Source organism: Glycine max, chromosome 12 (genome assembly GCF_000004515.6).
Source record: "Glycine max cultivar Williams 82 chromosome 12, Glycine_max_v4.0, whole genome shotgun sequence".
Lineage (NCBI taxonomy): Eukaryota > Viridiplantae > Streptophyta > Magnoliopsida > Fabales > Fabaceae > Glycine > Glycine max.
In genome coordinates this window covers 13,418,788-13,490,876 of record NC_038248.2, presented here as the reverse complement: position 1 = coordinate 13,490,876, position 72,089 = coordinate 13,418,788, and the positions used below count along the sequence as shown (strand labels likewise).

Genomic DNA, 72,089 nt, shown 5'->3' with positions numbered 1-72,089 from the left:
TGTTTTTTTGTCTTTCAACTTCTCCTTAAAGTCATACTACTGGTTGAGTACATATAGTACTTAACACTTTTTTTTTCTTTTTTGATAAAATTATTTGTCTGCCTATAAAAAAGAATTATGGTTAAAGTCATTATAAAGCGTGGAAAATTTTATTCAGGTGAACAAAATATTGTTAATAACATGTTAATCTAAACGAAAACCTCACTCCCTTAGAGTATATGAAATCCTAGTTAATTAGAGGAATACTCTTCTCAAAGTAGTACGTACTAATTAATTGTCCTACATGGTTAATAAAATACTCTGACAGAGAAATATTTTAAGTTTGTTGTTTACCAACCATACACACAAGCATCTCTTGAAGTGTAGGAATTGAGGGTATTAAAGATATCATAAACGAAAACCTCACTCCCTAATTCCAAATTTTAAAATTTAAACATAAGAAGTGTAAATTGAGATGGTGGGATATATTTTCTATGCAGTTTTTTTAGTATACACATAAAGGCTCCAACAGTGTGTTTTAAATCTTAAAATCAAACTCCAACCGTGTGTTTTTAAGGCTCCAAATTCCTTTTTTAGTCTAGCTAAATGCACCTGACCTTTTACTTTTTGCTAAGTGTCAATGCATAATTAATATTTCTTTCAAGTAGCTCTAAACAAAGGAAAAGCCACATACAAGTATGCCTCTCTCGTGGATTATTTTGCCTCGCTCTCCTTCAAGAAGCTTCTTTGTGATGCTGATATCCAACTCAAATGTTTCTGCAATCCCCAAAAAAGAAAAGCTACAATTGATGAGTCATGAGTCAAATGCCACTAAGAGAAATAACATACCTCACATTCCTTAGGCCCCACCAAAATGTGCAACATTAGAGACGAGCAAATGCCACTCTGAAGACAACTCCAATAAAATAGGAATTAGAAGATATTCAACACAACTGCTATCTCATCTCACAAACTCTTCTCTGGTGTCAAAATATATCATGAAGAGAAAGCATCAATCCTTTTCTCGCAACAAATTATCAAAACTTTCTAATACTAATTACTAATTGACCAAATGCCTACCTCTAATTATACCCAACACTTGTCAATGTCATTCTAAAGATATTATTAAAAACGAAAAATTTAAATAGATAATTATTTTTGGAAAATAATAATTATAAATTCATATAAGTTATCAGTGAATTGTGTTTCTTTGAAGTGTCTAAGGGTAATAAATTCATAATAATAATTATAAATTCATATAAATTCATAAAGCAATGGACTACAATGGATATGCTGAACATGACGTGACTTTGCATAATAGGTCATCGTGAAACTAAAGTGTATAGATATGCTGAACTACAATGGAAATATTCTTGGTAATAAAGCAAGGTTCTTTATATACTTTGATTTTTATTTACTGCCTCTTTGGAAGATGCAAAAATTACATTAATTTTGAAAGAAACACAAATTTTAATTCTTAAATTTCATTTTTAAGAATTTATTTTAAATGTCAAACTAAAAAATTTATATATCTATATATGTTAAAAGTGGTTCTATCATATATACCATCTAAATTAACAATCAATTCTTCTTAACTTATTCTTAAACAAACAGAATTTACGTATAGTACGTAAGTGTTTTTACTATTTAGTAGTATATATTCTCCAATATACTATCAATCATAATTAGAATTTTGATTTGATAACCTACATCTATAATAAAGCAGCTTTATGCGAGTTAGCAAATTAAAGCTCCAATTTTATAATTAAACAATATTAATAAGATTTATAATTCTGCATTAAAAACTCAATTCTTCTTTTGAAGTCATCTTTCAACCTGGATTCTAATATTATTTTGAAATCATGTTGGCCTATGCATTATCACATTCCACTTATATATGTCAAGAATTCTAAGCATCAATTAACATAATTTTATAATATTGTTAACATGGAAAGTAGAAACTAGAAAGCAGTAATTTGGTGGACTGTGCCAACAAATTTTAGTATGTACATATTTTGTGGTCCTAGATCTCACGTTTCATACCTTTGTTCCATGAAAAGTTATTGAATTTAAGGCCCCTGCCATCGGTGTCCACTAAAAATGGGCCAATGTCTTGTGTTGCTCCATATCCCACAGAAGAACACCCAAGACCTGTAAATTTTTTAACAAAAATATAAAGGCACGTTGTCACCTTGTTAGAGAACATACATATAAAAAAGAAACATCAAATGAATTGGGTTTAGGGTACCTATCAAACATAATGCTGGCACATTAGTTTAAACCAATCAAGCATGTTGGCACAATAATCAATGCACAATATATATAAGCTTACTTACCTCCATTAAGCCACAACACTAATGGATTGTCTTGAGGCTTGGTCATGGCCTCATAGAACCAATAAAAGAGTGCTCGGCCATTAGTTTCGTTGACTGCGACATATCTAGCATAGTGCTGAAAATCTACGGGAGGCTGGCCAGGTAAGTTAGTCACAAGATCACCATTACAATTATTATTATTATCCCAGAGGATTTGCGGATGAATAGGATTGAGATGACATTGTCCTATGCCGAGTTAAGTACTTAACAGAGTTTTGAGTAGGTTCTAAAAAGGTGTAGTGAAAAAAAATCACATATAGGATCCCAGAAACAGCTTTCAACAAAACCAAGCACTATAGATAGAGACAATTTTAAAAGCTTATAATCTCACAGCACTTTGGAGAGTCATTATAGACAATAACCACAAAAAAGGTTAGGAATATTAAAAAATATTAACAATTTAAGCGGACCAGACCTACTGCTATTACGAAAATAAAACCACAAAACACGTAAAAAAAACCTTTTCAGAAACACGCAACAAAACGCAATCACATTATTCAGACCCATTTCAAAAATCAAGCAAAAAACTCAAACTTGAAGCAATCCCATTTCAAGAATCAGCTTTAATATCCATATAAGGGAAAAGTGGAAATAGATAATCATTGATGAGAAATTGACAGATACTTTTTAAGTTCATAAATTGCTATTATGCCACTACACAAAAAGAAGAAAAATTGTTACTAAATTGTCTTGTATAACAATAACAAGTGATCCTCTAAGCTCACTCTTACAAATTCCCAAACTCCAAGATTTGGCCTTACTGCAAAGGCAACATAAGGCAAATCAACAGTAGCTTCCTGAGCCTAAAGTAAAAACCTCTGTACAACTCAATAGGAAGCCAAGGTCTTATCATCAATTCATTCTCAAATAAATTTGTCATTCCAATCCATTTATTTTTTCCCCTATGTAAACTACCTTGGAAATGCACAAAGCCAATGCAGAATACCTTGGAAGTGAACTCCTTCGTGCCAGCCTGAACAACATTAGCCGCAGAGGCAGCGACCAAAGACAATTTCCCAATCCCCTGCAATCAAACCCCACATCATAAAAAAATATTAAAAAAAACTTGCGAAACGGCAGAGAAGTAATCGTTTTGCGCATCATTCCGCCGTTGTGGCGACGACGTCGGGCTGGATCCAAACCCTACATACTTCCCTCCCTGTGAGGGCGGCAGCCCCTCCGGCCGCGACTCGTTCTCCGCCATCTTCCGCGTGAAGAATCCCTCCTTGTTCGCGGCTGACGCCTCCAGCTGCGATTGTGTGTAGATATCCTTCGTCGACCTGTACCTCGCCGACGCTCTGCTGACGCCATTCAGAGTCCTAAAATCCCCAATCGACTTGCTCTTGCTCCGAGGCCGCGGTGCTTGCTGAAGCACTCAAGGCACATGAAGACGCCGTAGGAGACGGAGGCCCACTGAGGGTTCTTTTGGGACCAGTCCACGCAGATCTTATTCCCTGCCGAGGACTGCAGGTCTCGAAGCCGCCGCAACACCGCCGCCATGGGGGATCGGATCTGGAAGGAAGGAAGGATGAATAAAAATAAAGTGAGTCACGCACCGGGGGAAATGGGTTTGGAGGGGAGGAGTGGGGTGCGGCGCAAGAGCCTCATGCCTAAGATTGAGACCACAGTCGAAAATGAAATGAATGAAAAGCTAGGGTTAGCAAAGGAACAAATACGAAGGCGGTTTTTTAAGAGACCTGTCATTGTTTAACTTTTCAATAATTACATAAATGCCACCGTGTCACATTCTAAGACGGTTTTTGATAACCGCCTTAGAATGTACGTCGTAAAAATAAAAAATAATACTTTTAATTACAAAAATGCCACCGCCTCACATTCTAAGACGGTTTTTATGTAACCGCCTTAGAATGTGCGTCGTAAAAAATAAGATTTTTAGTAGTGAACGCTGCCCTTCTGGATCGCTATGGCATGCTCTCTTCTTAGCTGCAGCAACCTCACCTCCCATAATCTAATGCTCGACCTTCACAATGGAGCTATAAGTATTATATTTTTCTCCTTTTCATCAATCAAAACATAACCCAAAGAAAATGTTGAAGTTACATAGACTCGTTATGATCATTATAAAGTGTTAAGAGCGGGGAGATGTCTGAACAAGTATAATTGTGAAAAGCTAATGTATATTCTGACTACTCATCTAATGTTAAGATAGATGTATCCCTGACCTAATCATAGATGATGGTTTGTCATTCAGAAACTAGGAACCTGAACTAATCCGTCAAATTATATAGGATGGGGAAATTTGGATAGATCAAACAGAAATTCTGAATATTATTAACTATGGATCTGTACGAACTAGGTCATTTCATGCAACTTTATTCCTGACAGAATAACATAATCAATCAAAAATTTGAATCAATGTTTAATGAAACTTAAAAATATGCATATGAAACTATAGTTTGCGGAGGATGCTTTTCGTTAATTCGAATTTAATCAACCTTTACAATACGTTTTGTTAACAATATATATGAGAAAGGGATTAAATTACAGTATATATAATTCTAAGAGAGTTACATAAATCCTTATGCATTGATCTAATTTTAATCTAATAATTCTAATTAAAATATTTTACTCAATCACGTGCCTCTGATTTCAGCCTCCCACATCCCCACCGTCCTAAAATTCTTTGTTGAAAACCTTGATTTGTTACCACGCATCTCCCTTTGTCGTTCTCAAGGTTCCAATTCTGCATATTTTCGATTATTGGTTTTTTACAATTCATATATATTTTTCTCTCATTTTTTTTTTTTATGATTCACGGTCGTCTACCTCCGTCTACCACTTACTTTGTCTTTTGGAGATTCGTCCCCTATCTTTCTTTTTTACAATTTCTGTCTGGTTTTCATTGGCACACCTACTTCTTGTTCAAGAGTTTGGCCATTTTTGAATGAATTAAAGCTTATTAACGTAAGGGATCAAAAGAATGAATTACATAAAACTAATAAAAGGCCTTCTCCACAGCTGAATTTTAATTGGTATGTGCTATTTATATCAACCTAACCCCATTCTCTTAATTTGATTCCTCTCAATTCAAGGTTATTTTTATGCTCTCACAATTCAAGGTAGCATCTTCACAAGCAAGTATGCTTCTTCAATTAACAATTTTAAGGAATAATTAAGTTTTAGTCCTTCAATTTTTTTAATTATAGATTTTAGTTCTTAAATAAATATTTAACTTGTCAAATTCCTCAAAATTTTGTTTAGTTACGACTTTTAGTTCCTGTCATGAAGTGGTGTCCTGTGAAACTGGCACCTGTCATTTTTCCCATTATTATTTTATGAAGTTGATATGCTTTTAACAGCTAGAAATGGCTTCCTCACCCAACCATGGCTCTGGACTGATAAAAACAAAACCACTTATTCGGTGACAAAAATCCAGATCTGGACCTCCCTCGTGGCTTTACCTTGTTAATATTCACGTTGATTTTAACATTCAGGAACATCCATCATCGCTCTCAATTTTATTTTATTTTTTGTCTCAACGGACACACCTCTCCAATTCTCACTACCCTCTCCCATAATTTTGGTAGCAGACACATGTTCATCAGACGCACATGCTACTCTCACATTCTAGCTATATGTATCATTTTTATTAATTTGACCAATATTATTGAACACCCTTTGATGTATATATCATATCTTGAGAGTGATAAGAATAGAGACAAAGAGATAATTGATTGATTATATGATAAGAAAACATTAATGTAAATAAGTTTTTTGTGTTTTTTCATTTTGGATTTTTTTTAAAAGTCTTATTTTAGTGTTTTATGTTTAGGAGTGAACCATTTTAGTTCTTTCATTAATTTATTATTAACACTCTTTATGTTTTAAATTTTAAAATAATTAATTTATGATAATTTTTAGTCTACAATATTTTTTCAAATTATAAATATAGAACCTACCACTACTTCCTCCTCCACTTCAAATATATAAAGCAAAAACACAAAAAAAATATAAAAACAAAAATAAAAATTACCAAGTTCTTATTACTAATCTTCCATAATCAATTACACAAATTAAATGATTTTGAACCCCTAGCAAGGGTACGGGGAGAAATGGTATCGGTGGAACAACATATTTCTTCTGCCTTCAAGTTGTTTCAAATACAGAAACAACATATAAGATAATCAACCCCGACTCCTCCAAGTGGCTTCTCAGTTGTCAAAGCTTGGCTCAACCCTTCCATAACGACCACTTCATCCTCATAAATTTATAATTTTTTTTTATATTTGTAATGTCCACTATTCACCAAATAACGCACATGATAAAAAGTTATCAATGTAACATTTGTAACTTTATGTTTGTGATGCTTTATTCTCCTTGTATTTTACTTAAGTATGTATATCAAACGCATTTTTTAAAGTACAAGAAAATCAGCATTAGTCATGACTCAATTTATATGTAATTTATTAAAAAAATCTCACTAAAATTTTCATGACTCAAGTATTAGTGACAAAAAGAAAATTTCGTCCCTTAATGCTTTGACTTTTTGTGGCATTTCTAATGTAAAAACTCAATTATTGAGTTCTTAATTTTTTATTAGTGAGTCATTTGTTCAAGATCGAATACTCACTAATTTTACTCTAATTAATGGTAAAACTTAATATTTTTTAGTAGATACTATTTTATCATTCCACTCACACAAGAATAATCTTTTTTAGTTGCAAAATTATTTTTTTTTTATAGTTAAACAATCTTGGTTGTAGTTGCTTATATAAGAAACTTCTATACAAACTCTATTATAAGAACTCATTTGTTCTAATAGTATTCTCAAGTCACTTAAGCTTAAAAACCAACTCAATTGCAATTACATTGGAGTTGTTCTTAGAAAAGGAAAATTAATTAATGAGTTTAATTTTCATTCATATTATTGATGTAAATAAATATATATTGTCAACCGATTACAAACTATTTTGATTATAATTTGTAAATAATTATAATAAAAATTAAGAGGTTTATCAATGCCCTATTTAATAATCCATCGTTAGATTGATAATATAAAAAGTCTTTACATTGTTATTACATTTTGCTTAAATTAAAATATTATCGGTGCAAAAAATTAACTTATATTATGTATGAAATATCAAGTTTAATTTATTTTTTTATGTATTGCGATGACGGATTTTTCGTAGGCTAGCTTTTTGGTGTTTTCTCTACAAAGTCGTACAAGGAGCCACCGAATCTATAAAAATTTCCACATTTATTGTTTTAAATAATATTGCGATGACAATGTCTTTTCTAAATTAAAGGAGCCACGCCGGCCACTTCATAAAAATTTCCACAATTATTATCTTAAATAATGCAATGACTGGAGTCTTTTTCAAGTTTTCCTTTGTTATTTTCCAGCAAAGTCATATAAGGTGGCCAAGTTACTTTTATAGAAATTTCCAATTATCTGTTTTCCAGGGCCAACAAATTCATATATTCAAGATGTAGATATTCACAAAACATTAGAAAATCAACACAAAATCCATGATATATATGAAGATTAAATTATTATCAACAATATTTTAATGAATAAAAGTATTTAAGATTTTCAGACTTATACGGACCATGCATATGGATTGAATACTACTTATACATGCGTAAAAGTTACATGTTTAGCTTGATATCATCAACAAATTGTGTGGATATATAATTTTTTTTAAAAGATGTTTAGCTTCATAGAAAAGGAGGAGCTCTGACAACAAAAATGAAAGAAAAGACGAGTCTGTATGGGTAACAAGTGTGAGTAAAAGAAGCTCTACCAAAAAAATGAATGAAAAAGGTTTATTATCTTTTTTAGTTTTTAATGAAAGAAAAGATGAGTCTGTATGAATAAACCTTTTTATATTTTTGCTTTTAATTTTTAATAAATGTTTTAGTGTTTTTGGTCATTCTAATTTTTCTCTGTTACCAGTTTTGGTCTTTATTAACAAGTAACAATTACTTACCTAGTTTATAAATTAAAATAAGCTAACTAATAAGTTATTAATTTATTTTTCTTAATTTTACCCTTTGTAAGAGACTAAATCCTTTCCCTGTACCTAACTTCTCTTGGTATTTTTTAATTTATATTTAATTCACATATTACAAATTAAAATTAACAAATTATGTTTAATTTATATTCAATCCCTTCTCAACTTGCAGCATCTTGATCTCAGCCTCAATACTTTTAAGGGAAATATACCATCCCAACTCGGAAATCTTTCCAAGTTGCAGTATCTTGATCTCAGGTACTATTCTTTTGAAGGAAATATACCATCTCAGCTAGGGAAACATTCAAGATTTGAAATTTTTAAGTATGCGAAGGAATCATTTCAATGAAGTTTACCACTACACATTTAATTTGTTATCTCAGAAGCATTCAACTCTTAAATCTTTCACTAAACTGTTGAAATATAAACTTGATTTGGGCCTAAATTAATTATTTGGTTCCTTGGACTTAGTTATTTTGGACTTAAGTAATTATGGGTCATGTTTCTAGAAAATTCTTGTAGTGTTTGGAGTGTCTAGATATTTCTTATGATTGTAATATTCTCTAGAATACTCTTTGGATCTCTAGAGTTGAGAACTCTCTAGAATTAGTGTGTCTAGAGTTCTCCTTAGAGTAGTATAAATAGAAATGTAATCCTACACATTTGTATCAAGCAAAAATACAAAGTTCTCTCCTCCATAAAGAATTCTCCTTCCTATCAAATTTCTATTCAAAGTCTCCAATATTCCTAAACACTTTTCCTAAACATAAAAAGCCTTATTTCCAACAAAGTGGTATCAGAGCTTCAAGATCCTCAAAAGATGGCGAATGGAGGTTTTCCTTTCCAAATGCCGATGCTCACAAAGAACAACTATGATAATTGGAGTATCAAGATGAAGGCGCTACTAGGAGCTCAAGATGTGTGGGATATCGTAGAGAATGGCTTCGAGGAGCAAGATGAAGTCTCGCTAAGCCAAGGTGTAAAGGAGACGTTGAAGGAGTCAAGAAAGAGAGACAAGAAAGCTCTCTTTCTCATTTATCAATCGGTAGATGAAGATACATTTGAGAAGATATCCAACGCAACGACGGCCAAAGAAGCATGGGATAAGCTTCAAACTTGCAACAAAGGAGTTGAGCAGGTAAAAAAGATTCGTCTTCAAACTCTTAGAGGTGACTTTGAGCGTTTGTTTATGGAGGAGTCCGAGTCAATTTCTGATTATTTTTCTCGAGTATTGGCCGTAGTCAATCAACTTAAAAGAAATGGTGAAGATGTTGATGAGGTGAAGGTCATGGAAAAAATACTTCGAACTTTAAATCAAAGTTTTGACTTCATTGTTACCAACATTGAAGAAAACAAGGATTTAAAGACCATGACTATTGAGCAACTCATGGGTTCCTTACAAGTATACGAAGAAAAACAAAAGAGAAAAATTAAACAAAAGGAGGCTATGGAGCAACTACTACAACTCAACGTAAATGAAGCAAACTATGCAAATTACAAGAGCCAAAGAGGACGAGGTCGCAGCCAAGATCGTGGACGTGGACGAGGACATGGAGGAGAAGGAAGAGGTGGTTGCAACAACCACTCCAACAAATTCAACATTGGAGAAAGAAATTGGAATCCACAAGTAACAAGAGGTCGTGAAAGAGGAAATTCATGGTCGAGGTATGACAAATCACAAATCAAGTGCTTCAATTGCAACAAGATTGGTCACTACGCATCCGAGTGTAGATTCTCGAAGAAGGTTGAAGAGAAAGCTAACTTTGTAGAAGAAGAAGGCGGAGAAGAAGAAACTTTGCTACTCGCGTGCCAAAACAAATTTGAAGAGAAAAGAAACAAGTGGTACCTCGACACCGGCGCAAGCAACCACATGTGCGGCGATAAAAGCATGTTCGTGGAGATCAATGAAGCGACAACTGGCGATGTCTCATTTGGAGACGACTCAAAGATACCAGTCAAAGGCAAAGGTAAAATTCTCATACGTTTGAAGAATGGGAGTCATCAATTCATATCCAATGTCTACTATGTGCCTAACATGAAGAATAATATTTTGAGCTTGGGACAATTATTAGAGAAAGGCTATGACATCCATTTGAAAGAACATAGTCTTTTCTTAAGAGATTGTAGACATAACTTGATTGCTAAGGTGCCTATGTCAAAGAATAGAATGTTCCTCTTGAACATTCAAAATGATGTGGCAAAGTGTCTCAAGGCTTGCTATACCGACTCTTCGTGGCTATGGCATCTACGGTTCGGGCACCTCAACTTCGACGGTCTAGAACGTTTAGCGAAGAAGGAGATGGTGAGAGGCTTGCTTAGCATCAACCACCCAGACCAACTTTGTGAAGGATGTCTAATTGGGAAGCAATTTCGTAAAAGTTTTCCAAAGGAATCAACAAAAAGAGCAACAAAGCCGCTAGAGCTCATACACACCGATGTCTGTGGACCAATCAAACCCAATTCATTTGGTAAGAATAAGTACTTTCTCCTCTTTATTGATGATTATTCCAGAAAAACCTGGGTTTATTTCTTGAAGGAGAAATCAGAAGTGTTTGAAAACTTTAAGAAGTTCAAAGCCCTCGTGGAGAAAGAAAGTGGTCTTTCCATCAAGGCCATGAGATCTGATCGAGGAGGAGAGTTCACTTCAAATAAGTTCAACAAATATTGTGAAGACCATGGAATCCGTCGCCCACTGACAGTGCCAAGATCGCCACAACAAAATGGAGTAGCAGAGAGAAAGAACCGGACCATACTTAACATGGTGCGAAGCATGCTCAAGAGCAAGAAGATGCCGAAGGAGTTTTGGGCTGAAGCAGTGGCATGTGCAGTTTACCTAACAAATCGTTCTCCAACAAGAAGCGTGCATGAGAAGACACCACAAGAAGCATGGAGTGGAAGGAAGCCCGGGATCTCTCACCTCAAAGTGTTTGGAAGCATTGCCTATACCCATGTTCCAGACGAAAAGAGGACAAAGCTTGATGATAAAAGTGAGAAGTACGTGTTTGTGGGTTACGACTCAAGATCCAAGGGGTACAAGCTCTATAATCCAAATAGTAGAAAGATCGTCATAAGTCGCGACGTGGAGTTCGACGAAGAAGATTGTTGGGATTAGAGTGTTCAAGAAGATAAGTATGATTTTCTTCCTTATTTTGAAGAAGATGATGAAATTGAACAACCAATCATAGAGGAACATATTACACCACCTGCCTCACCGACACCAAGGCTGGATGAAACAAGTTCAAGTGAGAGGACACCGCGACTAAGGAGCATTGAAGAGATTTATGAGGTAACCAAAAACCTAAACGACATTAACCTCTTTTGTCTTTTTGGTGATTGTGAGCCTCTAAGCTATCAAGAAGCGGCGGAAAACATAAAGTGGAAAGACGCCATGGACGAAGAAATCAAGTCAATCACGAAGAATGATACGTGGGAACTTACTACACTTCCACAAGGACACAAAGCAATTGGAGTAAGATGGGTGTACAAGGCAAAGAAGAATGCTAAAGGAGAAGTGGAGAGATACAAAGCAAGATTGGTGGCTAAAGGCTATAGTCAAAGACAAGGAATTGACTATGATGATGTATTTGCTCTTGTTGCTCGTCTTGAAACTATTAGACTGATCATTTCTTTGGCAGCCCAAAATAAATGGAAGATCTATCAAATGGATGTGAAGTCAGCCTTCTTGAATGGTTTTCTCGAAGAAGAAGTCTATATTGAGCAACCACTGGGCTATGAAGTAAAAGGGCAAGAAGAAAAAGTCTTGAAGTTGAAGAAGGCGTTGTACGGTCTCAAGCAAGCACCGAGAGCTTGGAATGTTCGAATCAACAAGTACTTTTAAGACAAGAACTTCATCAAGTGTCCATATGAGCATGCACTCTATATCAAAGCGCAAAGTGGAGATATTTTGATTGTGCGTTTGTATGTAGATGACTTGATCTTTACAGGGAACAATCCAAGCATGTTCAAAGAGTTCAAGAAAGATATGTCAAATGAATTTGAGATGACGGATATGGGGCTCATGGCATATTATCTCGGCATCGAAGTAAAACAAGAAGACAAAGGAATTTTCATCACCCAAGAAGGCTATGCCAAAGAAGTCCTTAAGAAGTTCAAGATGGATGACGCCAATCCAGTTGGCACCCCGATGGAATGTGGCAGCAAGTTGAGCAAGCATGAAAAAGGAGAGAATGTGGATCCAACTCTTTACAAAAGTTTGATTGGAAGTTTACGTTACTTGACATGTACAAGGCCGGATATTCTCTATGTTGTAGGAGTAGTAAGTCGCTACATGGAAGCTCCAACCACAACTCACTTCAAGGCGGCAAAGAGAATCCTTCGATAGATCAAAGGTACAACAAACTTTGGCTTGCATTGTTACTCTTCTGACAATTATAACATTGTTGGCTATAGTGATAGCGATTGGAGTGGAGACTTGGATGATAGAAAGAGCACTACTGGTTTTGTGTTCTTTATGGGAGATACTGCTTTCACTTGGATGTCAAAGAAGCAACCAATAGTTACACTATCAACTTGTGAAGCCGAGTATGTCGCTGCCACATCATGCGTTTGTCATGCAATTTGGCTAAGGAACTTGTTGAAAGAGTTAAAAATGCCACAAGAAGAACCTATGGAAATATGTGTTGACAATAAATCAGCACTCGCTTTGACAAAGAATCCAGTCTTTCATGAAAAGAAGTAAGCACATTGACACCCGTTACCACTTCATAAGTTCAATATTCACTTTTCAGTTGTGAAATTTACGTGAGTATGGCATTCGGATTTATTATAAGCTTTTGGGTGACGCTTGACGGGATCTTATTCAAGCGTTCTTGGCAACATGCCTATTTCAGGTTCTTGAACAATTTACGAGACAATATTTGTGCCAAGGTAGCAATATTTCCTAATAAAATATCAAAGGTAGCTAAAGGTTAGCATGTAATAATATTATAGCCCTTCCATTTCTTTTGCTTTTCATATAGTTTATGTAAGCAACTTGTCAGATTTTTTTTAATAAAAAAATATCTATAAATAAAAGCAGCTTTCTACGTTGTTTTTTATCGTTATTATGCAATGATCTCTAGTAAATTGTTTATAAAATATTAATTGGTAACGTATATTTAATAACTGATAAAGTAATATTATATAGTGAATTGTAACGGTAAGATTTTATGACTTTTAACTATTTTTAGTATAATTAATTTTGAAGAAGAATAGGATAATTTCAAGTCAGAACATATTGAGAGAGATAATAATTTTGCAATACAGTGGTTAACTTGTTTTCGAAACAATAAAATAAATGAGATTTATTGTGAAGAACAATTAAACGTGTAAATGTAGCATGCTAAATAATCAGGATAATGATTTCTTGCTCGTTGGAATGTTGGGTGCATCTAGTGTTTATAATAATAATAATAATAATAATAATAATAATAATAATTTTAAAGTGCAGTTTTTTGTTTTCATAAATTAGAAATTTTGTGCTTATTATTTTTCTAATTATTTTAAATATGAATGTCATTGCCTTACGATATACTATCAAGCTTTTTGTAATTTCTTCACCGGAGATTTTTCTAAGTCTTTCCCACTGATGAGGTAGCGAAGAAGACTTGGATACTTGCAAGAAATTATGAGTGGTCCAACTGTTGAGAAAGTGCCTTTCATTAACCATCCCGGTGTTATATATATGCATGCTTATTAGCACTGCTAAACTCACCAATATCATTCTAATTCTCATACTCAGTGGATTCATTTCATCAATCACTTTGCCTTTGTGATCATAACCACCAAAATGCCAACAATTAATCCAGTTCGTTTCAAATTCATGCAAGCCATAATAATTGTTGATAGTTGATTAGATGATAGTTGATAGTTGATAGTTTTAGATAATTGTTTTAGAAAGAAGGCTATGTCATTAATTTCTTAGATGATCAATTACAACATACCAATTGTCTATTTATAGGCTCAAGTCACCAACCTCTCAATGGTGGTGAATGTTTCTACATTACTTTAGGTCTTTCTAGAGTTTTCATGATAGATTAGTATCATGATAGTTTTAGATTCTTCTATCTTATATACATACACTTATAGTTCTAGATTGTTCTACCATATTCATACACATTATAGTTCTAGATTGTTCTACCATATTTATACACACTATAGTTCTCGGATATTCTACCATTTTTATATTTAAGAATATTCTAAAAATTTGTAGCAATTTCAACACTCCTCTTTGATGCAAATTTCTGTGACTCCGAGCATAGCTCGTAATTCTTCAAATCTTGGTCTCGGCAACGCCTTCGTGAATATGTCTACAATTTGATCTTCTATTCTGCAGTAGTCGAGTTTGATCTCTTTAGATGCTTCAGCTTCTCTGATAAAGTGATACTTGATTGCTATGTGTTTTGTTCTGCTGTGATGAACTGGATTCTTTGTCATTGCAATTGCTGACTTGTCATCGCAGTTGATTTTAGTAGGCTCATCTTGTTTTTCTCTCATGTCTTCAAGTATTCTACGAAGCCATATAGCTTGACTCGTTGCTTCAGCAGCTGCCATGTATTCTGCTTCTGCTATTGATTGTGCTACTGTAGCTTGCTTCTTCGATGCCCAAGAGAACATTCCAAATCCTAGTGAGAAAGCATAGCCAGAGGTACTCTTCATGTCATCTGTTGAAACTGCCCAATCACTATCGGTGTATCCAAGTAATTATGAGTTGGTTTCGGTAGTATACCATATACCGAACTCTTTTGTTCCTTGTAGATACCTCAAAATTCTTTTTCCTGCTCCAAAGTGTATTTGACTTGGGCTTTGCATGAATCTTGATAGAAGACTTGTAGCATACATTATGTCAGGTCGTGTAGCTTGAGACTTGATGTAAAGTGTAGGCTCACTCTTGCTCCTCCTGAATCCTCGATCCATGAAATACTGATCGATTCTGCTATACCATGCTCGAGGTGCTTGCTTCAAACCGTAGAGTGCTTTTCTTAGTCTTAACACTTTCTTTTCTTTTCCTTCAGACACGAATCCTTGTGGCTGCTCCACATAGATCTCTTCTTCAAGTACGCCGTTAAGGAAGGCGGATTTGACATCTAGTTAATGGATACTCCATCCTTTTTGTGACGCAAGAGCTATTAGAGCTCTTATGGTATCAAGACGAGCTACTGGTGCAAATGTCTCATTGTAGTCAATTCTGGGTTTCTGTGAGTAACCCTTAGCTACTAGCCTCGCCTTGTGTTTCCGTATGGTGCCATTAGGGTTGAGCTTTGTCTTATAGACCCACTTAACCCCAATGATATCTTTTCCATGGGGACGATTTACTAACTCCCATGTGTTGTTTTTCTCGATTATCTGTATCTCTTCTTCCATTGCCTTTACCCATACTTCCAGCTTTGACGCTTCTTCAAAGCTTTCAGGTTCAAGTATGGCCAAGTTACAGGTTTCATATATGTCCACCAAAGATCTTACTCATCTTGGAGTAGACTCTGGTAATGATAGTTCTTGATCTTGTTGTTGTGGTGGAGGTGAAGGTGGTTCACCTGGGTCTTCTTCCTCAGCTTCTTCTTGAGGTAGTTGAGCGGGTATAAGAATGTTCTTCTCCACTTTTTCTTCATCCCAATTCCAAGAAGCGTACTCATCAACTTCAACATCTCGACTAATAACGAGTTTCTTAGTGTGCAAGTTGTAGACACGGTAGCCCTTAGAGATATTGCTATACCCAAGGAAGATACCTCGTATAGTCTTATCTTCAAGCTTGTGCCTTTTCACGTCTGGAATATGAATGTAGCATATAGATCCAAAGACCCTTAGGTGCTTTGTTGATGGCTTCTTCTCGTTCCAAGCTTCACTTGGAGTCTTGTCTTTTACAGATTTAGTTGGACACCTGTTGAGTATGTAAACAACAGTGTAGACTGCTTTAGCCCAGAATGTGTTAGGTAGTCCCTTCTCCTTGAGCATCCATCTAGCCATTTCCATAATTATGCGATTCTTTCTCTCGGACACTCCATTTTGTTGAGGAGAATATGCGACTGTAAGTTGTCGCTCAATGCCTTCATCCTCACAAAATCTTTCAAACTCGCGAGAGGTGTACTCTTTGTCATGACACTTCTTAGTACTTTTATCCGTTTTCCACTTTGATTTTCAGCAAGGGCCTTGAACTTTTTGAATACTCCAAAGACTTCTGATTTTTCTTTTAGAAAATATACCCATGTCATTCTAGAGAAGTCATCAATGAAGAGTATGAAGTACCTGTTATTCTCATGTGATGGCGTCCTCATTGGTCCACAGACGTCTGTATGTATCAGCTCCAATAGATCTTTCGCTCTCCATGCTCCGCTTGTTGAGAAAGGAAATCGGCGTTGCTTACCAAGGAGACATCATTCACACACTTCATTGTTCTCCTTTATGCTTGAAAGATCTCTCATCATTTTCTTCTCATGTAACAACTTCAAGGCATGTGTGTTGAAGTGGCCAAATCTTCGATGCCATAGCCATGAATCATCAACTTGTACCTTCATGACAATGTTTATTGCATATTTTAAATTTAGAGGAAAGCTTCAATTGCTCTTATTCATCTTTACTTGGGCTATCTTAGACCTTTTATTTTTGTTGTCTAAGATTTTGCATACACCTCCTTCAAAGTGAAGTGTGTAGCCTCTCTCCATCATTTGGCCAATGCTTAGAAGATTTTCTTTTAGGCTGGGAACTAGTAAGACATCATGGATGAGTCGCGTACCTTTATCTATCTCCACCATGACAGTGCCTTTGCCTTTTGATTCAACCACACTTCTATTTTCCAGTCGAACTTTGACTTTGACAAACTCGTCAATGCTTTTGAAAGTAGTCTCATCCTTGGCCATGTGATTGTTACATCCACTATCCAAGTACCAGCTTCCTCCCTTTTCTTTTATTGAGTCTTGAGTGGCATAGAACATACATTGTTCTTGATCATGCTCCTCTGCGATATTAGCTTGATGCCTATTTTTGTTGCGAAAATTTTTCTCTACGTGCCCGAACTTCTTGCAATGGTTGCATTGTGGCATATTACGGAACCAACAATTTTTCTCTGCGTGACCTTGCCTTTTGCATATATTGCATGGAGGATTTTTATCTGTTTTGTTCTTAAGGAAATTTCTAGAACCTTTTCTTCTTCTGGAAGTTTCTCCATAATTTTTCTGTCCTCCATTTTTTTTGTTTTGGGGCTGAAATTTAAACTTTGACTGAAAGGCATTTTCAAGTGTATCTTCTTTATGTCTATACAGTCTTTGCTCATATGCTTCAAAAGAGCCCACAAGTTTTGTCTCTAATAGAGTGGACAGATCTTTGGTTTCCTCAATCGTTGTCACGATTGGGTCCAACTTTTGGGACATAGTAATTAGAATTTTCTCAACAATTTTCTTGTCAAGAATATCTTCCCCAAAAGCTTTCGTTTGATTAACTATTTCTTTAACTTTAGAATAGTAATTTTTAACTGTCTCAGACTCCTTCATCTTCAACAGTTCAAAATCTCTTCTTAGAGATTGAAGTTTAACGGCACGTACCTTAACACTTCCTTGAAAGTCCTCCTGCAATGTGTTCCACACTTCTTTGGCAGTCTTAGCTCCCATAATTCTTGGAAAAATTGGATTAGTCACCGCTTGTTGTAAGATGAACAACGCATTTGAATTTTTTTGTTTATTTTTCTTCAACTCTTTTTCTTGAGATGCATTAAGAGCTGAAGTATGCACGGGAATGGTGAAGCCTTCTTCTACTATGTCCCATAAATCTTGAGATGAAAAATATGTTTCCATTTTAACACCCCAGAAATAATAATTTTCACCATTGAAGATAGGAACAGAAATAGTTGACGATTGAGTAGTGTTATCCATAACTTAGAAAAAATATTATTGGAGTGGGTAAATAGTACAAAGGAAATTTTTGATGTAGTTGGAAAGATTTTGGAATGGTAGGTAGGTAATATAACTACGTCCAATGTATAACCGAACGTAGCTTTGATACCACTGTTGATAGTTGATTAGATGATAGTTGATAGTTGATAGTTTTAGAGAATTGTTTTAAAAAGAAGGCTATATTATTGATTTCTTGGATGATCAATTATAACATACCAATTGCCTATCTATAGGCTCAAGTCACCAACCTCTTAATGGTGATGAATGTTTCTACATTACTTTAGGTCTTTCTAGAGTTTTCATGATAGATTAGTATCATGATAGTTCTAGATTCTTCTATCTTATACATACACTTATAGTTCTAGATTATTTTATCATATTCATACACATTATAGTTCTAGATTGTTCTACCATATTCATACACAGTATAGTTCTAGGATATTCTATCATTTTTATATTTAAGAATATTCTAGAAATTTGCAGCAATTTCAACAATAACATTTATGATGATGATATGTTGCAGGTTATTTGTGCTGAAGAGGAAATAATGTGCATTGAGAGGGAGAGGGAAGCACTCCTCCAATTCAAGGTTGCCCTGGAGGATCCCTATGGCATGCTGTCATCCTGGACCACTGCTGATTGCTGCCAATGGGAAGGGATTCGCTGCAGCAACCTAACTGGCCATATTCTAATGCTCGACCTTCACGGTGAGATTAAATATTCATATGCCTTCAATCGTATCATAGAAATTTCCTCGCAACGTTATATGAGCGGAGAGATCCACAAATCGTGATGGAGTTGCAACAATTAAACAATTTAGACCTCAGTCGTAATTCTTTTCTATCAGACAGAGGAATCCCAGAGTTTCTTGGTTCTCTCAACAACTTGAGATACCTTGATCTGTCATTTTCTGGTTTTGGCGGAAAAATTCCAACTCAGTTTGGCTCTCTTTCTCATTTGAAATACTTAAATCTTGCTTGGATTTTTCTGGAGGGTTCAATCCTACGTCAACTTGGAAATCTCTCCCAGTTGCAGCATCTTGACCTCCGCGGAAATCATTTTGAAGGAAATATACCCTCTCAAATTGGAAATCTCTCCCAGTTGCAGTATCTTGATCTAAGTGGCAATCAATTTGAAGGAAATATACCCTCTCAAATTGGAAATCTCTCCCAGTTGCAGCATCTTGATCTAAGTGACAATTCTTTTGAAGGAAGTATACCGTCCCAACTTGGGAACCTTTCAAATTTGCAGAAGGTTTATCTTGGCGGATATTATTATGGTGATGGTGGTGCTCTCAAAATTGACGATGGAGATCATTGGCTGTCTAATCTCTTTTCTTTAACCCATCTTTCCTTCCACTCCACATCTAATCTCAACACTCCTCGTAGCTTCCTCCAAATGATTGCCAAGCTACCAAAACTAAGAGAACTAAGCTTATTTGATTGTAGCCTTTCCCATCATTTTATCCTTTCATCGAGGCCCTCTAAATTCAATTTTTCTAGTTCCCTTTCCATCCTTGATCTTTCCTGGAACAGCTTCATGTCATCAATGATACTCAAGTGGCTGTCCAACGTCACTTCCAACCTTGTTGAGCTTGACCTTAGTTATAACCTCTTGGAGGGTTCCACATCAAACCATTTTGGTCGTGTAATGAATTCTCTTGAGCACCTCGACCTCTCAAATAATAGATTCAAGGGTGAGGTTTTCACGTCCTTCATGAATGTATGCACCTTACGTTCTTTATCCATGCCAGAAAACCATTTTGAGTGAAGACCTTCCGTCAATCCAACATATTTTGTCTAGTGGTTGTGTTAGACACTCGTTACAAGAATTGGATTTGACATATAATCAAATCACCGGCTTACCATTAAGTGGAAACATACCTGAAGACATCGGCTTACCATTTCATATGGAATCTCTGTCAGTCAGATCAAAATCTTTAGAAGGTGGAATTCCAAAATCACTTGGGAATGCATGTGCTTTGTGCTCACTGGACATGTACAATAATAGCTTGAGTGAAGAGTTTTCAATGATAATCCATTACTTGTTTGGATGTGCTAAATATTCATTGGAACAATTATATCTAGGCATGAATCAAATCAACGGCACACTACCCAACCTCTCAATGTTCTCATCTTTAAAAATATTAAATCTTGATGGAAACAAGCTAAATGGAGAGATTTCTAAAGATATTAAATTTCCACCTCAACTGAAGCAACTAGATCTGCAATCAAATTCCTTAAAGGGTGTGCTCACTGACTATCATTTCGCTAATATGTTAAAGTTAAACTACTTGGAGTTATCTGACAACTTTTTACTAACCTTGGCATTTAGAAAAAATTGGGTCCCACCATTTCAATTGAGCCACATAGGATTGCAATCTTGCAAGCTAGGTCCAGTATTTCCCAAATGGTTGGAGACACAAAATTAAGTTTCGGATATTGACATTTCCAATGCTGGAATAGAAGATATGGTTCCAAAGTGGTTTTGGGCTAATTTAGCATTTCGAGAATTGATTTCAATGAATATTTCATACAACAATCTCCATGGTATGATTCCAAATTTTCCACTAAAGAATCTTTACCGTTCCATAATTCTTGGATCAAATCAATTTGATGGCCCTATTCCATCATTTCTGAGAGGTTCTGAGTTTCTTGATTCATCCAAAAATAAATTCTCAGATTCTCTTTCATTTTTATGTTTGAATGATACAATTGAAAATTTATACCAATTAGACCTTTCAAATAATCATTTCTCTGGAAAAATTTCGGATTGTTGGAGCCATTTCAAGTCATTATCTTATTTGGACTTAAGTCACAATAATTTTTCAGGAAGGATACCAACATCCATGGGATCTCTTCTTCATCTTCAAGCATTGCTATTGAGAAACAACAACTTAATAGATGAGATACCTTTCTCATTGAGGAGTTGCACAAATCTAGTAATGCTAGATATTGCAGAAAACAGATTATCAGGGCTCATCCCTGCTTGGATTGGGAGCGAATTATAAGAGTTGCCATTTTTAAGTTTGGGAAGATATAATTTCCATGGAAGTTTACCATTGCAAATTTGCTACCTAAGTGGCATTCAAATCTCAGATCTCTCACTAAACAACATGTCTGGGCAAATTCCTAAATGCATAAAAAATTTTACTTCAATGACTCAAAAGACATCTTCAAGAGATTATCAAGGTCATTCATATTATGCCAATACCACTTACGCGTCAATTAATCAAACATATGATTTGAATGCACTCTTGATGTGGAAAGGTTCAGAAAAAATGTTCAAAAATAATGGGTTACTACTTCTAAAAAGCATTGATCTCTCAAGCAATCACTTTTCCGGAGAAATTCCACTGGAAATAGAGAATTTATTTGGATTGGTTTCATTGAATTTATCAAGAAACCATTTGACTGGAAAAATTCCTTCAAATAATTGAAAGTTAACATCACTTGACTTTCTTGATTTGTCAAGAAACCATCTAGTTGGTTCAATTCCTCCAAGTCTTAATCAAATTGATCAACTCGGCGTCTTAGATTTGTCTTATAACAATCTATCTGGAGAGATTCCAACTGGAACACAATTACAGAGTTTCAATGCCTCATGTTATGAAGATAATCTTGATCTTTGTGGACCGCCACTAGAGAAATTGTGTGTTGATGGGAAGCCTGCACAGAAACCAATTGTTAAACTACCTGAAGATGAAAAATTGCTGTTCACCTGTGAATTTTACATGAGTATGGCAATTGGATTTGTTATAAGCTTCTGGGGCGTCTTTGGCTCAATCTTAATAAAGCGTTCTTGGAGACATGCTTATTTCAAGTTCATAAGCAATTTATCAGACGCTATTTATGTCATGGCAGCAGTGAAAGTTTTCAAGTGGCGTCACAGAGGATAGCTGGTAATAATATTTTAGTCTTCATATATATACTTCATTTTCCTTTATATGATAAATAGCAGTCACAAACCAATGTTTACAACTAGATGACGTTTTTCTCTTTTGTTTTAACCTTTAGATCCTCGATTAATAAAAAAGCAATTATTCATCAACACGAATCTTAGTTTACTATTACACCGCATGTAAACAAGTTGTAGTCCGATTTTCTTCTTAAAAGAAGACTAGCTACTAGCTAGAACATATATGATATATCTTTTAATGAACTAGTTTTAACTAAAGATGAACAAGCAGCTACAATAAGAAAGAAAAGTTGGACGTGCATGCCTTTGTTTTGTATTTCCGAAATCTAGATTAGATTGTTTATAAAATACTAATTTGTAATTTAATATTCAATAATGATACGATGCTTAAAAATATATATTAAATGAGTTGTACATATATATTCGAGGAATCTAAATCTTGATATTTTAAATATTTTTATCGTAAAATGTCTTTTAACACACTAAAAATCATCTTTTAGAATTTTGTTGATCCCATAATATAATCAATTTTTTATAAACGCTTTTCTGAAAAGCATATATTAAGTTCAAAGAATTCAATGTATTGGATTTTTACATGGACATCTATTAAAATTAATATATTGAATTTTATTTATTTTCATACCATTTCGTATTAGTTAAATAAATTAAAAGAATGATGATTGTTATGTAGGTTATAACACTTCTTTACACAAACATTTCATATATATTAAACATTTAAAATACTTTAACCTATTTTCTAATCGCTAAATAATAAATCAATATAAATAACGTATATTTTTTTCTTGATATATCTTTTTCCTTCTTGTAAGTTATTAAGTGTAAAATAGAGAATAAGTTTGAGGTAGTTTTTCTATCTCATTTTCTACTTCTTTATATAGCTTTTAGTCTTGGTCATTTTCTTGGCATTTCAATTTTTTTTCTTTATTCTTTTATTACTTCTAGTTGAGGACAAATTTTGAAGGATCGATATTTTTATTTTTGGCAGAAAAATTCTGAATTCTAGGTGCCTGCTTGTTGAGGTGGAAAATGCAAAGAGACACTTTTGGAGGTGAGAAGGCATCTCTAACAGTTGGATTTGGGAACCGAGAGAGAATCAAGGAAGGCTTCTAGAGCTTGAGGGAGCCAATTGTGATTGTGATATAGTTTATTTTCCTTTTTAATTTCTAAACATTTTGTTTGTAGTTTAGCCTTTAAATCTGAACTAGTTGTTTTGTATGAAGTTGATGAATGTTCATAATAATGGGAATTGAGATGTTAATTTGGTTATTGTTTCTTGATTTTTGGGTCATGCTCTTTGATTATGTAGAAATAGAATACCGTGTTTGATCTAGGGATTTTGTTGTGCTTTTGTACATTAGTCTCATGATTTCATTTAAGGAATTAAGTTATATGAGATTAAAAGGATTCATTGCCAAGGAATTGAATGTGAATTACTGCAGCAAAAACTGATCTTAAACTTGGGCAAAGATGTTTGGAGTAGGAAGAGCTATCATCTATGAAGCCTAGATACGAGATACGATATGGATACGATATGACACAATTACAAAGATATGGCAGATTTTTAAAATTAAAGATACAGTACGTCTTGGATACGTTAATAAAAAAATATAAAAATTATATATAGTTTCAGATTATTTTTTTCTAGAAGGGTTAAATTTTTCATTAGAATAGCTTCAAATTCATATAAAAAAATAAAACATGAAAAATCAGGACATAATATCAATGTTTCCTTTCACTGACTATTAGAGTTGTAGTTTTTCACCAAAACCCATGAGGCTCCTTAGCATCATCACCACCTCCTTAACACTGTTCTTCCTTCTTCTCTTTCTCTCCATACACCTCCAAGCGTATACCCTAGAAGACAACTTCACCATCAGTTGTGGCACCACCGGGATAGTATTCGACGACGAAAGGACATGGACGGGGGACGCAGACACAAAATACTTATCTGGTGGTCAAGGCAGAACCGTTTTAACTGAAGCAACAACACAAGATCCTTCTGTCAATCAAGTTCCCTACACCACAGCACGGTTATCCCGTTCTCAGTTCAATTACTCCTTCCCCGTTTCTGCGGGCCCCAAATTCGTTCGCCTCTTCTTCTACCCAGCTTATTACCCTTCCTTTCCCCGCACTGATGCCTCTTTCTCCGTTCAATCTAACGGATTCACCTTCTTAAAAGGTTTCAACGCCTCTCTAAACGCTGACGCGGAAGCCACCAAAACCATCTTCAGGGAATATGTGGTAAACATCAACGATGGTGAGATTCTCATCCTCAGCTTCACTCCCTCGCAACCAAACTCCTACGCTTTCATCAATGGAATCGAGGTACAAGGTGGAGAAGAAGAGAAGAAAATGGGTTTGAGCTTCGTAAGCGTGGAGAAGAAGGGAAGCAAATGGGTTTTGCGAAATAATAAAGCTTCTACGTTTAAAAAATCATAAAAAAAAGGGTTAAATGTTGTAGTCGTATCCGAGTCGTATTGAAGCCGTGTCTAGCCTTAGGAAGCCGTATCTAAGCCGTATCCCAGTCGTTTCTTGTATTTTAAAAAATAAAAAAAAAATAAAAATTGGATACTCCTAGGATACGTATCCAGCCGTATCCGTGGAGTATCGGTATCGGATACGAGTGTGACACTGATATTTTTCCTTTTTTCACGTATCCGGGCGTCACAGGCTATGATGCTTGCTAGATGGGTAATGCTAATTGCACCCTCTGGTAGAGTGGTGTGAGCAGCGGTGATTGGCAAAGTTGGCACTGATGGAGGAGTGGTAGAATATCCTAGAACTACAGTGTGTATGAATATGGTAAAATAATCTATAACTATAATGTGTATAAATATGGTAGAACAGTCTAGAACTATAAGTATATGTATAAGATAGAAGAATCTAGAACTATCATGATACTAATCTATCATGAAAATCTAGAAAAACCTAAAGTAATGTAGAAACATTCACCACCATTGAGAGGTTGGTGACTTGAGCCTATAAATAGGCAATTGGTATGTTGTAATTGATAATCCAAGAAATCAATGACATAGCCTTCTTTCTAAAACAATTCTCTAAAACTATCAACTATCAACTATCATCTAATCAACTACCAACAGTGGCATCAGAGCTACGTTCGGTCATACATTGGGCGTAGTTATATTACCTACCTACCATTCCAAAATTTTCCCAACTACTTCAAAAATTTCCTTTGTACTATTAACCCACTCTAATAATATTTTTTCTAAGCTATGGATAACACTACTCAATCGTCAACTATTTTTGTCCCTATCTTCAATGGTGAAAATTATGATTTCTGGCGTGTTAAAATGGAAACATATTTTTCATCTCAAGATTTATGGGACATAATAGAAGAAGGTTTCACCATTTCCGCGGATACTTCAGCTCTTAATGCATCTCAAGTAAAAGAGTTGAAGAAAAATAAACAGAAAAATTCAAAGGCGTTGTTCACCTTGCAACAAGCGGTGACTGATCCAATTTTCCCAAGAATTATGGGAACTAAGACTGCCAAAGAAGCGTGGAACACATTGCAGGAGGACTTTCAAGGAAGTGTTAAGGTACGTGCCGTTAAACTTCAATCTCTAAGAAGAGATTTTGAACTATTGAAGATGAAGGAGTCTGAGACAGTTAAAGATTACTATTCTAAAGTTAAAGAAATAGTTAATCAAATGAGAACTTTTGGGGAAGATATTCTTGACAAGAAAATTGTTGAGAAAATTCTAATTACTATGCCCCAAAAGTTTGACCCAATCGTGACAACGATTGAGGAAACCAAAGATCTGTCCACTCTATCAGAGACAGAACTGGTGGGCTCTCTTGAAGCATATGAGCAAAGACTGTATAGGCATAAAAAATATACAAATGAAAATGCCTTCCAGTCAAAGTTTAAATTTTAGTCCCAAAACAAAGAAAATGGAGGAAAGAAAAATTATGGAGAAACTTCCAGAAGAAGAGAAGGTTCTAGGAATTTCCTTAAGAACAAAATAGATAAAAATCCTCCATGCATTATATGCAAAAGGCAAGGCCACGCAGAGAAAAATTGTTGGTTCCGTAATATGCCACAATGCAACCATTGCAAGAAGTTCGGGCACATAGAGAAAAATTATCGCCACAAAAATAGACATCAAGCCAATATCGCAGAGGAGCATGATCAAGAACAATGTACGTTCTACGCCACTCAAGACTCAATAAAAGAAAAGGGAGGAAGCTGGTACTTGGATAATGGATGTAGCAATCACATGGCCAAGAATGAGACTATTTTCAAAAGCATTGACGAGTCTGTCAAAGTCAAAGTTCGACTGGGAAATGGAAGTGTGGTTGAATCAAAAGGCAAAGGCACTGTCATGGTGGAGACAGATAAAGGTACGTGACTCATCCATGATGTCTTACTAGTTCCCAACCTAAAAGAAAATCTTTTAAGCATTGGCCAAATGATGGAGAGAGGCTACACACTTCACTTTGAAGGAGGTGTATGCAAAATCTTAGACAACAATAATAAAAGGTCTGAGATAGCCCAAGTAAAGATGAATAAGAGCAATAGAAGCTTCCCTCTAAATTTAAAATATGCAACAAACATTACCATGAAGGTACAAGTTGATGATTCATGGCTATGGCATCGAAGATTTGGCCACTTCAACACACATGCCTTGAAGTTGTTACATGAGAAGAACATGATGAGAGATCTTCTAAGCATAAAGGAGAACAATGAAGTGTGTGAAGGATGTCTCCTTGGTAAGCAACACCGATTTCCTTTCTCAACAAGCGGAGCATGGAGAGCGAAAGATCTATTGGAGCTGATACATACGGACGTCTGTGGACCAATGAGGACGCCATCACATGAGAACAACAGGTATTTTATACTCTTCATTGATGACTTCTCTAGAATGACATGGGTATATTTTCTAAAAGAAAAATCAGAAGTCTTTGGAGTATTCAAAAATTTCAAGGCCCTTGCTGAAAATATTTTGTGAATAGAAGATCAAATATTTTGTGAATAGAAGATCAAATTGCAATGAGTCAAGCTATATGACTTCGTAGGATACTTGAAGACATGGGAGAAAAACAAGATGAGCCTACTAAAATCAACTGCAACAACAAATCAGCAATTGCAATGGCGAAGAATCCAGTTCATCACAGCAGAACAAATCACATAGCAATCAAGTATCACTTTATCAGAGAAGCTGAAGCGACTAAAGAGATCAAACTCGACTACTGCAGAATAGAAGATCAAATTGCAGACATATTCACGAAGTCTCTGCCGAGACCAAGATTTGAAGAATTACGAGCTATGCTTGGAGTCACAGAAATTTGCATCAAGGAGGAGTGTTGAAATTGCTACAAATTTCTAGAACATTCTTAAATATAATATGTATGAAAATGGTAGAATATCCTAGAACTATAGTGTGTATGAATATGGTAGAACAATCTAGAACTATAATGTGTATAAATATGGTAGAACAGTCTAGAACTATAAGTGTATGTATAAGATAGAAGAATCTAGAACTATCATAATATTAATCTATCATGAAAATCTAGAAAAACCTAAAGTAATGTAGAAACATTCACCACCATTAAGAGGTTGGTGACTTGAGTCTATAAATAGGCAATTGGTATGTTGTAATTGATAATCCAAGAAATCAATGACATAGCCTTCTTTTTAAAATAATTCTCTAAAACTATCAACTATCAACTATCATTTAATCAACTACCAACAGTTTCTTCCTTGAACCTCCTTCACCATACAAATCATTCCAGTGCTTCAACTCATTCATTACGGATCCTTCTGATGCCAAACCTGCAGCCACTTGCATTTAATCAGATATCTGTAAGTTCATGTACATGGGAAAAGATATTCTATTGGAAATACACACTTTCCTTCTTCCACTTGTGTGACATTGTTAGTATGAAATCCTTGGTTACAACTTACATGTACAAGTTACCATTTTAAGTGGAAATAAAAATGGATCAGATGACCCTAGTGCCATATATCCATCGCCGTATTCAATTGAACCAGCATTTTTTAATTCCTCGATTTTAACAAATATCCACTTTTAAATACTTCGTGCAGTATTGTACAAATTCCCAAATCAAGTACTCCAAAACCATTTGAGAGAAATTTTAAATTCACCGTACCTGACTCTTAGCCCGTCTCATGTCTTCCATGTTTGAAGGTGTCAGGGTAATTTCTTGTTCTTCCTTATCTTTATTGTTTGAAGCATCCTCAGAGCTTTGGCCTTCTGCTTCTCTTTTCTTCTTTTCCTAATATATCATGGAATAGATATTTAGTTAAGCTCATACCAAAGTATGCATGGACATAGATGTTAAACTTAAAATAGTAGAAGCTGTTTAATAACTACCATGTCCTTCATTCTCTCCTGCTGTCTTAGCTCTCTAACAGGTCGATAAGCCGCAGTGATGCACAAATTCTGTTCACAGAAATTAGCATCAATTTATTTTCCCCAAAAAAATAAAACCAGTAAATTGCCACCAAAATTCACCTTAAGATCACTTCCAGTATATCCTTCTGTCATGGTTGCCAGCTCTTTGAAGTCCAAGTTTTTATGTTTTTCTTTAGCCAAAAGAGTCTTCAAGATCATTTCCCTGTACTCAACAGATGGAAGACCAACCAAGATCCTGTTCAACAATAAAAAGGCAAGAGAGTTATGATTCACAAGTTACAAGAGCAATAATAGTATAACTGAAAAACATTAAATATTGATAGGCACTCTCCACCATTGTTTTTCCTTGTGCTTATCCGCTATTCCTGTGGTGATAAATAGATGTAAACACGCGTTCCTTGTTAGATTAATTTGTCTTCTGATTCCCACTACTCTTGCCTTACTGGAACAGACTCAATCCATGGGACAAACTGTTCATATCCAAGATCAGTAACTAGAAAATCTGGTCACGTACGTAATTAATTTACATAGTCATTGGACAAGTATTTACCTATTGGCTGATATAACTAGCTTTCCATTTCGGTACTCCGGATCAAATGGTAAGATATTGCAGATACTTCAATTTCTTCAATATAATTACTGAGTAAGATAGTGTCTGCATGGCAGATTGAGTTCAAGTCATCACAATCAATGTCATTTGCTACAAACTTTAGCAAGGTGGTTTCTATTATCTTGGAACTGAATATCTTTCATATACTCATCTCATGTAAATTTTGCCAACAAAGGTTGACGTTAGATACAATTTACGTATGTTTTCAGTAATTAAATCACCTTGTAAAGTGACTGCACAAAGAGCTTTTCATCAAAACAAAAACTACTTGTGCGCTTTAAAGGAGCTGCAAACATAATTCAAAGAAGTGAGCAAAATGTTGGAGGAGAACATTGATATTTCATGCATTAGTGAAAACAAGACAAGGCATCTAGCATTCAGCTACATGACATTTACCATAGTTTAAACAAGAAACTTGTAGAGAGACTATTTTCCTCCTAGAGTTTGCAGAATAATCATAAATTCATAATATGGATTTTCATGTATCAGATTTCTTCTTGCTAACCCTAGTTCAAAACTTCTACAAACTTCCTTGGAAATAGTATCAATACCTTTCATCTTTACAGATGAACTAAGAAATTGACCGGTTAGTTTACTATTTAAAGCAGTACATTGAAAAGAAGCTTGCAGGGTACACAACAGAATAAAAAGTAGATGTTCAAATTAATCTTTCAGATTAGCAACCCCATATTTTCTTAATAAGGTAACCTATAGTTCTAAAGTTTAACATGGGAATGTTGGACCACATTGGGAAGAAGTGCTATTTATATAATATGAAGGATTGGAACTTACCAGATGTCAAAGCAATACATGCATTATAAAATCTTTCATATCTTGAAGTCTTCAACTACCAAACTCTATAACAGGTAATTATAGAACAAAAAATTTCATACTGTAAAAGTTGACTGTTATTTCCTTTAGTACGTTTTGTTTCTTCTGTTGAAGAAATCATTGAAAAGGAACCAAACAATCCAGACATTCGCTCCAAAAGTGGCCTCGGATATTGACCTTTTGAAAGACTGTGTAAACAGAAGCAAATAAGTCACAAAAATATCACTATGAACAAAAAATTACATGATTTCTAGAACATGTCAAGAATGACAGAATGGTGCAGAGTAAACTTAGTGGTTCTTTTCTAGAACATTCAAATTTATTCTGCAACTGTACAAGGGAAAACGTAAAAGGTAAGAAAATATGTATTCGACCAGATAAATCAAATAAAAATAGAAGCCATGAGAAATTACCTTCACTGAGAAGTCAGTAATATCTAACAACACCAACTTTGATTCAAAGTAATTCGATGGTAAGGTTCTTGAAAATATATAAGTAAATAGTATTAGTCAAACCAACTTAAAATTAAAAAAGGTTCTAAATTTTAAACAATGATGGAGTATCATATTAATTTTCTAAATTTAAAAACAAAAAATATTCATGGCTCATGCACTTTAATTTAAGTATGATTTATTTAATATTGAGTGTTTCTTTTTATAGTCTAGGCTGGTCAACCCATTCCCGTACCTTATACATCTTGTTGGGTGAGAATTAATAAAATAATATTTCATTTATGATAAAAAATATATTATACAAAAATGAGTGTTACGACAACATTTCTTTTTTGGAAGTGGTGACAAATGGATGGACAATAGTTAAAAGGTATTTCGTGTTGTTGTTTAATTATAAAAAATATAATATAGGATAATTTTATTAACATATATATATATATATATATATATATATATATATATATATATATATAATCCAAAATTTATAGAAATAGTAATTAATTGTTTACTTACATCACCACTCTACATTATTTTATTTTTCTTTTTTAATAACTAAAGCACAATAGTATAACAAGATGCGAAAAGGCAAAATTAAAGAAAAGACGAGTGTGACAAGGGATCAACCTCTGGTCCATAACTTAACGCAGAATAAACACTCCACTATTTTAATTTTCTCTATTTATCACATTATATATATATATATATATATATATATATATATATATATATATATATATATAAAAGTTTGCTTCCACAGCTTAACCAACCTTTGGAACGCAACAAGTGAAGAGCCTCGGATCTACTCTCGCTTTCTTGGCACCTATTTTCACCTCAAAAACCCTCTGTCTAATCTCTTTTCCTTAGACCGAGTTCATGATTTCCCTAACTCAGTCCCCCAACTCAGTCCCACTCACAAACCCATCTCTGTCCTCATTCAACGCCAAAACCACCTTCATGTTCTCCACCATAGTAACATTTAAAAAATATCAAAAAATATAAATAAATGTTTCTAATATTTTTTTAACATTTTATTAAATTTTTATAATATTTTTACTATGTGTTAACAAAAATATGTTGTTAATAGTCCTTGTAGTGGTGTCCCAAACAGAAAAGCTAAGCTTTCCACTCTAGCCAAAAAAGCAAGATCAAACATAATTTTTAAGATTTGTTTTAAGGTCTATGAATATTAATTTTATACGCGCGCGCGCACACCTTTGGACCATTTGATACAAAAATGTTAAACTTTTGAAAGAACCAGTTATTAAAGAATGCAAAGTATCTAAATTCTGCAGAGGTTTTTGGTTTAATATAATGTCTTGTTAAGGCTTTGGCTTTGTGTGGTTTTTATTCATGACTTAATATTCAGCTTCCTGTTAACGATGAAATTCAATTTTTGTTATGTTTCCCTCTACTTTGTTCCTCTTTGTGTATGTTTAGTCTGTTTGATACTCTTGGTGCCCTTTTCGAGTCCTTCCCTCTTGTTGTTACCGGACTTTCCAGTGACAAGGAAAGTGTACTAGAGTCTAGAGTATGATTTACACTCCACTCAAACAGATATTTATTGTTTCTAATAGTTAACCTTGAAGATTTTTATTCTCAAGAGATCGTGGAAGAGGTGCAGCTCTTGCTTGTTTAATTAAGCCAAGATATGTAGTAACTATTACTACTACTACACTATATTTTTTAAACTGGAATAGAACCAGAAAAATTATCTTTTTTTTTTTTTGCTGAGGCTGATATATCTAATTATCTATATATATTTCTGTAACTAATTTTCTGGCCGAGTAATTAGGATATGCATTAATGCATTGCTTGCTTTAGTTGTTGGTATTAATTAGTTTGTTTTATGATCAGTAGAAATGCTAAAAAGTTAGCTCTAGAAAAGATAAACTGATTTAGGGTCATGACAAAATTTTGCTAGTTTCTATTTTAGAAATGGTAAAATATTTTATAAAAAAATCTATGAAAATGACTGTTGAGACTGATGATGTACCGAAGAAGACTTGGATACTTGGAAGAAATTATGGGCGAATGACTCAGTATATGAGTGGCCTAACTGTTGACAAATGTGTCTTCCATTAACCATCCCGATGTTATATATATGCATGGCTAATTCTAATATTGAATTTATTTGATCAACTTTTCACCATCACAGAAAAAGAAATCAACAAGGTCGCATAATTCCCGAAGCGGTGCCTTTCATAATTAGTTTTTTTTTTTTTTATTTAGGACTATAAGTATCTTGCAATGTATATAAACATCTATATATAATATGGCGAAACTAACTTTTACATCTATATATAATATGGCGAAACTAACTTTTTCAACAGAGAATAATATATATACAGTGCTAAACTCACCAGTATCATTCTAATTCTAATATTGAATTTATTTGATCAATTACCTCACCTCCCATATTCTAATGCTCGACCTTCACGGTGAAATTAATTATGCATATGGAATTGTCTCGCAACGTTATATGAGGGGAGAGATCCACAAGTCGTTGATGGAGTTGCAACAGTTATACTATTTAGACCTCAGTTCGAATTCTTTTCTAGAGAGAGGAATCCCAGAGTTTCTTGGTTCTCTGAGCAACTTGAGATACCTTGATCTGTCATATTGTTATTTTGGCGGAAAATTCCAACTCAGTTTGGCTCTCTTTCTAATTTGAAATACTTAAATCTTGCTGGGAATAATTATCTGGAGGGTTCAATCCAACCTCAACTTGGAAATCTCTCCCAGTTGCAGCATCTTGATCTCAGCTACAATTCTTTTGAAGGAAGTATACCGTCCCAACTTGGGAACCTTTCAAATTTGCAGAAGCTTTATCTTGCCAATGACGTTGATGGTGCTCTCAAAATTGGCGATGGAGATCATTGGCTGTCTAATCTCATTTCTTTAACCCATCTTTCCTTCCACTCCATATCTAATCTCAACACTTCTCATGGCTGCCTCCAAATGATTGCCAAGCTACCAAAACTTAGAGAACTAAGTTTAATTCATTGTAGCCTTTCCGATCATTTTATCCTTTCATTGAGGCACACTAAATTCAATTTTTCTAGTTCCCTTTCCCTCCTTGATCTTTCTGGGAATACCTTCATGTCATCAATGATACTCCCGTGGCTGTCCAACGTCACTTCCAACCTAGCTTGTTGAGCTTGACCTTAGTAGTAACGTCTTGAGGGTTCCACATCATCAAATCATTTTGGCATGGTCTTCAATTCACTTGAGCACCTTGACCTCTCCTTTAATAGATCCAAGGGTGAGGTTTTCAAGTCCTTCATGAATGTATGCACCTTACATTCTCTATATTTTATATGTAACATCCCATTTTTTTCTTAAATAAATTTTAAAAAAAAATTAGTAAAAATAAATAAATATAGAGTAAATAATAGGCTGGTATAAATAATTATGTTAAGTCAAATGCTTTCTCTTCGCCTCATTTTCATTTTTTTCTTTTCTTCTCTCAAAATCCTCTCTTTTTCCCGCAAACCATCAAACCTGTCTCAGAAAAACTATGATCTCGAACTCATTTACCGTTGAATCGTAATGAAATTTAAGCACCAAGTTTGCACCGCATTCTCACCGTTGGGAATGTTGATATCATATCTGAGTTGAGAGAAATACCCTTCGCATCGTAACCTTTTCCTTTCCCGCATAAATCCAAAGTTGTCTCGGTAAAACTACGATCCCGGTTTCATTAACCGTTGGATTGTCGTAAAATTTTGATATGTTGTTCGCGATCCAATTCCGCACACCTCCACCATTGGGATTTGCAAAAAATGTCTGTGGAGGGAGAAATATGCATCGCACGAAGCAGTACAGAATGGAGGATTCAATCACTTCTCTTTCTCTCTAACGTTTGGGAACTCTATCAGAGCAATCAGAGGAAAAATTGAGAAATCTCATAAAATTGCTAGAGATGCCGCTATCGCTTTCAGAAGACACGTGAGTCCGCCTAGAGGTAAGGGATGAGTTATTCACAATTGGGGATTACTGAGAACATGTGTAGGGATCCTTTGAGTATCAAATGAAATGGGTTTTTGAGTGTTTCTGCAATTTTTATTTTGTCCTTATAATTATAACTATGAATTATATATGAATTATATATGTTTGATGAACCATTTGATGTCCCAATGAGAAATTGTTGTGAAATTAATGTATTCTTGTGTTAAGTGTGAACCCTTAAAAAAAATTGAGCTATTTTTATTAACGTGAATTATATTCTAAATAGTATTATTTTTAATGATTTATTTTATATGAATTATTATCTTTTTCTATATTTTTCCACGATGATGATCAACATGTGTGTATATATTTATTGTAATACTAAAATAATAAATTAAATAAAGTTGTAAGGTTAATACCTAGTGATAATTTCTTTTGATGTAACATTAAATTAATTATTATGAAAACTTTTTATTAAAAATAATATAGTTTGATTTACTATATATATATATGTGTGTGTGTTTTGTGTCATGCAAATATGATTATTGTGTGATGTGCATATGAGTTATGAGATGTTAAATTGTGGGAATAATATTTGGTTGCAAATAAGTGTGTGTGTTTAACACTTATGTGACAATGATTACGTTGTGAGCTATGAATTGTATAATAACCCGACCAGTGTTGATATTGAAAAAAAGTGTTGATGCGCAGTGTTAAGGAGAAATTGTAGGTTTCCTATTTAGGAACCAGTGTTAAATTGTAGCGCAATGTGTTAAATGTGTTTGAAAACACGAGTGTGAGGTTGTGGGTATTGTATAATTCATGAGCAGTGTCTATGAATGAAATATGTGATTAATTGTGGAATAGCATGTTGCTTTGATATTATAGTATTGTAATTGAGATTATACCATTGTGATTGAGATCAAGTGTATGTGATAAACTGAGTATGCACGTGATTGAGATATTGTGTGCATTGAGTTATGAACTATGAATTATACAATCGCACGACTATAAGTCTCTTTAAGGGCGACGAGTTAATGCTAAGTTCCTTTTAGGACGACGAGTTAATGTTAAGTCCCTTTTAGGGCGACGAGTTAAAACTATTTTGAGAACAATTAAGGAGTCGTGTGTTTTGTACAGTTCATAGATAGAGTTTGTGTGCTAAAATGATTTTATGGGGTTGGACCTGAATCAGGAGGAAGAGGCCCTGACGGACTCTTCGGAGTGTAGGCCTTGGGGGTCACCGGGTTTGAATGCTCCTTTAAGTCGCTGATCCCATATGGTTAGAGCATTCTCGCAAAACATCGTGACCCTGATTGGTCTTCCTATGATCTTACTTGGTGAGAGAGACCTGACAAACCCATTGTGTGATGTGTCTTGTTATGTACTCCTAAGCACCCCGGGGTGGTTTTTCACTGACATGGTACCACATTGCATATAGGATTGAGTCTTAGCATAACTATTACATACGCTTGCTAATTGTTTATTATGAAATTGATGTGTTATTATGTCTTGATCAGAGTGTGTGATTCTTGTGTAATGTGATTGATGATTGAAGATTGAAAGGTGAATTTTGAATGACAAAGTGGTGGAATTATGTGAGTTATATTTAAGCAAGTTTTATTTTGTTTATATGATATGTGTATCTAGTTGTTTTGCTTCTCTATTAGTTAGGAATGTGATAACTCACTCCTTGTGTTATTTGTATTTGGATCCTGTGATGATCTTGAACTTTGTGTTCGGGGGAGCAGATGACTAGGTGAATCGCTTTAAGGAACCTTATGCTGAAGGACGTTGGGATACAATGCTCCGATAGGATGTGACAGTGGGACATAAGTTTTTATATTAATTGCATGATGTTAGTCTATTTTATTTAACAAAATATTTTTATAAATTTTGACGGCCTTATTTTGAGTCGAATATGTTTTAATAAGTTTTAATTGATAATAGTGAAATAAACGTGAACCTTTTATCCGTGTAAATTTGGTTACCGATATTTTTATATATTTTATTTATTTATATATATGTTGAGGTAGAGAGCGTCACATTATACATGTCGGAAAACAATTTGACTAAAGACCTTCCATCAATTCTTCATAATTTGTCTAGTGGTTGTGTTAGACACTCATTACAAGAATTGGATTTGACATATAATCAAATCACTGGCTCTTTACCTGACCTTTTAGTATTCTCATCTCTAAAATCATTGGTTCTTGATAGTAATCAATTAAGTGGAAAGATACCTGAAGGCAGTAGATTGTCGTTCAAGTTGGAATTTTTGTCCATTAGATCAAACTCTTATGAAGGTGTTGTTCCAAAATCATTTGGGAGTACATGTACTTTGGAGTCATTGGATCTTTCTCTTAACAAGTTGAGTGAAGAACTGAGGGTGATATTCAATAACTTGTCTGGGTGTTCTAGATACTCATTGCGAGAACTAAATCTAGGTTGGAATAAAATCCCTGGCATTCTGCCTGACTTCTCAATGTTTTTGAAGTTGGAAATATTATATCTATCAGGGAATTAATTAAAGGGTGGAGTTCCAAAATCACTTCAAAATGCAAGTATTTTGCGCTCACTGTACCTATCCAATAACAGTTTGAGTGGAAATCTTCCACCGATAATCCATTACCCATTGGAAAAATTAGATCTGGGCATGAATCAAATCAGTGACACTCTGCCCAACACCCTCTCAATGTTCCCATCTTTAAGAATAATATTCCTTTATCATATCTTAACAAGCTCAATGGAGCAATTTCTGAAGATATTCGGTTTCCAACTCACCTAAAACAACTAGATTTGAGTTCAAACTCATCGAAGAAAGGTGTCATCACTGACTCGCATTTTGCTAATATGTCTACATTATGGTAATTGGATTTATCTGATAACTCATTGGTTCTGGAATTTAGCCAAAAATGGGTCCCATCTTTTCAATTGAGGTACATAGGATTGAGATCTTGCAAGCTAGGTCCGACATTTCCCAAATGGTTGCAAACACAAAATGACTTTGGCTATATTGACATTTCAAACACTGGAATATCAGATTTTGTTCGAAAGTGGTTATGGGCTAAATTAGTTGTGCACAAGGGGATGGAAATAGATCTTTCATACAATTATCTATAGGGTATGATTCCAAATTTTCCACTAAAGTATAGTCAACGTTCCCTAATTCTTGAATCAAACCAATTTGAGGGTCCTATTCCACCATTTTTACGAGGTTTCGTATTTCTTGATTTATCCAATAATAAATTCTCAGATTCTCATTCGTTTTTATGCGCCGGCCAATGGTACCATTGAAACTTTATACCGATTAGACCTTTCAAGTAATCAATTATCCGCACAAATTCTGGATTGTTGGAGCCATTTCAAGTCATTGACTTGTTTAAATTTGAGTTACAACAACTTTTCGGGAAAGATTCCGACATCATTGGGATCACTTCTTGAACTTCAAACATTTCTATTGAGAAGCAATGACTTAACAGACGAAATCTCTTTCTCCTTGAGGAATTGCAAAAAGTTAGTGATGTTAGATATTGCAGAAAACATATTATCAGGACTTAAACCTACTTGGATTGGGAGCGAATTACAAGAGTTACAGTTTTTAAGTTTGGGAAGAAATAATTTCCATGGAAGTTTACCATTACAGATTTGTCATCTAAAAATCATTCATCCGTTGGATTTGTCCCTAAACAATTTATCTGGGCAAATTCTTAAATGCATAAAAAATTTCACTTCAATGGCTCAAAAGACTTGTTCAAGAGATTATCAAGGTCATTGGTATTTTGTTAACACCACTGGTTTTAAAGGCAATTGGTCATACGATTTGAATGCATTGTTGATGTGGAAAGGTTCAGAACAAATGTTCGGGGATAATGGATTATCACTTTTAAAAAGCATTGATCTCTCAAGCAATCACTTTTCAGAAGAAATTCCCATGGAAATAGAGAATTTATTTGGATTGGTTTCCTTGAATTTGTCAAGAAACCATTTGACTAGGAAAATTCCTTCAAATATTGGAAAGTTAACATCACTTGACTTTCTCGATTTGTCAAGAAACCAACTAGTTGATTCAATTCCTTCGAGTCTTACTAAAATTGATCGACTCTCTGTGCTAGATTTATCACATAACAAGGTATCAGGAGAAATTCCAATCGGCACACAATTACAGAGTTTCGATGCCTCAAGTTATGAAGATAATATTGATCTCTGTGGACCGCCACTTCAAAAATTGTGTATTAATGGGGATCCAGAACAAGATCCCATAGTTAAACTTTATGAGGATAAATTGCTTTTCACTAGTGAATTTTACATCAGTATTTCATCAATTGGATTTGTCATGAGCTTTTGGGGCGTGTTTGGCAAAATCCTAATAAAGCATTCTTGGAGACATGCTTATTTCATGTTCTTAAGCAATTTATCAAATGCTATTTATGTCATGACAGCAGTGAAAGTTTTCAAGTATGCCATAGAGGATAGCAGGTAGTAATGTTTTAGCCTTCACAGTTCCAATACTTAGTTGATTTTTCTCCTGTGTTTATGGTCACCACACTGTAAAGATATATCTTTGACTAAACTAGTTTAACAAAAGATGAACATGCAGGTCTAAAAAAATGAACAAGTATAATTTTATTGCATTTCTGAAATATAGATTAAATTGTTTATAAAATACTAATTTCTAATTAAATATTCAATAACGATAGGATGCTTGGAAAATATATATTGAATGAGTTGTACATATATATTCGAGGAAAGATCTCCAATCTAAATCTTGATATTTTCTTATCTCAAAATGACATCATTAAAACTAAAAATCATTTATGATTCTCTTAATAGTTAGATTATGATTTTTTGATAAATTATTTGTTTAAAAAGTATATAATGCACTGAAAGAGTTTTACTATTATTAACTTTAATTACTGGAATTTTAAAATGACATCATTAATATTAATATATTTAATTTTATATAATTTCGTATTAGTTAAATAAATGTAATAAACGGTGATTGTAATAAAAGTTAAGTGGCTGAGTAGTCTATAAAACTTTTACTTATTTTCTGATAGCAAAACTACATACGAATAATGTTTATTTTTCTTCCTTTTTTATATATCATTTTTCTCCTTGGAAATTATTAAGTGTCAAATTGAGCATAAGTTTGAGGGTAGTTTTTCTATCTCATTTTCAAATTCTTAAGCTTTTTAGCTTTATAATTTTCATGGGATTTCATATTTTTCTTTATTCTCTTATTATTTCTATTTGAGGAACACTTTTGAAGGATATCTTAATTTTTGGCAGAGAAAATCTGGATTATAGTTGCCAGCTTGTTGATGGGGAAAGATGCAAAGAGCCACTTTTGAAGGTGACAAGGCATCTCTCACAGTTGGATTTGGAGAGAGAATAAAGGAAGGCTTCTAGATTTATTTTCTTTAAAAGTAGATGACTAAGGGATCTTATGTGTCTTATATATTTTGAGTTAATAATGGGTTGCTAATTTTCTTTGGGCTAGGGCTTGAGGGAGCCAATTGGGATTGTGATCTAGTTATTTTTCTTTTTCTAGGCATTTTTGTTTATAGATTGTCCTTTAAATCTTAACTTATTGTTTTGTATGAAGTTGATGAATCTTCATAATATTGGGAAATGAGTTGTTTGCTTATTGCTTCTTGATTTTTGACTATGCTCTTTGATTATGTAGAAATAGGAAACAATTGGTGTTTGAGCTATGAATTTCGTTGTGTTTTTTTACCTTAGTATCATATGATTTCATTTTAAGGAATTAAGTTGTATGATATTAAAAAGGTTTATTGTCAAAGAATTGAACTACTTTAGCCAAAAATGATCTTAGACTTGAGCACAGGTGTTTGAATTAGGCGAAAGTTAGGTCGTTACTTAAACAATCCCAAAAATCAAAACATAATCCTCTTTCATCATTCACGAAAGAATTTAAATCAGTTGACTAAGTTTCTTGGTAATTCATTTTAATTTCTTTTTAATATCTAACTTCATTACAAATTTAAATTCATAGAGTTTCTTTCAATTCCAATAGCATTCAACTAGTTCGATTTAAAGAAAATTAATTTCAGTTGCACAACTGTATAAGCAGTACAGTTTAAAGACAATTCGATTTATAAAATTCTACTACTGTCATATATAATAAAGCATACCAAAGTTTTGGCCTTCTGCATCTATTTGCTTCTTTTCCTAAAATATGATGCAACTTATTCAGCTCATACCAAAGTTTGCATGGATAGAAATGTCAAACTTAAAACAGTAGAAGTTGTTCAATAACTATCATGTCAAACTTAAAACAGAACAAACTTAAATTCATAGAAATGTCAAATCCGGTTCTAATCTAAGCCCAATAAAAAGAGCCGAAAAAAGAAAAAAAAAAGTTGAATAGTCATACACCACTTTTTTTACACATCCACCCTGTTCCATTTGGGCTTAACCCATTTGATTAAAGCCTGAAATAAAATAAATACCACTAATTACACCAGCTGACTTTACACATACACCCCTTGCTTTTTGGGCCTAGCCTGAAATAAAATAAATATTGCTAGTTACACCCCTTTCTCCATGTATGCAATTTGACTTTGACCCTAAAATAATAAATGAACAAATATAATAATAATAATAATAAATAAATAAATAAATTGGTAGACAACTCTTTATTTTTATTTAATTTTTATGGTTGTCTCTATTATTTATCTTATTGCCAATTTGATTGTGTTTTCATTACCTAATTAGTTAGTTTACGTTATAATGTGTTGCAAATATCCTTATATTTTTTCCCCACATTCCAACCCCAGACCCTTAATTACTTAGTATATCTTCCATTTCTATTCTCATTTGATTTATTTGATTACGTAATGTTATTATTCATTTATCTTTGTAATCTTGTATTGGTATTCTATAGTACGCGCTTATGTTTCGTGCACTCCCTGTTGGGTCTTCGACTTGTTTGGTGGTATTTCAATAACATGTGGATAAATTTTGTGAATGTCATGACTTTATACAAAGTTTACAGCAAACCCAAATTCTTTTCTAAAGAGGTAAAAATACTCAAATAAATAATCACTCATTTTATCTTTTTTATGTTTCATCCGCCTTATCTTAGGTTTTCGACTTACTTGATGATGTTTTAATAACGTCTAAGTAAATTTTGCAAATGTCATGCTAGGTCTCCAACTTTCTTAACTTCATAAAGTTTATCACAAAACCTAAATATTTACTAAAAAAAGCAATAAAAATACTCAAATAAATGAACACTCAATTCATTTTTTTTTCTCAATGAATATTACACATTACTTGAGATCGTTTCAAAGTCTAATGCCTTAAGCGATTATCTCTATTATTTTTTTAAAATTTAATATCGTTTCAAGGTCAAACACATGACTCTTATTCACGCAATTAAATATAAATCATTCAAAAAAAAAGATAAAATCAAGCAACACACTAGTTATTTTTTACCCAAAGAATTACATAAGTCTGATTTTCTCCTTATACTTGGGGATACGTATGAGTGAGGGAAAATTCTTTGTCGACCTAAAAATCTAGAAAAAAAAACATAAAATTTCATCTTCTCTAAAAATAAAAATTTGCTTTCTTTTTTAAATTAAATAAAATATAACAATCATAATACATGTTCTCAAGGGAAGATACATAATTAAGAAGTCACTTTATTTTTCTCACACTAGATTAAAGGTTGTCATCTTCATGACAAATATCTAGAATGTTAATACCTTCTTTATACGTAAATAACTTCTGAATTTTCTTCTTCTCAAATTGTAGATCATTCTTTTTTGACGTTTTTCTTAAATAAATATTGACGAGGACTTTCCAATTTTCCTTTGGAAAACTCACTCAAACTGCCATTGTGACAATCTCAATATTATTCACAAAAGAAATTATAATAATAATATGCAGTGGAAAACACAAATCATATTTCTTTTTTTAAAAAAAAATAAATTCATATTTTTTGTTTTCAGTGTTACTTACAAAAATTGTTACTTTTGAGTCCTATTCTCAAAATTTTAAATAAGAGGGAAAACAATGTTGTAAACAAATATACCAAAAAAAGTTATAATTTTTTATTCAAAAAAGATAAGATGTTACTTCCATGTTTGGTTTGATTTAAAATAAAAATTATGAAACTTAAAACTGATTATCAATATCAAGAAATAACAATTGGTTTGGGCAGTGGGCTCATGCATCAGTAATAAAGAAAAAACCAACAACTACCAAATTCTAATTCAGAATGTAAACAAAACTCAACTGGGATTGGATTAGAATCAAAATACCCAAACTAAAGTAAAATCCTCGGTTCAAGTATACAGTATACACATATAGAAAAACAACACCAAAGTTTCAAGATACAACCAATAAGTTAGTTCCGGTTCAAGTTGTCATTTCAGCAAATACTTATAATTTTCAAAAGCAAAAACAATTCTCCCTTATTACCACCAAGTTTGGTTGGCACAATCCATATAAGTTTGAAGAGCTTAAGACTTAGGATTTTCGCAAGATATGAAGATCAATAAATATTGTATCAATTATGAATTATATACTATCGCAAATTTAATAATAAAATAGTCTTATCATTCTTATAATTAAATAAAAAAATAGGTTATTTTTTATTTTTTTTATATAAGACCGTAGGTAGTATTATTATACATTTATAATTTGCATTAAAATCATACAATACTTAAACCTTTATTGTTTTATATCTTACGAATTTTCTAAGTCTTTTTGTTTTGTTCCTGCGTATAAAGTCTATTTATGGGCCATGTCACTTCACAGTATATATATATTGTCTTCTTCCTTAACAACATGATCACTTTAATAAAAAAATATTATTTATGGGTCTATTGGGATCTAAGACAAATAGATTAATTAATTTTAAATTTAAATGTCCTTTTCATAGTATATGTTTTTAAACCCAATTTCCTCTTCTTCATTAAGAACATGGTCACTTTTTTCAACTAAATCCAATTTGAATGCCACTTCAAGCACGGTATGATTTTAATGTCAATTACATATAATTTGAAGTCCTCTACTAGGATCATTTGGAAGGAAATAAATTGGGAAGAAGTGAAAGAAAATGAAATGGGAACTTTTGGTTTAGATGGGATGAAAATAAAATGAATTAAAACAAATTTAGTGGGGTCCAAAAAAAAATGGGAACTTTTGGTTTAGATGGGATGGAAATGAAAATGAAGTAAAATAAATTTAGTGGGGTCAAAAAAAAAATTGATTCCTCGGATGAAATGGGAGGATTTTGTGTGAAGCAATATTGATTATATGGGAGGATTCCTAAAAAAACACTCATTTTTTATTATTTCTATATATCCAAACAATATAAATTCTCCACCTGGTTTCTCTTTTATTTCTATCTTTTTTCTCTTTCATTTTTCTCTATTTCATCACTTTAAAAATTACGGATGAGTAATCTTTTTTTAAAAAAAAATCATAATGCAGTTTTTTTTCATAAATGGCAAATTTTGTACTTATTATTTTAAATATGAATGTCATTACCTTATAATATATGATCAACTTTTTTATAACTTGTTGACGGGAGACTTTTCCAAGTCTCTCCTAAAATGTCACTAGTCTCCCCTTGATATATATGGTTTAGAATGCTACATTATTTTTATTTAATTGGTTAGATATTAAATTGGAAAACAAAAGAAAAATGGAAACCTAAGTAGCAATTGTGTCATTGTTGTGTAGTTATCGTCACTTTTACTCATAAGAATATATATATATATATATATATATATATATATATATATATATATTCTATATTAAGTACATTTTAGCATCTTTAAAGTACCGAGTCAAAATGTATAATAAAATATAGGTCAAGTAATTAGTGCACAAAATCTTGCTTATAATGTTTGTCATCATAAATTTAGGTTGTGGTTCGGACGATTACTTAAAATATATATTATTAATTGATAGTTAAAATTATAGATGAAATTAAAAAATTTGAAAATTGAAAAGTTAAAAACTGAAAAATGAAAATACATAAGCCAATGAATTCAATTATATTTAAAGTATTTCATAAGATTTGAAGCAAACAGAACCACAGAAGTCATAATTATTAATTATTTAGACGTGTTGTAGTACCAATACGAGGTCTGATTGGAAGTTAGTTGTATGCCGAACCCATCTCATATCGGCCATGTTTATAGGCTTCAAATCTTCTCAGCAAATTAAATACCAAGCTAAGTTTTTCTTTTATCCAATTCTCCCCTTCTTCTCCTTTATTTTTATTTTATTTATTGAAATCAAAGATAATATAAAAAATTTATATTAATTCACACATCTTGTCCAGTTAATTAAGTTAAACCCTTAGACTATCCAAATTGCTTTAACTTTTAAATAACAAAATAAAAGTTATACACACATTTATATTCCAACATTTTTACCAATATTCATAGTTTTAGTTACTTGTTTAAATTTTAAAAACGTCACAATAATTACTTCTTTTGCTTTTATATTTATAACATAAATGTATACAATATAACATGTTTAATATAAATAATAAAAAGGAGCTGATAAAAAATTAAAAAAAGCGGGAAAGAAATAATTATAAAATCAACACAACTAATCAAATTATTTGGGTCAAAAGAAATTATTTGAATATATTTTACATACTTGCATAAAATTTATATTAGTAAATTTAGAGGAAATACAAAATTATTTTAACTAATTTCCATAAATTTTATTGAAGAGTTTTTTTTTATATTTTATCCGTGTATTACAAAAATTTTAAAATTAAATATCCTAAAAGGATTTTTTATTAAAAGTATGAATATCTAAAACTTTTTTTACTTTTATTTATTAAAAGTAAAAAATAAATATGTTTTTATGTAACTAGTTTAAATATAAAAATGAATGAATAAAAAATAATACAAAATAATAAAACAAATAAATATAAATGCAATTAACACAAAGAAATTTGATCAAAAGTAAATTAATATAAATATAAATTTTAAATGATGAATAATCAGTAGAAATGATAAAAAAAAAAAAAGTTAGATATAGAAAAGATAAATTGATTTAGGGTCATGAAAAAAACTTGCTAGCTTCTACTTTAGAAATGGTAAAATATTTCATATGAAAAGCTATGAAAATGATTAAAAAAATAACTAATTTTGTGCTTATTATTTTTCTAATTATTTTAAATATAAATGTCATTGCCTTACGATATATGATCAAGTTTTTTTAAATTGTTGACTGGAGACATTTCCAGTCTCCCCACTGATGAGGTAGCGTAGAAGACCCTTTGGATACTTGCAACAAATTATGAGTGGCCCAACTGTTGACAAATCTCTCTTCCATTAACCATTTCATGTAGAATATGGTGGCTTTTTCCAATTTTTAAATGTCATTACCATTTAAGTATGATTTTCTATTAACTATATTTGTCAATCATATATTATTTCCATGATAGATTGATTATATATTTTTCCAAGTCATCCCTTGAGGTGTCATTGTATTAATTTTTTATTATTTGTTAATATATATGACAAATATAAAATTGATATTAAACATTTATTATATTATTATTGAATTAATTAATAATTTATAAAATTAATTTTTATATTATTTTGAGTTTTTAATATATTATTAATTATTTAGTTTAAATTTTAATCGATATATGTTAGTAGATATGTCAATAAATATTTAAATAATTTTATATACACACATGTTCCAAGACTGATATTACTAAAGGTGTTATTTTAGGTAGGATTCCCTTTAGTAAGGTGATATCTTTCATGCTTCTTTTTTACTTTCTTTTATAAAAAGTAGATTTAGTTCATTTTTTTTATTTGTTTATTATTGGTACGAAATATATAGTGATTTTATCAATAATTAATTTTCATAAAAAAATAGCATATGTCCATGTACCAAAACCTTCTTTTATAATAGATTTTAAATTTAATTAATTAATTAAATATGTTGATTTTGTTTCAATTTCTCCATTTAATTAGTTGGTTGCTCCCACCCGAGTTGTTAAGATGGCAAAGGAGAACTAGAGTGAGGAACAACACCCTTTGTCACGCCTCTAAAATTGAAAAAAGAAGGTAACATTAGAAATGTTTTATATAACGTTATGCAAAAATAAAGGAAAATGAACAAAGAAAAAGAGGGGAAAAAACCAAATATCGAACAAAGGGAGGAGAGGAAGCATATAAAAAGGAAGGAGGCCTAAATTTGAAATAGGAAATAAAACTCATTAAAAAGAGTTTTCAAAATTATCATAATTTTCAAATATTTTTATTATTACATATTATGTTTCCCAATTCAAATTTTTTGAGTCATAATAAAAATTTATACGAGCATTAAAAAATTGCTACTCGTTCGTTACACATTAGGTTCCTCAGTGCATTCCGAAATTTATCTTATTTAAATACGTCAAAAAATAGTTTCATTTTTTATTATGTTTCTGAAAATAAATGCTGTAATAAATTATTTCCATCAGTAATTATTTTCATTTAAATTTAACATATGTCCAAAAAATTGTTGAAAACTAAGACTAATTTAGAATTGAACGTTAACATGACTATATAAAGGCCACAAATAATCCTGAATACCACGACACAACACATCGTTCACACATTTAACTAACAAGCCTGAAGTAGTTGTTCCAGTTATTGTCACACTACACTGTATACCATGGTTGCAAAAAACCAATTCTGTCACATTTCATTGGCATTGTTTTTCTGTTTGGAATTCTGGGCTTTTCAAGTCACATGCCGCACTCTCCAAGATGCCTCCATGTATGAGAGGCACGAACAATGGATGGCTCGCTATGGCAGAGGGTATAAGTATCCCCCAGGAAAGGGAAAAGCGTTTCAGGATATTCAAGGAAAATGTGAATTACATTGAAGCCTTCAACAATGCTGCCAATAAACCTTACAAGCTAGGCATTAATCAATTTGCAGACCTCACCAAGGAGGAGTTCATAGCACCAAGAAATAGATTCAAGGGGCACATGTGTTCCTCCATATTTAGGACAACCACTTTCAAGTATGAAAATGTGAGGGCAGTACCATCCATAGTGGATTGGAGGCAAAAGGGTGCAGTGACACCCATCAAGGACCAAGGCTAGTGGCTCTGACTTTCAATTTTACAAGAGTGGTGTTTTCACTGGTTCATGTGGAACTGAGTTAGATCATGGTGTCACTGCTGTGGGATATGGTGTTAGTGATGATGGGACTAAGTATTGGTTGGTTAAGAACTCTTGGGGAACTGAGTGGGGTGAAGAAGGGTATATTAGGATGCAAAGGGGTGTGGATGCTAAGGAAGGACTTTGTAGCATAGCTATGCAAGCATCTTACCGTATAGCTTGAATGCCAAACTTGATATACTACTGCTCAGTAAACTATGTACGCTAGGTGAATCTGCAAACAAGTATTAGCTACATGCATTGTAGTTTCTATGGCCAGTTGTGCATATTCTCTACCTAAGCCGACACTAATTATCAATACAACAAAGACACTTAAGAGTAAAACTAATACTTCATTCTTGTTGGTTTTTAGAGAATAAATGCAGTAGAAAAACAGAGAAATAAACTACTGAAGAACATATAATTTGAAGGGAAACGAATTGGAGGAATATTTTTATTCAGCTGCAAACGTATACATTTATAAATGCTGCAGAAAACAGAAAAGAAACTAACTTAGATAAATGAGAATTGCTTTCTCCTAAAATTTAGGAACAACTCTCTAACAAATTGCAATAACTACTTTGATTAGGAGGACTTATTCAAAAACAGAAAAAACTGAAAAATAATGATCATGTTGCCGTCCAAAGCAGTTTCTTAACACTCCTCCTTGCTTTAAGATCTACAAAGTCCTAACTTCTGTCTGAGAAACTCGAACTTGCTAACTGGCTTGGTAAACAAATCTGCAACCTGGTTCTCTGTTTTGCAGTAGACAAGACTAACAGCTCCACTTTTATGTACTTCTCTTACAAAGAACAACTTGATATTGAAATGCTTGGTTTTTCCATGAAAGATAGGATTCTGGGAAATAGCTATGGCAGTTTTGTTGTAAAAAAAAATCAATGTGCTCTCATTTTGCTCCATGTTAAGATCAATCAAAAAAATTTTCAGCCACAAAGCTTGATTGACAGCAGCTACAGCAGCAACAAATTCAGCTTCTGATGTAGATTAAGCAACATTCTCTTGTTTTTTCGAGCTCCATGAGAAGACACCTGATCCAAAGCTGAAACTGTACCCTGAAGTACTTCTCATATCATCAATTGAACCACCCCAGTCACTGTCAGAGAAGCCTATAAGCTTGAACTTTTCAGTTTTCTTGTACTTGATGCCAAAATTGCAAGTTCCTTTAACATATCTAATCACTCTTTTTGCAACCTTGAGATGCATTTCACTTGCACAATGCATAAATCGAGACAAAATGCTTACACCATTTAGGATGTCAGGCTGAGTTGCTGAAAGGTACAACAAACATCCAATCATGCTTTTGAAGTGTGCTTGATCTATCTTCTCGGTTCCATCTTCCTTGCAAAGCCTTTCCTTTTGATTCATCGGAGTGTTCATTTCTTTGCATTCTTCAAGTTTAAACTTCTTTAAAATCTCCTTGGCATACTTCTTTTGGCAGACAAAGACTTCATGTTCTCCTTGTTTAATTTCCATTCCAAGAAAGAACGTCATTAACCCAAGATCTGTCATCTCAAACACCACCATCATCTCATCATCTCTTTCTTGAACTTCTCTACAAGACTTGAATTGCTACCTATCACAAAAAGATCATCCACATATAGTGAAATGATAAGAATATCAGCTCCATCTATTTTGACATATAATGTTGACTCTGACAGACTTTTAGAAAACCCCAAGTTCAGCAAATGCTCATCTATTCTGTTGTTCCATGCTCTTGGAGCTTGTTTAAGCCCATAAAGAGCTTTCTTGAGAAGATAAACTTTATTTTCTTCTCCATCCTTTATAAAACCTTGAGGTTGCTCAACATAAATTTCTTCTTGTAGGAAGCCATTTAAAAATGCATACTTAATGTCAAGTTGATAAATTCTCCAATTCTTCTGAGTAGCCACAGCAAGCAACAACCTGATGGTGTCTAACCAAGCAACTGGAGCAAATGTTTCTGAGTAATCTACTCCAAACACTTGAGTGTAGCCCTTCATAAGAAGTCTTGCCTTATGTTTATTGATAGAACCATCAACATTAAGCTTTGTTCTGTATACCCATTTGACTCCAATCACATTCTTGTCTTGAGGTCTTTCTACAAGATGCCAAGTTTGGTTTTTCTCTATCATTGATAGCTCCCACTTCATTGTAGCAACCCAAACTTGATTTTTCTTGGCTTCTTCATAATTTTTAGGCTCACATACAGCAATGTTACATTTGTCATAGATATCAAAGAGCAGTCTAGTACCTCTAACAGGAACATCATCAACTAACTCATTCTACCAGCCTTCAATTTCGGAACTTGGTGCAGGAAATTTCAAGTTTAGATTTTCAGAGGCATGATTTATCATCTTTGGATCATCCCAACTCCACTCTTCATCTTCTGCAAAGCGCACATCCCTGCTAACAACAATTTTTCTAGTTTGTGGTTGGAAGATTTTATAGGCTTTGCTTGTTGTATTGTAGCCTATAAAGATGCCTGGTGATGCTCTTTTATTCAGCTTATCTCTCTTGCTGGATGGAACATGAGTAAAACACAAACAACCAAATATTTTAAGAAATTTCAATGATGGTTTGTAACCATACTAGGCCTCAAATGGTGTTTGATTCATCAATGCCTTTGTTGGAAGTCTATTTTGAAGAAAAACAGATGTGCTTGCTGCCTCCGCCCAGAACTTCTTTGGCAAATTCTTCTTATACAGCATGTATCTTGTCATCTCTAGTATATATCGATTTCTTCTCTCACTAACTCCATTTTGTTGTGGAGTATAGGGAGTGGTGAGTTGATGTTCAATGCCTGAATCTTCACAAAATAGGTTGAATTTTTCAGACATGTACTCTTTTCCATTGTCTAACCTCAGAATTTGAATTTTTAGACCACTTTCATTCTCAACCTTCACTTTGAACTTCCAAAAAATTTCAGCCACCTCTGATTTGTACTTGAAGAAAAAAATCCAACACATTTCGGTGAAGTCATCAACAAATATAATGTAGTAAAGATTACCTTTTAATGAAGGAGTTCTTTGTAGCCTTGCAACATCTGTGTGGATCAATTGCAACTTTCTTGACGCTCTCCATGTAGCCTTTGGAAAAGGTTTTCTGTTTTGCTTTCCAAATTGACAAGCCTTGTAGATTGAAATTCGATCATTAAGCTTAGGAACATCAAGTGCCAACCCTTTTTCAGTTAGCTGTTGCAATCCTTGTTGATGATGATGCTCGAGCCTCTTGTGCCAGATTTTTGTGAGATCTTCCTTGAGCGAGAAAACAGCTTGCTCCTCCTCCAATGGATTTAGAGTAAAGCTTTTCCCTTTCATTTTCACCTTGAAAATATCTTGACCAGCTGCATCTTTTATCAAGCAATATTTGTCTTCAAAAATAACTTTAAATCCTCTATCAATCAATTGACCAACACTTAGCAAACTTTGGTCAATTTCAGGAACGAAGAGGACGTCAGGAATAAGCTTTGTGCCAGCATAGCTTGTGATTGCAACTGTCCCCTTTCCTCTAACTGAGATAGAATCACTATTTCCAATTCTGACTTTGGTGATATTGGTTGGCCTCAAATCTCTAAAAACTGCTTTGTCAAAAGTCATATGGTTGGTACAACCACTATCAATCAACCAACTTTCACTTGATTCACTACTCAAGTAACAAGTGGCCACAAACAATTGATCTTCCTCTTCCTGATTAGTAGTCTGAGCTCCTTCGCCTTGATGATTTTTATTATGGCAAATCACAGCTTCATGCCCCATTTGGTTGCACTTACTGTATTTTGCATCTGGTCTCTTCCAACATCTGAATGGAGGGTGACCCTTTTTGCCGCAATGCTGACAAGGAGGGTAACTTTTCTTTTTACCATTTCCTTTGTTGTGATTATTTGCACTGCTATCATTGCTGGTTGGATGATTCTTCTTGTAGTTTTTCCTTTTCCAAGTTCTAGCTTGTTGGCTCTTAGCTGGTAGAGCACCTTCAACAACATGTTCTTGCCTTATCAATCTTCGTTGTTCCTGGGCTTGCAAGGCATGTATCACTTCTACCAAAGTGATCTTGGAGAGATCCTTTGTGTTCTCCAATAAAGCAATAGATGCTTCGTACTTTTCCGACACCGTTACCAGAATTTTCTCGACAATTCTGGAATCAGAAAAATCACTTCCCAACAACTTTATCTTGTTGGCAATACTCAACAAATTGTTTGAGTATTCTTTGATTGTCTCAGATTCTTTCATCCTTTGCTGTTCAAATTCCCTCCTTAAATTAAGTACCTGCATACCTCGTATTTTGTCGTCCCCTGCATATTCTTCGTTCAAAAATTCCCAAATTTCTTTGGATGATTTAAGAGTCATGATTCTGGTCTGGATCATTTTTGAAACACCAGCAAACAAGCATGACTTTGCCTTTGCCTTCCTTGTTTTTCCTTCTTTGTGATTTTTTATTTGGGTCATGGTGGGATTTTCGAGCAGCGATTGAACAACGTAATTCTCTTCCACAGCATCCCATAAATCTAGTCCCTCTAGATAAGATTGCATTCTCACTGACCATAGGTCATAACCTTCGCCATCAAAGAGTGGAAGAGCAACTTGAGAGAAATTTCCTTCACCTTCCATTTACTGGTCTCGTAAGAAGATAGCTTTAGATACCAGTTGTTAGTTTTTAGAGAATAAATGCAGTAGAAAAACAGAGAAATAAACCACTGAAGAATATATAATTTGAAGGGAAACGAATTGGAGGAATATTTTTATTCAGCTGCAAACGTATACATTTATAAATGCTGCAGAAAACAGAAAAGAAACTAAGATAAATCAGAATTGCTTTCTCCTAAAGTTTAGGAACAACTCTAACAAATTGCAATAACTACTTTGATTAAGAGGAATTATTCAAAAGCAGAAAAACTAAAAAATAATGATCACGTTGCAGTCCAACCAAAGCAGTTTCTTAACAATTCTGGCCTCTGTACCTTTTTTTTTTTTTTCTATTTTCAAAATCCACACAAATCTTCTTTGGAACGTTCAACATGCTCCCTACAATCCTGCATTTTTCTCCCTTGGTCGTCATTTCACAAAATACAACTCATTCAAATGACATTGGTGTTGGTCTTGAAAATTAAGAGAAAAACAAATTTGTAAGAGGCAATGTAAAACTTACTCAAACTAACTCAAACCATTCTAGCTTTAGAGCAGAGTGACTATTAAACATGATTCCAATCTAAGCAGTAAAAGTTGTAGTAAAATTAATTTTAAACGGTCAAACACTATTAAAATTGTTCAAATTAATCTCAATCTTAGATATCTTTTCAACTCTTTTGAAGATCGTTTGTTGCTCAGTTATTCCTAAGATCCTTAAGATTTAGATAGCACATACATTACTCTTGCTGAGTGGGTAGATATTTAAGTTACTAAATACTGAAACACTCAATGGAAACCTAGTAATGAACTTCACTTGTCTTATTAACTCATTTCTAATTCACATTAAGCAACATTCCCCATTATTAAAATCTCAGTACTACATAGTGATAATACAGACTTCCACAGCACAGCACTCAACCATATGAACAAAATTCAAACCAACAGGACAGCTGCTATTCTAAGCATTCCAAAAAGGAATAGGCTCAAGAATTTGGTTCAAGTTCTAATTGCTAGACTGACGCAACTCGGGACGGACAAAGTCTGCATCTGGTGGCACAGAAATGTCTACTGTAGGTCTCAGTTGAGCACAAACTTCAATGGCTCCATGCACTTGGTCTGACAGGAAGTTACTGATTAGGTCCTGGTTGATAGGTGCTCCATTGTCCACAGCCACCAAGGCCTGCTGGGTTAGGATGTAATCAAATCGGGGAGCCCATTTCCTTGAACCCAACCTTGCCGTAGTTGAACAGTTATCAACCATGAATGAAACACCACGAGCATGCATGAAAGGATTCAAAGAATCAACAGACTCAATGACACTCTCGTTAATAATTTCAGAGTAAGAATGCCCCTTCTTCCTCAGGATCTCAATCTGGAAATTTCATAATCAAAAATTTAAAAAGCAAAACAAAATGTCAACTTATTGTTCTAATGCTAAAAAAATAAAGATAAACAAGAAAAGAACACAAATATCAGAATTCATAGGGAAAAAATTCCATCATTTGTCATTACTAGTCAGTCCCAATGCCCAAATGTGAAGATAAAGCTCATCTAAAGTCTGCAAGCAACCATGTATTTATCCTTGAATTGATTAAAGGGCATTATGATTTTAAAACACTAAAATATAAGAGTGAATATACCATTGCTCGCTTTGGAGATAAATACATCTTGCTCTAAAAGATCTTTTTTCCAAACTTATCAATAAAATAAGGACTGCCTGCCACAAGGGATATACATATATAAACTAGCAAGAAAAATCTCTAACAGAATTAAGTGCACATACCTGGGCCATCATCAATGCCACGTAGACCCCAGCAGTAAATGGGTATAATGGACCTAGATCACCAGCTGGCCTTGTAGAACGGACACGCTCACCAACCTTCCACATCCGGGTCTGATCAATTTTACCCATGGGAAATGCAGGCAGACCCTCTTTCTCCTGTAAAATACAGGTATAGTTCAGAGTATGTTGCATAATGGCCAACTCTACATGGAAAATGAATATGCACTTACATAAAAGCGCCGCCCAGCCAAGACAACACTGCGAATCTCACTTCCAGCAGCAATATCCTCATAGCACTCATACAAAATGTCCATGCATGGATAATATGAAGCACTATATGCTTTCTCAAATTCCCTCTTTTCATCTTCAGATAAAGCATTGTATACAGCCAACATACCCTATCAGACAAAAATAAATAAAATAAGTTTATTCACAAGCACACATTCACATGCTCAGGGAAAAAATCCAAGAGACATAAATTCAGAACTAAAATGAGTATGAGATCACAACCTTAGTCGAGATTATTTTAGATATAGTTCCTGTAATGGACTCGACAGTGTTGTTATAGGCCAAATCTTCACTCATTCCATGTTCAGTGTACCTCCTAAACAAGGATTCCACAATACCATGAACAGCACCAAGTAAAATGCCTATAAACCATAAAAGCAGAAATTAGACAACAAGACTTCAAAGAAAAAAACATCAAGGAACTAAGAGAGAGATATTCTTGCCTCTCTCCCCAAAGATGTCACTCCTGTATTCCATCTCTAACGAAGTTGCAAATGTAAAAGGCGAACCAAGGGCAACAGACCATGCCAAAGCAACATCAGTAGCTCTGCCATCCACATCCTGCATGCAATGATAGAGCTCAGCCCCAGCAAAATAATACCAAAAAAAATAATGATTGCAGGCAGGGACACCACAATGAGAGAGGGAAAACGAGAAAACAATGGCATAAGGATCTCACCTGGTGGACTGCAAAACTCGAATTAATTCCAGCACCATTTATCTCTTTGCCTTGGACATACAGCCTCCTGACAGAAGGACCCATACCTTTCGGGCAGACAGCAATTACACTGAAGTGCTTGGGAAAATCAAGTCCTATTGACTGTAAATGCCCAAGAAGAAAACCATGGGACAGACCCAGTATGCTATTTGGTTTCATGTGGGAAAATATTTTTTCATAATTATCAGCCTGCATGATTAAAAAAATATTTAGAAAAACATGATATATCATAAAGCAGCAAAATCACTGCAGCATTGTGCAACTTGTCCACTTTTATTGCAAAATCAGCATAATTTGAGACATGAGGATATCATAACATCAACAACTTCAACACTTTATCAAAATGTTTTTAAAACAATGAGCACTGACTTCGATTAACCAACCTGTGCAGCATCAGAAATCAAGAGCAACACAAGATCACTGCCTGAGATAGTTTCCCATATGTCACCCAAAGTTCCATTCTCCTCACTAAAACCAGCTGCGCGAGCCTCATTAAAGGAGCGAGAACCTTTCCTGAGCCCAACCTGCATTGCCAAAACACCAACACATAAATAATCACAATTTCAAGAGAGATCCATCAATAAAAATTTTCTTCAAAAGAAACAAAGATATCAACCCAGAATCACCTTGACCACAATATCAGACTTTGCATCAGCAAGCGAGTCCCGCAAATTCTGTGCCTGAGCAGGTCCCTGGTGAAGGCAGTTCAAAAAATCTCGTTAAAAAGAAGTTACATTCAGTGCTGAAACGAGTATAACAAATCAATTTTTGTTAGTTTTTAGTCCCTACAAATATAATAAATTTTAATTTCAGTCTTCCAAAAAAAATTGTTGGGGCTATAGTCCCCACAACATGACAAACCACAATTGGAATCTGAAAAGTGTCTCACATAACCTTGAACAGAATTGCCTCAAAAAGAAGATACCAGCGTGGGAAAAAGAATATTGATTTTAATTTTCATAGATTTAATTTTTTTAAAAAAATAATTTCGAGCCTCGTTTCATAATGAATGAAGTCACATGCATCTAAAGTCATACTACATGAGATGATATATTTAGGTATGTCACATAAAAATCATTTCCCAAATTAATATATTTTTTAAAATTTATTTGAATTTCCTCTCAAAAAAATATTTGAATTTAATAATATACCTACACTGTCAGAAATCATATTTGTCATCACTTTTAAAAACTAATCATTAAAAAACTCATCAATCCTACTATATATTATCTATTCAATTTAAGAAGTCCAAAACCAAAAGAACAAATTTAGAAAAATTAAAACCAAAACCTTGCCACATGAACGAACAAACTTATTAAACTTTTTCATTTTTTTTTTACCTGCGAACCCCATCCAATGACGCCAATCTGCTTAATCCCCTTGAAAGCACCCTGCAACAGAGGGAACAAATCCCTCCCTCCTTTCACGATGTACTGCAGGGAAACAAATTACCAGCAGGGTCATTTCCGTCTCTTCACCAACTTACCGAAACAAAACATTTAAAACAGTTAATCATTTTTTTCAGTTAAACCCATAGTATTGGCGCAACTATGTATTTAGCGGAAAAATCTGTAATTTCCACCGTTTCCAAAATTCTCATAGACCAGCTACCGCCAATCATTGGGAGCGGTATGAGTTTCTGAACCAATGGAATGAAGACACCCGTGGTGTCTAACCCAGACAAAAAGAAAATCATTTTTCGGTTAGTGCGAAAAATAAGCGAGAAATTCAAAACCTCGTCGTGTCCAGCGAGGTTAATCTTCTCCTTCTTGAAAACGGAGGTTTCGAAGTCGAGCGAGGCCGGCGGAGTGACGGTGGGTGCGGCGGCCACCATGCGAGCGCCGAGCGTAGCCATAGCGACGGGTTTGAAACGGAGCTTGGGAAACGCGATTTTGGGAACCGCGACGAAGCAGCTTCTTCTCGCGACGGGCTTCGATGATGAGAAAGTTGTTCTGGAAGTGGCGCAGAGTGAAGCAGTGGCGGACATTTTATAGGCGAGAAAAAGTATGAAGCAGCACTGCAGCAGAGTGGCAAAAAAAATCAGTACAGCGAAACGGTGTGTTTTATATGTAGGGATTCGTGCAACTCGGCTAACGTGCGCCGCGTCGGCACCATGCAACGCAAGGCGTGCTCTGTTGCTGTTGTTTGTTGTTGTTTCTTATCTGCCAGCTGGATTTTTTTGTTTGTTTCTGTGGTTGGTATGCAGCGTTATTATTAGTGTTGTACTAGCACTCAATTCACAGCCACACGTGTTAAATTAAATCTTTCAGTAACGTTCCGCTTCAATTTCAATGGTATCTTAAGATTGAGGTTAGCATTCCACCTTGGGAGAGTATTACATGATTTTAAAAAGGAAAAATTACCCATTTGCTTTTGTTGAGGCTAAAACTATTTGTTAGTGAGGTTAGTTGTTTATTATCGATTAATGAGTGATTCAATTGGTTAATTCAGTTGATTGTCGTTCACTAATATGACTCAATTTGAGTAGATTTTATGTTGGTCCAGTGTTAAAAGTGACTTAAAACTAGAATAGTTGTTTCTTATGGCAAACATAACTTGGCCCAATACAGATGACTACTTCTGACGACTAATTAAAGGTAACTGCGTGCGGCATCTAGTATTTTTGTTCGAGTAATTTTTTAAAATGGTGAACCGTTGAATAAAAAATCAGTGTCAAGGATTATTCTAAAAAAATATAGGATTTGAAATTTCATTTTGTCTGACTTTCATTTTAATATTATTTCATTATTAGTTAATCTATGAATAGAATATAAATAATATACAATCTAAGTAATTTATCGTTAAGATAGATGTAAATTAGCTCATTATATATATATATATATATATATATATATATATATATATATATATATATATATTATACGACTTATAATGTTAATTATGAAACGTATATTTTTAGTTATAAATAATAGGTTATGTTTTTCATTTTTGTATCATTTTTTTTAAATCGCACTCTTAATATAACTTGTTTTCATTAGCCTTTTTTTTTAATATTTTATCTTTGATGGTGTACATACATTGTTCACGAGTATATGATGAGTTTGGTGGTTTTTCAATTGCCAAAGAAAAAAAGAGGCGTAATTTTAAAAAAAAAAATACATGGATTGTCAATCTGTATGATTTTTTTTTAAAATTCTAAATAAATATTTGTGAATTGTTTTTTAAATTATTTTGTAGTATAATTTTGTTTTGTAATAATTAGTGTAATTTTATAATAAAAAAATTGATTTATTTGTTAAGTATTAATTTTTTTTATAAAAACAAAAAACATATTTTAGTTACTACTAAGATTAGATTAGAATGCTAAGATTAAGATTAGATTAGATTCCTAAAACTAAGATTAGAATGGCCAAAAAATTAATTTAAAATATTGTAATAGTAACATTAGATTGTTAAAACAATTTTTTTGTATACATTTGAAATATTTACTAAAGTTGGTAATTAAATAATTTTGATATTTAAATGAATGTTATATTTAGATGTTTATTACAGTAATTAATAGTTAAACAAATTTGGTATTTAATTGAATGATGTATTTAGATGCTTATTACAATGATTGAAAATTAAACAAATATGATATTTAATTGAATGATGTATTTAGATGTTTATTACAGCAATTGATAATTAAACAAATTTGATATTTTATTGAATGGTGTATTTGTTAGAATTTATCTTATATTTATTATAGTTGAATATTTTAATGAAGATATGTAGTGAAAATGTAGTATGTGGCTATATGATGTACAATACATTTTTTTAAATTTTGTAGAGCTATATTTGTGTTGATAACAAATGAGGTGATTGTATAATTTTTTTGTTATTTTTTGTTTATCATTGAATTTGTTAAATGTTTTATTAAGATGGATGAAGAACAATGGATGTGTGATAGTATCATGTCTGAAGAAGTTGATATGAATGTTGAAAATGAGGAAGATATTGGCATGAAAGTAGAACACGTTGATTGCTTTGATGTCTCTAATTTGTTGTTGGTACCGTAATTATATTACATAAATGTTCATTGATCTCAAACCTTCTTTGAATTGTGTTATAGTTGTTTGTTACCCGTGATGAACTTTTACATTAGGCTCGATCGGTGGCTCATGAAATTAGATTTGTTGTCGTGATAATGAAGTCAAACACAAATACTAGTGTTAGAGGAAGGGCCTTATTTCTGTTAATAGCTTGTGAAATGAGTGGTGAGTATAGGTCTAAGAAGAATGATTTGGTTAGAACATGCACTAGCAATAAAAATGGTGGATGCCCATTTAAGTTGCGTGCGAAGCCAGTTTTGGGAGGAAAATGATGCATAGTGAAGTTAATTTGTGGGACTCAGTCATAAAATGGCAAAGTCATTTGTTGGTCATCCATATGCGGGTTGACTGACTAAAGATGAGAAGATTGTTGTTACTGATATGACGAAGTCCATGGTGAAGCCAAGAAATATTCTTTTGACGTTTAAGAGCGCAATGCCAATAGTTATACAACAATTAAACAAATTTAAAATGCCAGAAATGCTTATCGTTCTTCCATAAGAGACAGTAACACCGAAATGCAACAACTCATGATGTTGCTTAACCAAGATTAATATATTCACTGGCATAGGATGAAGGATGAAAATGTTGTACCTGACTTGTTCTGGAGTCATCCTGATGCAGTCAAATTAACCAATTCTTGTAATTTGGTTTTTTTATTGATAATACCTACAAAACAAATAGGCACAAACTGTTGTTGGTTGATATTATTGGTGTTACACAAACAGGAATAACATTCTCCGTTGCTTTTGCTTACTTGGAAAGACGTCTTAATAATGTTGTTTGGGCTCTACATCAATTTCGGGATCTTTTCATGAAAGTTAATGCACTCTCTGGGGTTACTGTTACCGATAGAGATTTATCTTTGATGAATGTAGTGAAAATTGTATTCCCGGATGCTACGAACTTGTTGTGTCAGTTTCACATTGACAAGAATGTGAATGCAAAGTGCAAAATCCTGATTCTCAAAAGAATGCATGGGATTATGTGATGGAGGCTTGGAGGAGTTTGGTTGACTGTCCATGTGAGAGTTATTATGATAAGTACCTTAAAAACTTTGAAATGGTTTGCTCTCTGTGGCCTATGTTTGTGGACTATGTGTGCCAAACATGGGTGATTCGGCACAAAGAAAAATTTGTGAAAGAATGGACTAACAAAATGATGCATCTAGGAAACACAACTACTAACAAGCATGAATATTGTTTTTTGTTTGTGTTGATTTATTTAAGTGTTGACTTAAATGAAAATATTGTGATTTTTTATACGTTGTTGTATATTTTATTTGTAGGGTTGAGAGTGCTCATTGGTTATTAAAGAGACTTCTACGAAACAGCCTTGGTGACATATGTAGTGTTTGGGAAGCAATGAACAACATGATGACACTTCAACACACCCAAATAAAAGCAACTTTTGAGACAAGTACACACATGGTTGGGCATGTGTTTAAAGTTACCTTGTACAAAAATCTACTTGGCATGGTATCAAGGTACACTTTAAATGAAATTACTGCTGAGTATAAGCGTGTACCTTATGCAGGCAAAAACCTTTCACGTTATGGATGTGTCATAAGGACTACCCTCAGTCTTCCATGTGCATGTGAGTTTTCTAAATATGTTGTTGGCTCCATACCACTAGAGACAATCCATATTTTTGGGCGTACACTTAGTTTTTCAGATCAAGGGTTATGTGAGGTTGAGGAGACCATAACTGAGGAGATGGAAACCATATCAAAATGATTTGAGCAGCTCGATGTTTGTGGCAAAGTACATTTGAAGACAAAGCTTTGAGAAATTGTTTATCCTGATCTGAACTCTATGTGTCCTCCTCTAGAAAAGGTGAAGACCAAAGGTGCTCCAAAAAAATCGCTAACCAAACAACAAAAGTCAACAAAATGCAATCCGTCTTATTGGGAGTATGTTGATGCGTTACATCTGTTCAAAATAGTAATTCTTTAGTGAAACGTAGTGCATCATCATCTGAGCAACCAATACAGAGATGAAATATTTCAATGTTGGATCAATTTCATCCGTCCATCCAGGATTCTATTGAAAACATTATCGATGTCAAAGCGAATGGTAATTGTGGTTATCATGCAATAGCTACCTTATTGGGTGTGGGTGAAGAATCATGGTCATTGGTGCACAACCATCTGCATAAAGAACTCACAAGTTGGTCGGAGGAGTATATCAACTTGCTTGGTGGCATAAAGAAATTTGAGGAATTAAAGTGTTTCCTACTTGTTGATGGATTATCTATGGCGCATAAGTTTATTGTTATGTCACTTTTTCTTAAAATAACATTTAAGTAACCACTATTTGTTGTCTGTTTCATGTAGGTTACCATAAACAAGTGGATGAATATTACGAATATGGGATATGTCATTGTTTCACGATACAACGTGAGCATTGTTTTTCTTTCACGACAACAAAGCATGACATTTTTTTCCTCTTAGAAATCAACCACCAGCAGATTGTTTTGTGCATCGTGTAATATGCATTGGTCATGTGTATAAGAATCATTTTGTTCAGGTATTTGCATAATTATTATGTTAGTATAAATGCTGACAATGTTATTGGTTATCCTACATTGAATCTACTAGTCGTTATGTAACAGGTTTTTTTTATGAGATCATTGTCTTTTACCACCATTGGTGTTGTTGTGGAATACACATTGTCAATATCAAGCAAAGCAGTGACCCACCCTATACATAGGTAGAATGCAACGTTACATAAATTAGTCTAGGCTAAAAACTGAATTTGTTGATTTAGGTGAAGAATGAACATAAAATATGTTATTTCCACCAATGTTTCTGTAAATAATTATTTTGTTAACATTTTGTTACACTATGCATGTTATTTCCACTAATTATTTTAAAAAGTAAGGACATAAATAAGTACTTTGAAAATAATAAACATACAGTTTCATTAGCTAATGAACATCAATTTAAACATTACATTAACTTACAACATAGTTAAAACAAACAAAAAATGCATCAAAAACTACAATTAACTAATATTAATTTTGCATTGAATCATGTTGCAATCGAGACATGTCGTCTTCCATTTTGATTATCGGCTTACTAAAAACAGCTAAAATTTCCATTGGGCCAAATCGTTTCTAGTAGTTAGACTGTACTAAGACCTTCAACAAGTCATCGTTAGTTTTCAGCTCAATTATTTTAAATTTGATAACTTTTTTGAATACTTAGAATGATCTGACTATCGAAAAAACAATTGTCTTACCATTTGTGATTCATGAATACCATAAGGGTATATCCCTTGAGGTGCAACTTGCTTGATCACATCCTTAAGTTCGTTGATGCTACATCCTGAAGGAATTTCAAATCTTTTTGGATTTTTTTTCTGTGAACGAGTAACCCACAAAGTCGTCTTGGCGTGGCATGTTCCACCTCACGTTGTAATATAGCATGGCATAATAAGTATGAGTATAAGTCATAGTGGCTTGAAATAAGTTTAATATATCATCTGGTGTTTTACCAATGGTACATAATAACTCAATTGGTCCAACACACGAGTATTGATCATTACACCTTAAAATTGTGTTAACATTATCATCATTTTTCAATTGCATAGATTGAAAGGCAAATTGGTTATCTGCATCTGCGAATGACTCGGTAGTTAATTTCATCTAAATATTGATTGTTGGCTAGTTGAAGGGTATTATGCATTCTGCTTTTTAGTGTTTTAAAACCACAATCATTAGGTACTCGAATGGTATCGGAGTGGGACTTTGGAAATAAACACCAGATTTGTTGTGAATAATTGATCCATTTGGAAAAATAAAAATTAATATGGTGTTGACAATGGTATGACTATTTGTTTCTAGTTACTTGTAGAATTTGATTTCTAAAGGTAGATTGGGTGAGAATGTGTGATTGTTGAGAGTGTTTTTGTGGTATATATAGATGTTATTCAATGAGATTGCTTGTGTTTTTTCTTTTAAAATAGATGTGTGTCACTTCCTATGTGTTGTCAAGTACAACAATGTTGTGTCATGCTTTAATGTTGCATCACACATGCATTGTTACTATCATAACTAAAATAACTAAGTAGTCAATTTTTTTGAACAGACGCGTGCAATTCACAGTGTGTTGTCAACTTTGAAAATGATTTATGATGCTTAAATGTTGCAAAAAAACATACATTCATAATTTGTTATGGAAGAATTTATTTATTCCTCAAATCAACATTAACGACTACTTAACGATAAATGGATGACAAAAATTTGTATAAAATAATTAAAAATGTGTTCATAAATAACACACCAAAATTATAAATTAACCAAATGTCAGTGTCAATACTTAAATGTACCAAATAAAAAAATTATCCAAAAAATTAAAATTGACATATATAAGGAAAAAAAAAACTTCAGTGACCGTCCGTACGTCGCCTACGCCTTGATCTGTGACCTACAGTTAGTTGACCAATGTAGCTTCTTGCGATGCTCAAATATTCTTCAGCAACAGTATAGACTTCTGTTCCTTCGGTCAGGATCCTGAGGTTCAGTAGTCTTTCCAACTTATCAGCAATTACTACATAACCATCCTAGTAAGTGAAAAAAAAAACAAACATAACAATTGTTAGTAATAAAATAAAAAACAAAACAACAAACACAAAATACCAAAAAAAATAAAATATAACCACTGCATGTCCAGGACGATGCACATCAACGTCTGCTTCATCAGGTGTTGTTGTCGCCACTGGTTGCTAATGCACATATGGTTCAACAAATGTATCATATTGCTGAACCGGTGGAACTCTAGGAGGATCCCCTGGCGGTGCTAGAGTCATAAATGGATGCAAAATCATGTACAACCACTCCATGTAATCTAACGAACATTGGTCAGGCACTACACAAATTTGTCCTATAGGTGCAATGTAGTCACCAAACTACATCCATCTAGCATCCATTTCTTCAACATAAGCCAAAGGTGTAGTAGGATGTGGCAGAATAGTTTGGATATACCCAAACTGTTGTACAACCCTCTCCGATCGATGAATGACCATCAAGGGACCCCATTTGAGATGGCCGGAAAATAAGGAGATGATCTCAAATTCTCTAAATGAATGGTGCTCACCATATGGAATCCAGCACACAACATCAGGGGTTAGTCTATCCAGACGTCAACGATACATCGACACGGGTAGTGCCTTGCCAGAGGTCCATCGGCATGCATGCAGTCTCCTCTTGTTATCATCCTTGGCAGCTAGGGTGGAACTAACAAACAAGAAATGCTTGTAGATCCAACACTGAAGATATTTTGTAAACATATTCATTAAAATAAGAGACAACCTGAAATAACCAATGCCAATGAAAAAATGCTTTATTAACATGTGAACTAACCTGTAACATAGTGATATATCCTGCAAGCTGCCTTGCCATGCTCTTTGACACCTCATTTAAATTATCATACACGTGCACAAGTGCAGCAGCACCCCAAGCGTAAGTCCCACTCTGCGTCAAGTCACACAGTGCATCCAAGAATACCACGTGCACGTGTGTGGCACTCTTGTTAGCAAAGAGTGTGCATTCAAACAGATGCAAAAAATACACTCGTGTTGCTACATTCTAGTGACATGCCTCGATCTTCGTCTAATACACGTCTCGCAACCACTATAGTTGAACATAAGAGCCATGACATTGGATTGTCTTAGCTCTTGCCTCTGCAGCGCTAACATCGAGTAATTCCACCAATATATCAATAATGTCGTCGACATGAAGTTGCTCGAAGCTAAGGAACGCCCCTACGATAGGCAAATGTAGCAATGACACCACATCATTCAAGGTGATAGTCACCTCTCCGACGGGCAAATGGAAACTACTAGTTTCCTTATTCCAGTGTTCCAAAAAAGCAAACATTAGTCCTCAATCTCCCATATCTAGGGAACATGTGATCAAAGGACTTAGTCCGCTGGCAGCCACAAGACCTTCAATCTTTGGAGTAGGCCTCTCGAACTTAACCATCTTCCTTCCATGGGAAGATAGCTTCAGCTCAAGATGTTTCTACAAACAACAATATTGATCATGTAACAAAAAAATAATAAGTTGTAAACTACGTGCTTTATGTTTTTTAAGATTTACATATCTCTTCATTCCAAACTCTTATATGATTTTCAAAATATCTCAAAACTGATTTGTCATGGGGTCCGCCTGGAAAACCCTCAACATCAGTAACTCCTTCTTCAACAAGTGATTGTTGTTGCTCTTCGTTCAATTCCTCCGCAAACAGATGCAGTAGGCCTATTGTCGCTGCCTACGGGCAGATACGGTAGGCCTTTGTCGTTGGGGATATCATAATCATCGTCACTAGCCTTTCTCCTCCCAAGGGTTTTTCCTATTGCTCGGCCTAAAACCCGACCGAGACCTCTAGTTCTAACAATTATTTGCACAATATTTTTTTAAATATTTTAAATTTTTGTTTCAATCATTTTTTCAAACTAACTAACAATGTTAAAAGATTTTAAATTTTTGTTTCAATCGTTTTTTAAAACTAACTAACAATGTTAAAAGATTTCAAATTTTTGTTTCAATCATTTTTTAAAACTAAAAAAAAATTAACATATTTTAAATTTTTGTTTCAATCATTTTTTAAAACTAAAAAACAAATTTAACATATTTTAAATTTTGGTTTCAATCATTCTTTTAAAACTAACTAACAATCTTAACATTTTTTAAATTTTGGTTTCAATCATTTTTTAAAACTGAAAAAAAAATTAATGTATTTTAAATTTCAATTTAAAACATTTTTTAAAACTAACTAACAATTTTAAAATATGGTTTCTATCATTTTTTTTAAACTAACTATCAATTTTAATATATTTTAAATTTGGTTGCATCAATTTTTTTAAACTAACTAACAATTTTAAAATGTTTTAAATTTTGGTTTCAATAATTTTTTCTAACTAAAAAATTTATTATACAATTAAAGTATTTGTTTCAATATTTTTTATAACAAATTTAAATTATTTAAAATTTGTTTTAATATTTTAATAACTAAAAAATTTAAATTATTTTAAATTATGGTTTCAATATTTGTCATAAGTAGCATATTTAATATCTTTTAAATATTTGTTTCAATTTTTTTTTAAAGTTAAACAAATATAATATTACAATATTTTAAATTAATTTTTTTGGCCATTTTAATCTTAGTTTTAGCAATCTAATCTTAGTCTTAGCAATCTAATCTAATCTTAGTAATAACTAAAATATTTTTTTATTTTATAAAAAAATCAATACTTAATAAATAAATTAGAGAAAATTATAAAATTACACTACAAAACAAAATTACACTACAATAAAATTTAAAAAATAATTCCCAAATATATGTTTAGAATTCAAAGAAAAAATTCAACAAAAAAATTTAAATTTTTTTAAAAAGAACTCATAGGAATCAACAATCTATATAATCCATATGGCTTTTTTTCAAAAAAAAGGCCAACCATTGAACGCGAATGCCAATCATTGAACACGAATGTCATGTTCCAAACAAAACAATCACAAACAATGATAAAGACAATACTTACCTCGAAGGAGAGCGCAAATGAAGAACACGAATAAAGAAGAAGCAACAAGGAAGGAGCACGACCCACAAAGGAAGAACAAGAAGCAAGAACAGAGGAAGAAGAAGCAGGAACACGAAGAGGAAGAAGAAGCAGAAAAATGGCACAGAAAAGTGACTCGTACGAACGAATTACTGTTATTTTATAAGCAAAAGGTGGGCATTTTAGCCCTTTCACCTTCGTTGCAGGGTGTCCCAGCAAAAACGTTGAATGCCCAAAGCAACGACCCTAATTAGACTGAGAAGTGGTCCAAAATCAAACCAACAGCTAGGGAAGGCCAAGCTAGAAGAAAGATTCAAACATGAAAGATAGTTTGAACTAAAGTAACTGTTAGTCATAATGGAAACATGCACTCACAGTTGTGAAATGTGAGTAATTATCATGAACACTTACGTACTCAAGAAATAATTGATGTTTGTAGCTGTTAAAAAATATATATATATATAAATAGCACAAAACACAACATAATCACGTCCTTGACCAAATCAATCAAATTTAGTTTTTTCAATCACTTATCATTTTATTTACAACTTTTTTTTTTATCAATTTTCTTTATCACTTTATCTTTTCTTTACCATAATTTCATAAGAGTATCGTAACATAGAAACTTTAATTCAATAATAGAAAGTCCTTTGTAATGGGTTAAGAATCCAATTTAGGAATAGAATTCTTTTCTCAAATTAGTCACTCAAAAGAAATCACTTGGTGGTAATTAACTGACACAATGATTAATCAGTCACAATTTTCACACCATTTTTTATAATAGTTAAACAAACTTTATTTTTTAGTTCTTACACTTAAAATCATATTTTTTATTTCTTATACAAATACATGTACTTTTATAAAATGACAAAGACTAAAAAAGAAAGTTTATATAACAACAAATATTAAAAGAGATATGAAAGAGTTTGTACAAGAATTATAAGAGATTATTTTTAAGTGTAGGAACTACCACTCTATTTGATATAAACAATGGAAATAAGTTAGAGGAGACAAAATTATGTATTGGTTGTTTGGTATGAGTGATTTAGAAGAGAGTTTGAAATTCATGGGTCCATCTGGGTAATTTCTCTCATCTATGGTCTTGCTGGTGATTTAGATGAGAGTTAAGTTTGAAATTTATGGACCGTTTGTGTGCCTAGCCATGATCACCATAGCTATTCCCCATCGATGCCGTTTCAACTATGGTCTTGCTCATTTTTTTAACTGCTTGAGGTTTGGTTGTTATCCGGGTTGAACATTCCAGAACTTATTTTTTGTGTCCGACCTAAATAAATTGTTTTGAATGCAAATAATATTTCGATAATTTATTCTGAAACACATTTGTAACATTCCAGAATAGGTATTTTGAATATATTTTGGGATTTTAGTTGCATTTTAGAACAGCTGTTTTAGAATGGTTACATAAGCAACATGCATGTTTTCTTTTCTCCCACAATAGGGGTTTTCTTCCTTACACCCAACATTTTTTCAAATATACCCAGTAATAAAAGGGGAAAATAAAAAATATTCATACATATAACACATATGGATTGACAATCTGTATTTATAAGTCTCTTACAGGTATAAAAATTTATATATATATATATATATATATATATATATATATATACACACACACACACACACAAAAATACATTATTTGATCAAAATTAATTGTTACAAAATTTATTATATAAATTTTATGTGTATTAAATATATATTAGAAATTCTAGTGGTATATATATCAACATTAATTATTTTTTAACATAATTGATCTATTAGCTCTGTTGGTTAGAATGTCGTATTAATAACACAAAAATCATATATTCAAGTAATTCATAAGTCTCATACGGATTACAAATCCATAAAGGATAAAGTTGAAACTTTTAAAAATATGTTGAATGTAGAAGAAATTTATTGGGTGTAAAAAGAATAAACGTTTCTATTTTACTTTTGTTAGGCCGCCTTAGTCCCACCGCACACAATAGTTTTTTTGTTTCTTTAGCAAATTATACTAACTTCTCCTAGGACTTAGGGAGTTGCTACGTGCATCCAGCATTATTGCTGGGGCACCCAGCAAACAGTGAAGTGGCGAAACTGCCCTTCAGCAATTCTTCTTCCGGAAGAAGATTTTTTCTGGAAACATTCCAGAAATTTTCTGGAAGAACCTTCTTCCGGAAGAATAATTTGTGATATCCGGAAGTACTCAAAACTACGTCCGGAAGAACGTCATCCGGAATGTTTCCGGAAGAAGCTTCTTCCAGAAGATATCCATTTACTTCCGGAAGAAGGTTCTTCCGGAAGTTAGTTTTTTTTAAAAAAAATATTTTATTTTGTAATAGTTTACTTTTAATGGATAAACTAAATTATAAAATAATTAATATTATTATACATAAATAATTAAATAATTAGTGAACGTAATTATGACTAATATTTATAATTTGTTTTTTACGCGCATGTAAAATATTAATTTGTGTGACAATTTAGTATAATTTAAACCATAAAAATTAATTAATTCGTAAATTTTATTAAAAATATAAATTATTTATTATGATAACATTTAATTTCTATTACAAAAGTTAATATATAATAAAAAAATGATTATTATTTTATAACAAAGTGAAGAAAAAAGAATATTCATTTTATAATAATAAGTAAAAATAAAATAATATTTAATGCATATGTAATGACGATTTTGCCCTTGTCTAATTTTCTTTAAATTAACGCGTTCACGCTTCTTTTTACTGCGCTTTCTTCTCTGCTTTGTTTCTTTCGTTTTTGTTGGTTGTTGTTGTTTCGGTGGTGGTCCCTTTTGCACTTTCCATTGGTGGTTCCGTGAAGTATTTGAAGATTTGGTGGTCCCGTGTTCCGTATTTGAAGTTTTGTTAGTGGTTGTTCTTCCTATTTCGTCGGAGGTACACATTTATGAGTATTTTTTTTTGTTTTCCGGCTAGTTTTTAGAGAAGAAAAACAGTAAAAACTGTATCCGGAAGAAATTTTAGGCACAGCAGGAGGAAGGTCCGGAATGAGTACTTCCGGAAGTTACTAAGACCCATTCCGGAAGAAGGTCTTCCGGAAGTGTTTTCCGGAAGCACTTCTTCCGGAATAGGCCTTAGTAACTTCCGGAAGACCTTTTTCCGGAATGTTAAATTATTAGCAATTTTTTTTTATTTATGTTTTATAATTTATATATATATATATATATATATATATATATATATATATATATATATATGTTGTAGATTATTGGTTTAATTAGGTATAATGGTATAATATTAAATGATTTAGGTAACTTAATTGTATAATGGTACAAAAATGTTTTATTAGTTGTTTATTATAGTGATAAGTTTAGTTTAAGTAAATAATGTAGTTATAAATTTAGAATATATTTGTATTAGTTGTTAGTTAATAAGTAGTCAATTTATGGATGTGGTTATATGATAATTTGAATATAATTGTGTATGATGCATATGTGCTGTTAATATGTTTGTTATTTAAGGTGTAGTAAATTTTTGGATGTGGTTATATGATAATTTGAATGTACTTGTGTATGATGCATATGTCCTTAAGATGGACGAAGATCAATGGAGGTATGACTTTGTGATGTCACAAGAAGTTCATATGGATTATGATTATGATAATCAAGAAGAATGTGGGGTGAATGAATCACATGTGGATTGTTCAAATGCTTTTAATACGTCTCAGGTAATCATAGATAATTTGAGTCATTTGGTTGAATTGATGGTTTGTATGAAAATTAATATGTTAGGGTTGTGTTGTAGGTATTCGCTACTCGAAATGATGTTTTGCCATGGCCCCGAATAGTTGCCCATGAAAATGGATTTGTTGCAGTGATTATGAGGTCTGACACAGAGACCGGTAGCAGATGAAGAAGTTCATTTGTCTTAATTGGGTGTGAAAGGAGTGGTATGTACAAGTGTAGAAATAAAGAATTCGTTAGAAAAGACACCGGGAGTAGGAAATGTGGTTGTCCCTTCAGGCTTCGTGGGAAACCAGTGCATGGAGGGGAAGGTTGGATGGTGAAGTTGATCTGTGGGATTCACGATCATGAATTGGCGAAGTTCTTAGTTGGACATCCATACGCTGGGCGATTGACTAAGGAAGAAAAGAAAATTATTGATGATATGACAAAGTCGATGGTGAAACCGAAAAACATCTTGCTAACGTTGAAGGAACACAATGCCGACAGTTGCACCACGATAAAGCAAATTTACAATGCAAGAAGTGCATATCGTTCTTCAATAAGAGGAGCTGATACCGAAATGCAGCATCTGATGAAGCTTCTTGAACGTGATCAATACATTCATTCGCATAGATTGAAGGATAAAGTTGTGGTGCGTGATCTATTTTGGTGTCACCCAGATGCAGTAAAGTTATACAATGCATGTCATCTGGTGTTTTTTATAGACAGTACCTACAAAACAAACAGGTACAGACTCCCACTACTTGACTTTGTTGGAGTGACACCAACGACGATGACATTCTCTGTTGGGTTTGCATATCTGGAGGCTGAGCGTGTTAATAATATTGTATGGGCTTTGAAACGATTTCGAGGCCTATTTTTAAGACACGATCGCCTCCCTCTTGTTATTGTCACTGACAAAGACCTAGCACTGATGAATGTAGTGAAAACTGTGTTTCCCGAGTCTACTAATTTGTTGTGCAGGTTTCATATCGATAAGAATGTGAAGGCGAAGTGCAAATCTTTAATCGGGGAAAAAAATGTGTGGGACTATGTAATGGATAACTGGGGTACTTTGGTTGATTGTCCGTCCGAACACGAGTTCCATGAGTCACATCAGAAGTTTCAAGTTGCTTGTTCGCCTTGGCCGATGTTCATTGACTATGTTAATGACACATGGATTATCCCCCACAAGGAAAAATTTATTACAGCATGGACGAATAAGGTCATGCACCTAGGCAACACAACAACAAACAGGTATTAAGAACTGATTTTATTTGTTAGTAACGATTAGTATTAAATGGTATTTAATTGTTGTATATTTTCATGTTTGTTGTGTATTTTAAATGTAGGGTTGAATCAGCTCATTGGGCTCTCAAAAGAGTACTACAAAATAGCGTTGGAGACCTATGTAGTGTTTGGGATGCCATGAACAACATGATCACACTGCAACACGTCGAAATTAAAGCATCCTTTGAAATCAGTACGCATGTGGTTGGCCATGTATATAAAAAAACCTTATACAAGAGGCTTCTTGGGATGGTTTCAAGGGATGCTTTAAATCAGATTGCTTTTGAGGTTGACCGTCTACGTTATCTCGGCAACAATCTCTCTTCTTGTGGTTGTGTGATGAGAAGCACGCACGGTCTTCCTTGTGCATGTGAGCTTTCTAGGTATACTGCTGGCAACATCCCATTGGAGTCAATCCATCTTTTTTGGAGGAGACTTTACTTTTCAGACCAAGGGTTATGTGAGACGGAAGTCACTATCAAGGAAGAGATAGAGATCATATCTAA

General features: G+C 33.4%; 4 protein-coding genes, 1 non-coding gene and 1 pseudogene across 5 annotated transcripts; 2 read left to right on the top strand and 4 right to left on the bottom strand.

The window, feature by feature from the left end:
• The window catches only part of LOC102670293 (probable ADP-ribosylation factor GTPase-activating protein AGD6), a 5,883-nt pseudogene extending 2,029 nt beyond the window's left edge, over positions 1 to 3,854 (bottom strand).
• A 15,148-nt stretch (positions 3,855 to 19,002) lies between these two features.
• Positions 19,003 to 19,980, top strand: LOC102669754 (receptor-like protein 35). The gene has a single exon (XM_006593040.3). It carries the CDS (start codon positions 19,003 to 19,005, stop codon positions 19,978 to 19,980), a length of 978 nt encoding a protein of 325 aa, XP_006593103.3.
• An 8,303-nt stretch (positions 19,981 to 28,283) lies between these two features.
• LOC102665351 (uncharacterized) lies at positions 28,284 to 28,733 on the bottom strand. The gene is made up of 3 exons (XR_005887336.1): positions 28,650 to 28,733; positions 28,509 to 28,577; positions 28,284 to 28,410 (listed from the first exon to the last, which is right to left on the bottom strand). It is a non-coding gene; the product is annotated as an uncharacterized protein (transcript).
• An 18,472-nt stretch (positions 28,734 to 47,205) lies between these two features.
• LOC100775299 (senescence-specific cysteine protease SAG39) lies at positions 47,206 to 47,746 on the top strand. Its single transcript, XM_026124662.1, has 2 exons — positions 47,206 to 47,500; positions 47,568 to 47,746. Exons 1-2 carry the CDS (start codon positions 47,206 to 47,208, stop codon positions 47,744 to 47,746), a joined length of 474 nt encoding a protein of 157 aa, XP_025980447.1.
• An 821-nt stretch (positions 47,747 to 48,567) lies between these two features.
• On the bottom strand, positions 48,568 to 49,107 carry LOC102669493 (uncharacterized mitochondrial protein AtMg00810-like). Its single transcript, XM_006593038.1, has one exon. It carries the CDS (start codon positions 49,105 to 49,107, stop codon positions 48,568 to 48,570), a length of 540 nt encoding a protein of 179 aa, XP_006593101.1.
• Positions 49,108 to 53,024: 3,917 nt separating this feature from the next.
• On the bottom strand, positions 53,025 to 57,161 carry LOC100789879 (ketol-acid reductoisomerase, chloroplastic). Its single transcript, XM_003539919.4, has 10 exons — positions 56,712 to 57,161; positions 56,317 to 56,409; positions 55,603 to 55,668; positions 55,360 to 55,500; positions 54,938 to 55,165; positions 54,702 to 54,819; positions 54,481 to 54,620; positions 54,201 to 54,368; positions 53,971 to 54,126; positions 53,025 to 53,559 (listed from the first exon to the last, which is right to left on the bottom strand). The coding sequence occupies exons 1-10, from the start codon at positions 56,961 to 56,963 to the stop codon at positions 53,191 to 53,193; spliced, it is 1,731 nt and encodes a 576-aa protein (XP_003539967.1). The 5' UTR covers positions 56,964 to 57,161; the 3' UTR covers positions 53,025 to 53,190.
• Positions 57,162 to 72,089: the final 14,928 nt, after the last annotated feature.

Excerpts from the sequence above, each read along its gene's own strand:
- LOC102669754 (XM_006593040.3), top strand. The coding sequence starts at position 19,003 with ATGGAGTTGCAACAATTAAACAATTTAGACCTCAGTCGTAATTCTTTT.
- LOC100775299 (XM_026124662.1), top strand. The coding sequence starts at position 47,206 with ATGGCAGAGGGTATAAGTATCCCCCAGGAAAGGGAAAAGCGTTTCAGG. Across the intron at positions 47,501-47,567 it reads GACACCCATCAAGGACCAAG|ATCATGGTGTCACTGCTGTG; the intron begins GCTAGTGGCTCT and ends GAACTGAGTTAG.
- LOC102669493 (XM_006593038.1), bottom strand. The coding sequence starts at position 49,107 with ATGGTGGTGTTTGAGATGACAGATCTTGGGTTAATGACGTTCTTTCTT.
- LOC100789879 (XM_003539919.4), bottom strand. The coding sequence starts at position 56,963 with ATGTCCGCCACTGCTTCACTCTGCGCCACTTCCAGAACAACTTTCTCA. Across the intron at positions 55,669-56,316 it reads TCATTGGATGGGGTTCGCAG|GGACCTGCTCAGGCACAGAA; the intron begins GTAAAAAAAAAA and ends TGCCTTCACCAG. Across the intron at positions 55,166-55,359 it reads TGATTTCTGATGCTGCACAG|GCTGATAATTATGAAAAAAT; the intron begins GTTGGTTAATCG and ends TTAATCATGCAG.